Below are 72,089 nucleotides of genomic sequence, written 5' to 3'. Positions count from 1 at the left end.
CTCTTGTCACATCAAACCACCTATTAGTCACAAACTCATACAACTAAGAATTCTCTGGCCTCCTGAGATCACCTGTCATCTTGAAAAAGATAATACCAATGAAAGGCACCAGTTTCTTCTGTAACATATTCAGTTTATTGTTTCCAATAGATCAAGCAATTTATGATGTTGCTATTACATATAAATAAGGTGCTATACTCTTAGATTGGAAAATGGCATTAATGTGTCAGTAAATGGAAAAGGAAAGGTAAACAAAATAAATGTGGAAATATAGTAATATACCCCAAAGGACACATATCTTCCTATTATTTCATATATCTTTATATTATTTAGAATTACCCAAAAAGGTGTTAATCAAATAATAAAATAAAATGTAAGAAATTTTAGCTTTCATAGAGTAACTAAAAAGCTTGTGTAATCTCCCTATTCGATGGATATAAAAAATGAGGTTTAATGAATTTAAATAGATAGGGTAACACAGTAGTTTAATAGTAACATAGGGACAGGACTCTCAAGTCAACGTGTGAACACCTTTTAGCATGATTTAGTATGCACATAATCTTAAAACATTTCCTACAAAGGTAGAGTTATATAGAGGCCATATGATGCAACAGGAAAAGCAACAAATTTGTTAGTGAATTGTCATCTTTATAAATGAGTATTGAGTGGCTACAGTCTGTCAGGTTGTGAGCGAAATGCTGGGGTTCTAAAAATGATAATCCATCCTCAGGAATTATGTAGTATAATGGGAGAATGCAGACAGGTATTTCAAATGGGAAATAATTGGGGTTTGTTACGGCTGTAGGCACAGGTACTATTTGAATACAGAGGAGAGACATCTGAACTGCACTGCAAAATGGGGAGGATTCTAAAGGCTTTCTAGAGAATGAAATTCTTGAATTAAGTCTGAAGTATAGTGGGAGAGACCTGGAGAGGAATAAAGGAGCTAAGAGTATTCCAACAAGAGACCACAGCAGAAATGAAAGGAGAGAGGAATTAGAGAGGGAGGTCAGGGTAGGGTGACAGGTGGGGTGCAGAGAATTAAAGGCCTTGTGGATCAGGCTTAGTACTTTCAGGGTTTTTTCCTCTTTGATATGAAAACAATTTAAGATTTTTAGCTAAAATGTCGCTTTGCAAGCATTGTGGAGGGTAAACTGAAAGACAGTGAGGCTAGAGGCACAAAGAAACTCTAAAAGGGTAGTGGAAGAAGCCAGAGGCCTTGTCAATGGGTAGGGCGGAAAGGAAGGGCTGGATTAAAAAAGGATATGTGGAAGGTGTGGTCTACAGAACTTGGTTGCTATGGGGTTTGAGAGAGATGACTACAGTTGTAGCCAGGTTTCTGTCTTGGTTTCTCAAACAGTAAGGAAGTACAATTAAAAGAGAATGTTTCAGGGTGAGAAAAGGGAATATTTCTATTAATTATGGGCATGTTGCATTTCAGACAGCAATAGGACATCCAAGTGGAAATATTGCACAGTTAATGGGTTGTAATCGAATTTAGGTAGCAAAGATTTGGAAGTCATCAGTGCATAGGAAGATCTGAAGTCATATGTTTAGATAAAGAGAACATATAAGGATAAGAAAGCAAAGCTTTCAGGAAAGACTTCTAGGGCATCCAAACTTTTGAAAAGAAAGCAAAGGACAGAGGACCCAAGCAAGGAACTATGGAGTTAACGGAGAAACAGAAGAAGATTAAAAAACCAAAAGAATAGCATCATAGGAACCAAAGTAGAAGAGTTTTTTAAAAGAGGAAGCATTTATTAGCCTCAATGCTGTAGAAAGGCCAAGTTGGAGAATATAAAAGTGTCCAATAAATCATTTTAATTTGAAGGCCATTGACAACCTTAGTGAGAAGAATTTTAATGTAGCCTCTAGGTGAAACTGATTAAATTAAAGAGTAACTAGGAGATGAAGAAGTGGAGATTGCATGTATAGATTGCATTTCCAAGAAACTTACCTGTGAATTAGTACAATGATAATAATTATTACAAGGTTAAGCCTTTTGAGTGGTTACTATGTGCCAGGCTCCGTGCCAAGCACTCTGCAGTAACTAAGCCATTGAATCATTCAAAATCTATAAATATTACTATCCTCACTTTACACTGATAAAACTGAGGCCTTTAAAGGTTAAGTGATATGCCTGAACCCCCAGAGTAAATAACATTCTTAACCACTATTCTGATGCCCACTAACAGATGGAGAGATTTACATCTAGAAATAGAAACAATAGATTGAGGAAAGGCATTTTTCTTCAATATAGATATGAGGTGAGACTGATCATGTTTCTACATTGATGGAAAGGACCAGGGTCAAGGGAAAAGCTGAAAAAAAAATTGAAGGAAAGAAATCTTAGGGAACACCAGAGCTCATAGGGTTTATTACATAGTTGGTGGGACCATCCTCGTGTAAGAGATAAAAATGCACCTTCCAGGACAGCAGGACTCAGAGCGATATAGGATTATACCTCTACTTAATATCTTAAAACTTCAGTTTTCTCAACTAAAAAAGGGGGATGGCAATAATTGCTCTACGAATTCTCTTTGGATTTTATGAAGAAAAAGAAAACAAGAAAAGCTGAAGAATTTCAACTGGACCACGCATTTCAAAGAGTGGGTTTAACAGTAGCCTGCCGGCACGTATGTGTGTGTATTAGAATACCAGAGCATTCCTGAATAGAGCTGGATCATTAGCAGACTCGACCCATCCACCACGCAGTTACGGTTTCTAGGTACAACCTGTCTCCAATTGCTCAAAACCTTTTCTTCTCCCCTTTTTGGAGCTTGTTGACCATAGCAAACATTCCAGGTCTTCCTCTTGCTCCCCATAATGCTCTAGAGCATTCTCATAGCACTCCTGTATCCACAGATCCATAACTCTCTGTCTTTGGTCACACAGAAAACGTCCCCTGATCTTTCCTTAGAAAAAGAGTTGGCGTCTCATTTTAAAAACTCCTCTCTTTACCTGTGTCCTAGACTTCATCCCTAAAGACTTGGAATAAACAACAGGCAAACAAAACTGAGGTGTAGTCCTGCTTCTACTGCATATTTAAGCACATGACTTGGGACAATACTTTAATCCTATTAAATTTGAAAGTCCTCATTTGTAAACTGAGGATAATCCCAATTCGTAACAGCATTGCTTGAGGCTGAAGTTTGGTATTATATATGGAAGTGTGTGAAGAGTCTGTTCTCATTCTGTTTCCTAATCCTCGAATTTATATATTTTTTCCTACGGTATCTTTTTATCTCTTAGTTTTCCACTATTTAATCTCTCCTTGTTTTAAAAAACTATCACCATACTTTTATTTTTCTTTTTCTCTTCTTCCACAGTCTTTATCTAACTTCTTGAATAAATTGTTTATATGGCCAATCCTCACTTATACACCATTTTCATATCTACCCCTCCCCCCAAATTAAATCTTCTATAGACCTCAGCAGAAGGCAGGCTACATAAGAAGTGCTTGTTGGATTAATGAATGGAGTAAAGAACGTCTGTTTACAAGTTCATTTTATAAACACGTCAGTAAACTATATCTTGATTACAAAATCAATAAGCTAAGCTACACATTTGGTTTATACAAATGAAAACACAAAATGGCTTATTATATCAATATCAGTAAATTTAGATGTCAGCTATGGCAGAACAAAGATCATCCCTATAATGGCCCAACATTTTACACTTTGCTAGTTACATTGATTTAGTTCAGAATGCAGGTTAGTGATGCATCTGGAAGAAACATAAGGACATAGCTGAAAAGAAAAAAGCAAGAAAGGGCAAAAAGAAGTTTGCTATTCCACCTTTCACTGAGTGATTGCCATTCCTCTTTCATGATTATTGTTCATCAGAATGGATTGAGGGGATTTTATTTATTCTGTTTTTTTAATCATTATTTATTAAAAACCATTTGTTCTTTTAGAAAGTGATGCAATAAGTGATTTTGGCTTTCAGTAAAACACAATAAGGTTGATTGATTGCCAGAATCCCATGTGAGGGCAGTGTTTACTAGTTTTACATATTTCTGTATATCATGAGTTTTCATCTCTCCATTACTCACCAAAAGGAGAGCGTAGAGGCAAGCATTTCAAGGACCTCACAGGAACTTTTGTAGCATGCACAGTACACATTTTCCTGGAAACACCCAGAAGACTACTTTCTTAGTATACATCCCTATATGACTCAGTCATTATTCCCGGATCAAGTAATATATACATTGGCACGTGCTGTGATTTGAGAAGTGCCAGAAATTACCCTCCCATACCAATAACTCATCCACCACCTTAATTACCAAAACAAGTTAATGACATATGAATTATCCTCGTGAGAGGATAGTCAAAATGCAGTTTGATTGCTTGATTAAATTTTTTACCCATTCAGTATTGAGTGCCCATCTGGAGCTTACACAATCTAACCAAGTAGACAGGAGAAAAATTAAATAACGATTCACAGCAGTCTATAATTAGGGAACAAACAGAATCATATATAGTATGGGTATGGTTCAGGAAATATGATCATTGTAGCCATAAGCAGTGAAAGAAGTAATCCAAACCACACTTTTATCTGTCTGGGGAAATATTACAAAGGATACAGGATGTGCACAGGATCTTGATGCATGGGTAGCATTTGAGTAAGCTATGGGTATGAGAAAGACATTCCCAATGGAGAAACAGCGTGGATATGTGCACAGCTTGGAATGAACTGGGTGTGAACGGTGTCACCTAGGGTCAAAGGCTAACATTTTGGAGCCACGAGAGATAATGCTAAACATATACACAAATTTTGGAACATCTAGTCCAAAGAACTTAAGTGGTAAGATATAGAAAATGGAATAGATGAATGGTAAAACTCATTAAGCAGATCTAATGCCTGTTTATATGGATTTAAGAGAAAGAGTTTCAAAGGCCATCTGATAAGAATAAAATTTTGAATCAAGATGTTTTTAAAGCTTCCTTAAAAATACTCCTTATAGGCTCTATACTGATAAAAGTTACTAGTAATATGTTGTACATACGGTTTTATTGTCATGTTATAAAACTGTTCCTGAGGGGGAAGAAATTATTGATTGCATAACTTTTATACAGGAGGACTTCTGCATACACATTTCTTTTGTTCCAGTAATAACAAGTAGAAGGTAAGCTTCATGAAGTTAGAAGTTAGTCTGTCTTGTTCACTGCTCTCTTCGCATCTCCCTGAACTTTACTTGGCATATGGAAGTGATTCAATAAACATATATTGAGTGAAGAGTTAATATTGGAACAAATAGTATGATCACTATCTTATGGATAAGAAAGCTGACATTTTTACAGAGTTTCATTCATGCCAACTTGACTCTAAAATCTTCCCTCTTTACTTGGAAGGATAAATGAGTGACAGAATCAGGATTAAGATTATCAATTTGCAACTCCTATACCTTCCAGCTATCTGGCTCAGCCACAACTCAGGGCACAAAGACATCATTCAGCATGACCTTTACATCTTAACAGGGGGAGAGAGAAAAAAATGATTCCCCCCCTTTTTTTTTTTCCTCTTCATTCCCTTTTTGGCCCTCCTGTTAATTTGGCATTTCTTTTTTGTGTGTTTCCATTCACTTTATTGAATTAAAACCAGCTCAGCCTCTAAGAAGTAAAAAGTTACTGCCATATGATTTCCCCTTTCTGTTCCATCTATCTGTCTATCTATCTATTTATCTATCTGTCTATCTATATATATCTATCTATCAACTATCTATCATCTGTCTCACATATCTCCATCATATCTTTCATCTGTTGTGAGACTGTCAGATGGAATCGGGTTCCTCCCTCCCAGTCCCCGCGGGCCCTGAATCCGTGACTGCATTTGTGAACAATGTGGACTCCTAGACTGAAGGGAGTGACAAGAAGACCCTCATCCCTCCTTTCCTTCAGAGTAACAGTATTTCCACAATTCAGTTGTTCAGATGAAAAGTTAGCATAGGTTTTATGTTAGCCATTAGAAGTGTGTCTTTTAAAGCTGCCAATAACTATTCTTTTTTTCTCTCTTTATTTAACTTGTACAGCAACAGAAAAATAAATCAAATTACTTGTTTCTGTGATTTGCTTATATTTTCTACGATTAAACCTGTATTCAATTCAAAAACGTAAAAGATAAGTGTAGCTGTTGATTATGGTAATGTAACCAATTTTAGTAATGTAACCAATTTTTAAATGGGTGTTTGTGTGTATCTGTGTGAGAGACACACAGAGAGACACAGAGCGAGACAGAGACAAACACAGAGGCTGCAGATATAAAGGTGGCAACAGACAGAGCACAGGTGTAATGAAAATGCAAATTCTTCTTGACCCACTGCTGACTTGGGGAAGTCTTCAGTGGCTTGGCTGGCCTCAGAGTCTATTTGATGTGGCTCTTTCAACCCTTACATGTGTTTACATAGCCAAATCCACTGGGCTCTTTTTCCAAACCATATTTTTTAAAGGTCTGTTTCAACTAGCAGTTTGGGATCACTATCCCAACTGAGATTCACCAATTATGTTGGCAATATCTTGGTAAAAGTAAGGAAATCACATATTTAGCAGAATACTAAAATTAGTATTTTTATTTGGCAAGTGTAGAAATTATTTTATTTTCATATTAATCATAACTTAAGTACACACCACAAACTGGATTGAAAAAAAAAAGTTTAAAGCAAGATTTAATCAGATTAATCTCATAGAATCCTCTGGCTCTCTTTTATAGTGCTTATCAACATTTTAATGTATTAATCATGCAATTTTCATTTAATGTCTGCCTTTCTCCCTTATAATTCCATGAGGGTAAGGTCTCTGATGTCTCTCTCAGCAATATACCCTGCTTCTATATAGTGTCTAACAAATAATAGCTAAGTACTGAATAATTATTGAATAAGTGAATGATCATTGAGAGCTTAGTATGTTTTTAGTACTCCACTGGGGGTAGAAACAGTACCAAACAACATAATTGGTTCAGTTAAAATGCTGCAAATGTTCAGAGGAGTACAACAACCTACCCAAAAAAGAGCATAGCTTTTGTGGTGGTTTATTTGAGGAGACATGACCAATATGTGTCTTCAGTTAAGAAAACTCTTGGGGACTTCCCTGGTGGTCCAGCAGTTAAGACTCTGGGCTTTGAATGCAGGGGGCCAGGGTTCGATCCCTGGTCAGGGAACTTCATCCCTCATGCCACAACTAAAGACCCGGAGCAGCCAAATAAATAAATAATTTTTTTTTAAAAAAAGAAAAGAGGGGCTTCCCTGGTGGCGCAGTGGTTGAGAGTCCGCCTGCCAATGCAGGGGATACGGGTTCGTACCCCGGTTCGGGAAGATCCCACATGCCGCGGAGCGGCTGGGCCCGTGAGCCATGGCCGCTGAGCCTGCACGTCCGGAGCCTGTGCTCCGCAATGGGAGAGGCCACAACAGTGAGAGGCCCGCGTACCGAAAAAAAAAAAAAGAAAAGAAAGAAAACTTTGGGATTCCTCTCAGCTTATGAACTACCACATCAATCAATCTGTATGACCTTCGTGTACAACAGTCTCTGTTAAGGACAAATCTGAGGTTACTTTAACTTTGGGAGTTTCCAGATAAAGCAACTCAATTTCCCATCATATTTTAAAGATTAGTAGCCACAGACTATAAGCTTCTTGAGATCAGAGATTTCAAGTTTCTTGAAGGTTCCACTATAGTGTTAGCTCTGTGGTTTATGCATAGGAGACAATAAAGAAGTGTCAGTCAGCATGAAGACTCTTTATAGCACATGGAGATTGTGCTACATATGTGTCTATTATTGCATTGACAGCCCTGGGCACTTAAATGACCTGCATTTTTTGTGAAGCAAATATTATTTCATAACGAGGTGACGGGGGACACATTCCAACAGATACTGGGAAGCAAGCAAAGGCTATCGTTAGATAGTTCTTTTAGTACAAATCCATGGTCCCTTTACCTGCCCTTGTTACATGGAAGATAAATTCAAAATGAGAAAAGCAGTAGTAAACAAGGCTGCCAGGAATGCCTATAGATTCTAGAGAAAGAAGTAAAACAGAGAAAGGTGTTCCAAAAAGGAAGAGACAATCAGAAAAGGAGCTGAAACTAGAAGAGCACTCAACGCACAAAGAAAAACCTTTTGTCTATTTTTGTGTTCTACTAAATATTCCCATTCCTAGTTCTTGATTGATTTATTTTCTTGAACTTGTCTTATATTAGCAACTTTCTCCTCATTGGGGATTTTTCTTAAACTCCTGCTAGAAATTGGAGCCTAATAATATATACAGTCTCTTCCAGCTCCACTACTCTAAACTCAGCAGAAGTACTGACCACTGCCTCTTCAAATTCATTTATTCACTTGGCAAATAAATACTATCTGCCTACTATGTGCCAATTACTGTTCCAGGTGTTGAGGATCCAGTGATAAGCTAAACAAAAAGGTCTGCCTTCGCAAAGCTTAGTAAATGTGATCTTTGACAGCAAGAGCTAGGTGCCAAACTAAATGCTTTATGTCAATTATTTCACTTAATCCTTCAATCCTTTGGGATAAGCACTGATATTATTCATATTTTACAGAGGAGGAAACTGAGCTTTGATAATTAAAGCTACTTGCAAAGATTACATAGCTTGTAAATATGAGTGAGGAACCCAATCCAGTCAGCCTCTAGAGTGCTCACCTGAAACAGCACTCCGCATTGCTCCTTACATATCTGAGAATGGGTGCAAAAACAAATCCTTTACCTTGCCTAATCTCAGAGCACCTGACTCTCCGGTTTGAGCTCTATAGCTCTATGACGCTAACTCATAGTTTCCTTCTTCAAGAATAAAATTTGGGATAAAAGGCTCATTTTCTCATCAAAGAGCCTCTTTAGTAGTTCGCTGGACACTTGCCCAAGCAATTACAGAAGAAAGTTAGAATTGAAAACAAGGGGAACATGCTTTCAGAACATCATGGTTATTAAATGACTGGAAAAATATAAAGACCAAAAAGTTTTATAGCTACTTGACAGCTATTTTAAATCAGGACTAAACGTGGAGAGAAACAAAAATACATTATATTTTCAACTTCCATTGGCAATCTGTTATAATAACTGAATGATGGATGAAACAAATCATCGACAGTAAATATAATCATCATTATCAGTTATTATTAAAAACATGCTTCAAGTAAATAAGAGTTAATTCTACTTAATATATCAAAGTTTAAAAATTCTTCTAACATTTAGAAATAAGAATTTAACTTGACTTGGATGAATCATTAAGCTTCATACACTAGGCACCCCTCTGCTTACTATCTTCCCTTGCTAAAATTCCTACCAACAGAGCAGCTACTGCTTTAGTCCCCACTGTCTTTGTCTCCAGCACAATTCTTTCCTTTTTGCATTTATATACCACATTTATTATACCACTGCCCCTAAGGCAAAATTTTGTCTCTGGACCCCATAAGTCTTCCAATCCCTCCTAAGAAGAGCCCTTGAATTTCACATTACCGTCACCAACAGCCTCCTCCCAGCCAGTTTTTTCTTTTTCCATCAGCAGACAGAGTTCTACGCTCCTTCAAAGGATCATCAGCTACAAAATTCTGGCCCACTAGAAGCACTTCTTAAGGCCTCAATCAAAATGTACAAACTTCAAAATAAGACTAACAAGGTAGGTCACACCAAACAAAAAGCAATTCAAATGTTCTAATCTTTGTGTTTCAGAGAGGAAAGAGGAAGAGCAAGGTTTACTCTAAACATGACAATAAAGAACATTTTCTTTAAGAATTAGGTAAATGCCACAAATTATTCCTTAAGATGTACATGTGTTTCCTTTGCGTTTTCTAACTAGCCACAAACTTCATCGGGAAAGCAAAACCAACAAAAATCAAAGTGGCCTCTGTGTGGGGAGAGTCTTAGTCTATCTAGTTTTAAGCTTGGACCCAAGGGATGTTATCTCAGATGCCACTAGAACGAAATGGAATTAGCAATTACACAGATCTTCTCCACTAGAATTGCATTTAAAATAATTTAACATACTTGTTACGTATACTTTAATCATGTTATCCCATAAGTAACGAGACACTGATCTCAAAGGTCAGTATATAATTACAATGTATGTACAAGGGGGAATACTAGCCCTAGAATTTGGAATGTAATGTTGCCTCTACAATTCTTTTTTCCTTCCTTTCTTATACAGTTCATCTGAAGAAGCTATCTTCTTACCTCTCTTCGTCAAAATTATGAATGAGAATTCTTAGAGGAAAGGCGCTATAGATCTGGCATGTCGCTTGAAATATAACAAAAATACATTGTCTTCACATACAAAGATAATATCATCATTAAATAACTTTATTGCCATTGTTTCAAATCTAGTATATGCAGAAGTATTTATTCTACCATGGAATGGAGAATCTCAATCCACCATTTATGTGTATATTGAACTCATGACCTTTGCCAGAGATGCAAAAATAAATGTATATATTTTTTCAACAATCTTGGCTGTGTGCTCCCATAGCAAACTGCACTTCACCTTCGCAGATTTTCTCAGAGTCAGAACCTGTAGCGTGCTCAGTTCTTGAGCATGGAATGGGAAAATATCCTCTCTGTTACTTATCTCTCCAGGAGTCTATTATTGAAACTTATACCAAATAAGCCAGAAAAGGATGTTGCTGCCCTATGTTGTTTTCCGTGTTCAAGAAATTATTCATATATGTTCCTTTATGGTACATAAGAAGCTCTATTATTGTACACAGAGAGCCAGAGATGATGTGATAAAAATATAGTCTAGCTTATTAGGCTTTTGCTCTTTCTGGCTCTCCACTCTTAGACTGCACAGCAAACAGGGTCTACAACACAGAGAAAGGATGATGAGATATATATATATATATATATATATATATATATATATATATATATATATATCCCGATGCCACTACCTTCTATGTGAGTCTACTTTGAACACCAAAGGAAAAAGTGCCAAATGCCCTTCTTTCAAAGCAACATTAGCAAAAGTAAGTCAGTGCCTCTTATTCTGAAAAGGGAAGCAGTAATATGCCTAGCTTCCAAAGCTTAAGTGAGAAGAAAACAGGAGAAAACCTATCACTTACTGACTGAGTTTTATGGTGAAGAATTCTAGGCACTCACATATTGGTAATCTGATAAACAGTCAGTTCCCTAGCGTGTATTTTCTCTACATGCTGATAATTCTACCCCAAACTCCCTCAAATTGTGCCTTTAATACTTTAATATTTTGTGCATAAATGATTTGCCTTTTAGCTCCTAAATCTCTGATCTTTTCCAAATTAAATATGTCCCCAATCTTATATTCCTCAAAAAATATGTTTTTTTCTATTAAAAAAATAGATGATAGATAGATAAATAGAACACTAATAAAAACCAGACAAACAAAAATTCAGATGTTAGACTAGGGATGATTACAAAAAAATAATTGAGAACCTTGAGTAGAAACATTTTTGGGTTTTTTGTTTTTTCTTAAGAGAAACATCCCAACCAACCAGAAAATTAAATTATTACAAAATTATGCCTTTCTCCCTATCTCCTGAGTACATTGCCTTAATGATAGAGTAGCTACAATAAAATATGTTTTCTGGCCTTCTCTCTAATTAGGACCATATTTTGAACCAGCTGTGTGTCTTTCACATACATTACACATATGTATAATGGGTATCATCATGCTTTATAATATAAAGAAATAGCCTATGCAGTTGTCCAATTAATATTTAAATGTCTGAGCTTTGTTTTTTGGGTTTTTTTTAGTTCTCTCATCCTTTTGAGTGTCTGGTAGCTTGTTGCTCTATGACATGTCCATTTTCAGCTGCCCCATGTCAATGTTAGTCATCCCAATGGTTTTAGCTGCCGTGAGTCACTGTCTGCCGAAGTTGCCTGTTACCACTCCCCAAACGTTATAAAGGGGCTATTGTTCCCATGTGTGAACCTTAATGTTTCCAAATGTAACACACTGAATGGCCATGATGAGTTCAAGACAGGATCCCCATTTCTATGTTTTGCAAGCAAGCAAAACATGGGGTTTATGAGAGCCTTCTTCTCTCAATTTTCTCAGCATTTTCATCTACCTTTTCCTGCTCTCTCATGCCAATAATTTATTTCCATGGCTGAATTTTTAACCTGTACACTTACTCTAGACATTTCTTCCTTCATGATCTCATTCTCTCAGTTGCATCTTAAATCAGTCTTTTACTAGATCTACTCCTCTACCTGTAAACATAGTCAAGCTTCCACGTTTTAGGAAAGAAAATTGTAATTTTTACCAGTCACCACTGTATATCCTTGCCTGAACTATTACAGTGGCTTCCAGCTTGCCCCCTCTTCTTACTCCAGTCTTACTCCCTGCAAAATAGTCTTAATACAACAATCACAATGATCTTTTAAAACTATGAATTATATGATTAGCTCCTTTGCTCCAAATCCTCCAGATAATCTTTCCTGGTTTTCTAACATGCTCCACTCTGGGTCATGTTCCCCACTTTGTGCTCTTATAATATCCGTGTATACTTCTATTATGCTAGGTTGCAATAATCACTTTGTGTCTTTCCTCCATTGAAATCTTTGAATTCAAGTTACAGTATATTATCCATTTTTGTATCCACAATGCCTAACAATAATAGGTGCTTAATAAATATCTCCTCATAAATGAAAAATTAATGAATATATTCTGAAGAGCTCACATTTTCCCTTTATCAACACCTTCTGAGTGTTACAGTTGCATGCTTTCTCATTCCTTAGTATTCTCCAACCTAAATTTAGCTTTTCATGCCTTTCACATTTCAAGCAATCATAGCAAATGATAATCAGTGTCCAAAGAAAGACAAAGATTGTCCAAGGGGAAAAAAACTTGGGCTTAGAAGCAGAAGACCTGGATGAAGTCTTTCAGGATTTCCCCAGTATATTCCTTTGGTTAAGTCACTTACTTTCTTAGTTTCTTCATCTTAAAATGAAATTATGGACTCGTTATAATAGTCAAAGGGTAATATCTGAGAAAACACTTTGTAATGTGTCAACTTCTACACAAATGATAATGCATGTATGCAAGGGTTTATAATTTAGGCAGCAGACATCATTCTAACAGCATCAACTGTTTTAACTTATTTAATACAATAGCTTTTGAAAGGTGACATGTCCCCATCTAATGGGGATATCTATATATCCCCATTTTGCAGATGAGTACATTGAGGCACAGAGATATTATATGAGGTACTTATGAAAACACAGCAGATAAGTGATAGAGCCAGTGTTTGATCCTAAGAGATGTGACTCTAGATTCTGAGTTCTCAACCTCTATCAAACAAACAAACAAAAAAACCTCAACCAAACAAAATATCAAGAGAAAGAGAGGCCCAGAAGCATCATGGAATGACCATAACCTACTTCACTGTCTAGTAGGCATAGTATCATTGAAAAATATTTTAAGGAAGGACAAGGAAGATTGAGGATACTAAAAGGATCATTCTTCTTTTCATACTTCTCCTGTGTTCTCTGGTCTCCTCTTTTCCCACATCAAATCTCCCTGGCTTTTTGCCCCTTGCAGTTCACAGAGACACTGGAGCCAAAGGTGAATAGTGGGGCTGCAGCCTACAGACAGCTGCCAACAGGGCCTGGGCCAGCAGGCAGCCCGAATCCTGGCAAGCCCTGAAGGTACATCCCAGGGCACTGCAGGAATTCTGCAGAGGCATAACAAGAAAGGATAAGTCTGGCAGAAACTCATCAAAGAGAGGGACAAATCATCTCCAAACTTGGAAAAAATTGTGTGTGGTCTTTTCCTGATACTCACCCCAGTGATGAATTCAGAACAACATTCAGTTTGCAGGTTTTACTGAACCCAGGAGCACAGCATTGAATAAAGGTAAGAGTGAAGAGACTTCTTAATTAGGCAGATTCTCAGAGACCAAAGAAAAATCTGCTATTATCGAGTGTTTTTCTTGAATGGTAGAGAGGTATTTAGATACTAGAGCTAATTTGTAAAGTTAGCACCTCATAAACTCAAGGATGAAGCAGACAAAACATTGGAAAGGAGTTTTGTATAATCATTTGGATTAAGGTAGTGATTTTTGCAGTAGCTTCAATGAGACAAACTGAAAAAAATAAATTCAATATAGTTTAGCAAATGCAATGCAATGGTTGATAATTCAAATCAAGAAATTAAAAGTAACAGTTATGGAGAAAGAGAAAAGAGAATTAATGATGCATGCCTCAAAATGATTCACTGTAGTTTTCACTAGACAACTCTATTCCTAAAAAAAAAACAGGAGCTAAGAGCTATGGCCATTTTCAAGGACTGCATCAAGAAACAATTAAAACTGCTCAGTGGAATTTTTGTACTTGCTCCATGATGTAAGGGTAAATACAGGTCTTAAAGGCTCTAGAAGGAAAGGGAAGAAGGGAATGTAAAAGGAAGAAGGATTATTACTTCAATTTTAAGTTTGAAACAGAATTCAATTTGAAAAATAAAATTTCCATTAAGTCTTAGCTGTAATTTCTCAGTACAAAACAAACAAAAACGAAGTTAAATATATTTAAAAACGTGTCATTTAGAGCTTATTAACAGCAAATATATAAGGCATATTTTGATAATGTTTGTGATGTTAATTTTAAGGAAATTTTGGTTTTAAAATTTGGGGAAAAGTATTGTAATTGCCAAACATGTATTACATTCTTTTAACTCAAATCACTCGGGGGGGAAAGAAACAAATAGGAATTGCCCCAATATTTTGCCTTCCTTGATATAATCTTTATAATATATTCTCTTTGCTATGCCTTATTTCTTGGACATACATACTCTACTCAATGCAAAATAATTCTTCTAAATAAATCTTATTTTTCAGTGCTTTGCATGAAAAGCAGCTGTAGTTTCCTCTCCAACATTACATGGTAAAAAGGTTGCTTAAGGTCATATAAAAGATGGTCAGAAATTCTAAAGCAGATTGTTAAAAATACATTGAAAGAAGCAATGATAAGATAAAAGTGTCAAAAGCTTGTTATAGTGAACAAAATTTTAAAAGCATGAGGGTAATGAAAACGATTTCAAGAAATGTAGTCATTAAATATCCCAATATTATAGTAACCTAAATAAAGAATGAAGTATATATTATTTTGAACCTTTTCTATATCTAGGATCCAAATAAACATCGACAACTGAACATGATCAGTATCAGTTTGAGTTTTGTCACGGTTAACAAGCCAAACGGATGCAGATCAAAACACCTTTTTCATGTCAGGAATAGAGCCTGGTTGTCAAAAAAGCATAGTGATGAGTGACCATGGGGAGAGATCCCAGCAATAATCAATCGCCAATCAGTCATGGAAAGTGCTTATTCTGCTCTTGTACGAGCCTCTTCATTACTCGCTGTGCACCAATCTCAGGAGAGAGAAGATAAAGGTTCCTTTCAATGAATAAAGCAATAGTTTCTACACAGAGAAATGGAGAGAAAAGCAACCTAGATTGCGTTTAGAAATTACTTTTTTTCTTATAATGGTTTTGGGCTTTTTTTTTCCCATTTAAAAAGATAACTTTTTAAAAAAGTGACAATAGAAATAACTAAAATGGTGCTAAATTTGCTTTCCTCAAAAGGGGTAATTCAGCATTTCCTTAAATAAATGTCATAAGTCAGAGATCTAAATATGAACAGTAGAAACTGACTAATTGCAGTGAATATGTTCTCTTTAAATATATATGTGTATATATGATGTACATATACACATATATATGAGAATATTTCTCTGTGTGTATATATGGTGAATGGAGTGATGGTACATGGCAGCGATATCTTAAGAATATTAAAAGGTTAATCAAAATATTAATTTCAGGTAAAGGTTACATAGTTAAATGTGTATGATTCATAAATGTAACTGCTAAAGCAGAATACTCAAGTGGATTGAATTTACAGATGCTTTTTTTTTTGGATATTAAAATTCTCTTCTCTTGGGATCTGTACATAATAACACTGAATCCCACCAGAATGCCAAAAAAAAAAAAAGTTATTTCTTCTCTTCTGCCTGTTTATTTTTGAAGCAGATGCATTCTCTTTTCCTTAAGTGAGTCCCCAACCACTTTGGCACCTACCCTGAGCTGCTCAGCATAACTAAATGCTTATGGTAGGAAAGCTGGTCAGGGAAATGATTTTAAACGTATTTTCATAGTGGAAAACAGGTTTGCCAAAATAGTTTGACTTTATGAAAGGGGAGAACAGCTGTATTTGGTTTATAATAAATCTTTCACAAATCAGTAAAAGCAAATAGACAGCACAACTGCAACCCATAAAAGTGGAAAATATTAAACAACAGGCAGTGAAGTTGTTAAACTTTCCCACAGACACTGCATGTTTGAAAAAGAAAAAAAAAAAAAAGCATCTAGAAAACCCACACGTGCAACTCACATGAAAAAGTGGATGGAATCACATCAGAAGGGGAGAAGGAATTATTGCTGATTAGAGGAAAAATCCTGTTAAGGTGACTTTTCTAGGCATCAGGATGAAGGTGTCCATGGCAGTTTCCTCCTCCTATTATGGAATGTTAGTGCAGAATAATTACTTGCTTGCCCAAAATGACAGGACACTGACCCTGCAGACTTATTGAATTCTCATTGCCTGCCTCCAGGCCATGTCGGGGGTTATTCAATTTTGCCTGAGGAGGACAATCTATTATGAGAGTTGAGTCAAGGAGGCATCCTCCTTGATTGCCCACCAAAACCATTATCGTAGCACAGAGAGGGCATCAGCAGGGAGTGGACAGACAAGAAGACACTGATCTCAATTACCCGGGGACAAGATACAATTTACATTGCTTGAAGCCACAGGACAGAGGGCAATCAGCCCTGGGAATCAGGCGGCAGGCCTGGAGCGAACAGGTATTAACAGCAGAGCTGCATCTGAGCTACTTGCTTATGCCAGTCATGACCGTTAGCCTGACCAGGTAGTAACTGATTAGTTTGATCTGTAATTATGTAAATCATTTTACACTGAGAAACAGGATTGTTCTCAAAAATGAGAAACAAAAACCAGACTGCTAAAATATGAAAATCTATGGATCATACTGACTTCAACATATCTGTCTTAGATTTTCTGTGCTAAGGCAGTTTCACAGCCATAGCAGTTATTTTGACCCAGGGAACTTGTTGCAACCAAAATTGTCTACCAGTAGAGAAAACAACAGCTTCAGTCTTACCACGGCTGCAATCCCTACAGCCTACAATGCCTCTTTTTTCTTTTTTTTTCTCGAAGTTCTGGATAATGAATGAAAGTATCCTTTAAACATAAGGCCCCAGTGTGCAATGTGCCCGGAATGATGCTGTAAAATTTTGATTTGAGAGTCTGCTCGATAAGCCAATTTTACGGGGCTAATGATAACATATAAAGAAATCGAGTAATGCTCTCTCTTTAGACTGGATTGTTAGCTGAACCTTACGGGATCCCAATATCTTGTTAAACTATCCTACTAAATTGGAAATGGTACACTATTTTTATTTCAGTCAATGAGAAATGCTTTATTACATGCTTTAAAAAATGAATTAATTGAGAAAGAGAAATTTTTTACATTTTTTCTGTGGATTATAAGGGTCAGGGACTATGGTAGGGGTTTCTAAATATAATGATATGTTCAATTTAACATATTGGAATAATAGTATGCTCAAAAGACCTAGTAATGGGTAGATTTTTCTAATCTTGGGAGTTCCTGTCAGCACGAGATAAAATTCCAATAGAAACAATGGTTTGCATTTTCTAGATAATTATATAAGAATCCATGGGAAACTGCTTCAAATATGAAAAACAACCCCTGTTATTTCAGAATTCTCCTGCTATGCTATTAGTATATCTGCAGAAGCTGAAAAGCAAATAACCTCTCATTCCCCCATGAACACTGATTAATTAGGGCATGAAACGAGGGTGATTTGTGAGAGAGCTTTGCAAAACAAAAGCTTTGTGTGATTTTATGCTTCAATCCTATTCTGAGTCAGGCTAGCAACTAAAGAAAATTATATTAAACCACTGACTTAAAAATTAGAATATGTGTTAAAAAAGGTTCAGAAATAACTGTCAGCCCCTCTTTTCAAGTTAGAATTTCTTAAATAATCAAAATGCTTTGTTTGGGTTCGATCCCAGCATATACACAAATTGATATGCCCTGAATTCCGTATCCAAGACACATATGTCACTCACTTCAAATGGTTCATGAAATTGATATCAAGAAAAAAAGAAGAAGAAAAGTTGCTACTAAGTTTGATACATAGTAAGCACGGAAAAGTTTTGATTGATTACATAAAACATAGATTTTTAGCAAGCACTGGATTAAAGATCACAGAATATTAAAATGTGTAAGTGGCCCTACATTTTACAGTCAAGAAGCTTAACCCTCTAGTGTTACGTTTACAGGGGATGTAAAATTTAGGGGTTTAGAGCGCTTCCCTGGAGTTAGACTCTCTGGTGGAATCATACTGTGTAGCTTTGAGCAACTTACTTAACCTCTCTGTGCTTCAATTTTCTCATACACAATCTAAGGATAATAAGAGTACTTACCACATATTGTTGTTGTACAGATTAATTGGGATAATATACTCATAAGAGACATTTATTAGATACTTGGGACAAATTATGCTCTCGATAAACATTAGCATTTACTGTTCAGTGTAAAGCCAAAGGTCATTCAGTTGGGTGATGGCAGGGCATCAATTAAAAAACAGGCTACTCTTTTATTAAAACACATTATCACCCCTCCTGAGGGACTTTTAGTGTTAACTGCATCAATTTTGTACATCCAGTTTAGAAAAAGTAGAAAATTCAAATCAACAAAACATATATATTGGGTTGACCAAAAATTTTGTTCGGTTTTTAGTAAAAATAAGACACATTTTTCATTTTCACCAAGAATTTTATTGAACAAGGTATCTACTAACGAAATGAACTTTTTGGCCAGCCCAATATTTTTTTGAAGTCATCCGCAATCCCAACACCAAGAAAGAAGCAGAGTCAGCAGCTTGGCATACGATTTACCAAAGCATATGCCAAGCTAGTTATCTAAACAGGAGAGCAGAGTGTCTGGTAATCAACTGACAATCCCAAGAGCTTTATCACAAGGTTTTACTTTAAACACACACATGTGTATGTTTGTGTGCATTTTTTATGCATATGAAATCATGCTATGATTCAAACAGTTTGGCTAGTCACTTCTTTTAACAGTAGATTATGAACAACATTCCATGCCAAAACTATATCACACCAATTTAAATCTCTGGCTCTGGATTCAAACAAATCTGGGTTCCACTGTTAGCTCTGACGCTTACTAGCTGTGTGTTCCTGAGCAAGTTACTAAGCCTCTATTTTCCATCTGTTAAAAAAAGGGACATTAATCACCCCTATCCATCAGTTCCTAGTAAACATTAAATAGAATAATCCCTATTAAGCACATAGCACAAAGGCATAACATTTAATAAGCTCTCCAAAAATATTAGTTTAAAAAAATTTTTTATCTCTATTTTCATTTTAAATGCCTGGTTGGTGGTCCATTTTGTGGCTAGAACACAATTATCCAGACTTTAGACATTTAGAGTTCTTCTTTCTTTCATCACTATCATTAAAAATGTTGTCATCTTATATATACATTTTTTCCACTTGTCAGATTCTCCCCTAAGAATCAGTTACTAAAAGCAAAAGTTCCTGCATCAGAATATAGTCTTTTAAAATAAAAACATGTTTTATCATATTTTGAAATTGCTCTGAGAGAGATTATAATTATTCCCTTTCTACCAACATTATGTAAGATTTCCATTTCCATATTGTCAATTTTTCTAAACTGAGGTGCGATCTATACAGTATAAATTGCAAATTCTTAACCATACAGCTGCACGGATTTTTACATAATGTATACATCTATGTAACCACGACCCAGATCAATCTACAGGATACCTCCAGCACCTCAGAAGGAGTCCCCGTGCCTCTCTCCAGTTAATACCTCCCAACTCAGAGGTAAGTTCTATTCTGACTTCTACAACTATAAGACTAGTTGTTTCTTTTTTTAATTTTTTGCTTCTTCTTGAACTTAAAATAAATGAAATCACACAATATAATATGTTATTTTGTATATGCCATCTTGTGCCCAGAACAATGTCTTTGAGATTTATCCCACTGTGTACCAGAAGTTTCTTTTTCTTTATGTACCTCCTCTATATGAACATACCTCAATGTGTTTATAAATTTTCTTATGTTTGGAAACTCAGATTGTTCCCAATTTGGAGATACTAAGAATAAAACTGCTGTCAACAGTCATGTATATACCATTTGGTGGATATACACCTCAGTTTTTGAAAAATTCATCTCTGAATGGAATTGCTTTTTCATTAGAGTAGGCATATATTTAGCTTTGGTATATACTATCAGTTTTCCAGAATACTTAAAACAGTTTATATTCTCATCAGCAAGCTTTGAGAATTCTAGCTGCTCCACATCTTTACTGACAACTGATCTCATCGGTCTCTTTTATTTTAATCATTTTGATGGGTATATATCTCACTGTTTTTAATTTGCATTTCTCTGATGCATAATGGCATTAAGCACTTTCAAAAATATGTTTTTTAGCCACTTTGTAATCTTTTTGTAAACTACTTATTCAAATCTTTGCCCATTATTAATTAGGTTGTCTTTTTCTTATTGACTTGTAGGAATTTTTTAGATAATGTGGATATAAGGCCTTTGTCAGAGATATACACTGTGAAGTACCTTTTCCTAGTTTGTGGCTTGTCTGTTTATTTTTTTAGTAATGTCGTTTGATGGTAGAAGTTATTAATTTCAATGAAGAGGGCATATTCATATAGAGAGAATATCTGAAGCAATTTATAAATATATTAAGAGTAAAACGTAGCTTTCAGCAAGGTCTCTGGATTTAAGGTCAAGGTAGAAAAATCAAAAGAATTTCTGTATACAAAAGAAGAATTTGAAATTTAACTTGAAAAGATAATATGAATTACAAAAGTCTCAAAAACGTCAAATAGTTAGGAATAAATGTAAAGAAGAATGTGGAAGTCTTTACAATAAAAATTAAAAGCTATAGGTCAAATTAAACATATAAATAAATGGAGAACTATGACGTTTTAATTGGATTGGAAGATCCAAAATTGTTAACATCTTGATTTTCCAAAGTTGATTTAGATTCAATAAAATTTTTTTAAAAAGTCACAGCAGAAATTTTTATTAAAACAGATAAGCTGATCTTAAAATTTATTTGGAAATGCCACAGATTTAGAATAGACAAGCCAATCTTTAAAACAAACTATAAAATTTCAATAGTCATGATAGAGCCATAATAATTATGTAAGTGTGATTTTGGCATAAAGGCAGATGAATAGACCAAGATAATGGAACGAAGAACCAAAATGTAAACTGGTACATATATATTCACTTGATTTGTGTCAAAGGCATCAGCATCATTCAAAGAGAAAAAAATTCCAATATATCATGCTGAAGGAATACAATATTCATTAAAAAAAAAGAAAACCTTGATCTCTAGCTCACACATACAAAAAATTTAATTGGAGATTAAGGTTTTTTCCCTTATGAATATCCTATTCCTAATTTAATACATGAAAACAATGTCTTGGTGATACTTCTATTTGCATTTCTTGGAATACTAATATAGTTTAACTTCTTAAATTTTCTGCTGACTTATTTTTTTTCTTTATGATATTCACCTTTGGATTTTTTTCTTATTTTTCTATTAAGGTACCGTAAGGGTAAGTCTACTAACCCCTTTTTATTATATATGTTATTAATTCATAGCATGGTATTCTTTTTTTTTTTTTTTTTTTTTTTGCTGTACGCGGGCCTCTCACTGTTGTGGCTTCTCCCGTTGCGGAGCACAGGCTCCGGACGCACAGGCTCAGCGGCCATGGCTCACGGGCCCAGCCGCTCCGCGGCATGTGGGATCTTCCCAGACCGGGGCACGAACCCGTGTCCCCTGCATCGGCAGGCGGACTCCCAACCACTGCGCCACCAGGGAAGCCCCTTATAGCATGGTATTCTTGAGTTGTAAAATTAATAGATTCATTTCATTTAGGAAAATTTATTAATGTTTTTCCTTTATGCCTAATGCTGTGAGTGCATGCTTAGGAATTCCTCTTCCAATGTAATGAAGAAAGTATATTTTCTTTCCATATTTTATGCATTTAAATATCAATTCACTAAATATTAATGTTGCTGTTTTGTTAGAATTATTGCTATCACTTTATTTTTAAGCAATAGTTATCCTGTTGTCTCAATATCATTTATTGAATTGTTAATAAATCTTTCCAATTTTTTGAGAGGCCATCTTCATACACTTCTAAAATTGCATGTATTTTTACATCTATCTTGGACTTTATAGTTTATTCCTTTGATCTGAATGTTTTTACCTATGACAATACACCTACATAAAATACTATTTATAGTTTGAAGGGGACAGAGAGAATTGCATCTAGCATTGGCTACAGCTTAAAGAGCAACGCTATAAAATCGATAACAGCAGCAATCCTAGTGTTGTGTCTGCCAAAGCCTCCAGAAATGGTTAGAAGGATCAGATGACTAACTCACACAAGAAAGAAAGACAATCCAAAGTCATGCTTTTTCTAGAACAACTTTTTAGCAGCAATATGACCACAAGAGACAATAGTTAGCATGTTAACAATAGTTGATAAATAGGCAAGTTTTCCTGTGGGCCTTCTACTGTCTTGATTCAGCCAAGAAACATGGGTAGGTACTAGACCTGGTTGGAACTTTGCAACAAAATAAAACAAAAAACAAATCCCTATTTTGTGTTTTTTTATATCACAGACATTATTGTGATTCATAGAGCAATACTAACTAGGTCAAAGTAGGGATAGGTATCTTCATGTCTCAAAATGAACATAGGTAACATTTGAAACACCAATGGCCTAGAATAATGCAGGAATCTTGCTACCGCGTCTCAAGAAAGGCAGAAGGGAATAAGATAAAGGTAAGTAAAATGATAGAAATTAAAGATACTTCCATACATATAATTAGAAGTTTCACTTATGCTTTTAAATATGTGGAGGGTATAAGAAGGATAAAAACAAGTAACATATTCCCAAATGGCAGGAAAAGAAGGAACTCCTTCAACCTTGAAAAGGTTTGTTGTGATGCTAACAGAAGTATATTACATATTGGGTGGTGAATATACAGAATCCTGTATTTCATTATGTGATTACAGGTGTTAAATAACATGACTTCTATGACTTTCAAAATTAAAAAGTTAGATATACAGAATAGATTTAGAAGTGGAATATGGAAATGTTATTCTAAGCCCTCTGAAACCAACAACTGGGAGGAGGAAATCTTTGCTTCCTTCAAAATTTTCCCTGGTACGATCAGCAAGGGAGAACACTGAGATGAGAAACACATTTAGTCTGACAACCTAAGCACACCCCCTCATTGTCCCATTCATTTTTATGTTATTGCTTTTCGTGGAACAAGAGAGCAGATGCTGCCCTATTTAAATCCTACTTTAAACTGCAGAATTAGGTTTTTATCCCCCACAGAAGGATAATAGAAAAGTATTCCAAGTTAGCTCTCTATGAAATGTCTGTAAATTCGTGAAGAAGAACAACCTCTGGTTCTGTGTACAATAATTCTAGTGTGCATATGCTTACAGTTATTTAATGTATTCACCTATTCATTCATCTGTTCAACAGTCACTGTGGAGCTCTAGGTATATACACTGGGCAAGGCTTTGGAGCTATCAAATGTCTTTAGATTCAGAACTCTTCTGCAAGAGTTTATAGTCTAGTGTCTAGTGACCAACAAAAATGAAACAATTTGGTAACTAAGATAATAAGCTGACTAGGCACAGGAAAGGGAAGAATCAACACCACCTAGGAAGGGGATAATTACAAATGGTCTTGTAACCAAAAAGATCAGGACTTTGTATCCTAGTTGTGTCGCTAAATAGCTATGTGACTAAGGGCACTGACAATCAGCTTACTCCTCTGTAAAGTATATCTTTACTAATAACTACCTCATAAGAGGGACTATGTGAGTAGACTATGATGAAAACATGAAGTCTTTAGCAAAACCTCCATTACGTGATATGAGTGAAAGCTCTTTTTATCAATGGAGGCTGTCCTCAATTTCCATTCATTCAACTTTTACAACAATTTGACATTGTTTATTTTACTCTGACTACCCCAAACTGCCTTTTAAGTATATAAGGGAACCATTCATACCGAGGCTATCAGTGGCACAGTGGACCAATCAAACATTCCATTTATGTGGTCTTATCATCTGTGTGTGTTCAATAGAGTTTGATAAATATTTTGACTCTTTAATTGTAAATTTCCTCTACTTTCTTAGAAAAATGTTTAAACATGGGGGAAAAAGTGAAAGTGCCAGGAAAACACTAGTCATATGAAGTCTAGTTCTCATAAAATTATTGTAATTTAGGCAAATTTGGGAATGATTTGGGAATCATTTGGGAATGATTTGGGAATCACTAAGAATGACAAAAAAAATGATCTTTAATCTTGAAAACCTTTTCTGCAAATTTGGTATCTTATAAATATGTTAGGAATGCATCATAGACAGTGGGAAAGTACCTGTCATAGCAGGAAAAGTTAAAGATAATTCTACGATTTGATCATGAGTATGGGTATGCCATTTTAAAAAGAAAAGGAGTATCTATCCAGACAGAGGAAATGTGGGCAAGAGCTTTAAGGCTCTTGTATGCGTCACACGTCAATAGAGTAGTGAGAAGTTCCGTGTAATCAGAACATGGGCGTCATGGATGGAAGAGAAGAACATTAGTTGAGAGAGGGAATGGATGAAATTCATGAAGGAATTTTGTGTCAAACTAAGGAGTTAGAGTATAATTTGGGTGCATTTGAAGAAATGATAAAATGGGATCATTCCATGCTTAAGATTTTGCAAGGACACTTTCTTAAGTATATCTTTACTAATCACTACCTCATAGGAGTTATATACAGGGCATATGAATAGGGGGTAGGTAAATTCAGGAAGAAAAGAGGAAGAAATGGTGAGAAAAACATACTTGGGAGAGTAATTTTCGAACGGTAATTTTAGAAGGGATTTTATAATCTAATACAGGAAGACTTGATCTGTTTGGGCTCATTAGTATATATCCAAAGGTTAGCATGGTCCCTGATTCATAATAGGCACTTAGAAATCATAGCATGAATATAGAAGAGTTTAGAAACAAGTGGTTGGAGCTTAGCTTTGGAACTAAAGCCAGGAGATACCATTTTATTACTTTTGCTGTGAACTGAATTCCTTGATTGTGTTACTAGGGCATTCTCCACCACAATTACAAAATGAATATGCTTTGGATATATATTACCATAACTTTTATAAATATATTAAGGCCCTTGTCTTAGAACTAAAGAAAATTAAAGTTCTCCATTCCTAAATTGAGTTTAAAAAAACATATATTTTTTAAATGTTTAAAATTATACCCACTTCTTTAAGGGTATAATTTCCCTGTACCCAACTAGTAAATATTTGTTTAAAGAATATTTATCAAGATCTAAAAAGGGCACAGAAATTCACAAAACTAATAGTTTGGAAATTTCCACGCATTGTTTCAGAACAATTCTCACTCATCCTATGATTTGGGACAAGTGATTTAACTTCCCTGAGTTTCACTTCCCTCTCCTTTGGCAGAAGAGACTAGCTCTATTAATTACTTAATATTGGCAAAGATTATTAATATGTGAAGATACAAATTATTATGGCTTTATCTTTCTCCTCCTAATTTTACATTTCCAGAATGAAATTTAGTTTGATTAATTTTGGTAATTGTGAAATTAAACTTTATTTTTTTAGCTATCACTTATTAAGCTCCCGTTATGGGCCAAATAGTGTACTAAAACTGTAAAAGCATTATTTTATCCACCAAGAACACCCAGGTAAGTAATATCCCCATTGTATAGAATGGAAAAATGAGGTACAAAGAGATTAGTAATCTCCTCAAGGTTACACAGGTGTAAATAAAGAAATTTGGAACCTGTGCTCAAAACTAATATATTAAAGTAGCTACTGTTAATGTTTGATGTTCTATATCATAAACATTAATGGATCTGCTGCTTCTCATAATCCCTAGAGATTACAGTTTAGCTAATCAATGTAGTTTATTCCTTACCATCACACATCACGTAGGTAATAGTCAGTCACCTATTGTTTCTTCACTAAATTTGTTAACTCTCTGCATATATCCCCTGCAAAACGTGTTTAGTAAAATAAGTACAATAAAGTAAGTCTTGTTTAGTAAAATAAGTCAAGTATCTTTATGGGTTCTATTATTTCCAAATAATAAAATAGTTTTTATTATTACCAACAGCAACTCCATTAATGTTTCATTGCTCTAGGCTTATCAACTGATATGTTTATTGGTTATTACATAAATCAATACACATAAATATTATTCATTTGCTATCTCAATACATAGTGACTTTCTATTTTAAAGAGTCTGAAATAGTCCCTGGTACAGGAGTTTTAAGGACTAAAAAGTTGAAATTCTCACCACTTATGTTTTAGCATATGCCAACGACAGCCTTTTATTTTCATCTTTTGTAACGCTAATCAAAAGACTTTTCCTGAAATTACCATTATTAAATGGCAAGGCACCTTTTTCTATTTTTTGGATTTCATATACAATTCTTCTTCTTCAGGTTTAATTTCCTCCTAATCTTTATAGAATCTATTTCACCTACCAGTTTTGATATTCCAGTTAAGGCAGTGTTATCTTTCTGTTTTTATTATGCTCAATAGGTCATATTCTCCATAATTTAAAAACATTTCCAGTTAATCTTTTTAATTTCCCATTTACTTTGTAGTTACTTATAGACAATTAGGTCCAGTATGTTAATATTACTTATCATTTATCTTATATTTCATCTTTGTTTGTAGAACTCCCTTTTCTCTCCATTGTGCATGTTGAGATTATTTGGGCTAAGCAAAAGATCTTCCTTTAATACCCAATTTAAAGCCAACTTAATGAGCCCTGCCAGTTCTGAGCACAACAGGGAGTTTGGTATCCCATCTGGTTAAGTGGAGACTGCAATAACTTCCATGATGAGGACATCTGTTTAGACAAATCAGAGTCCCATAAATCCAAAACTTGCCTTCCTGTACCACTAACACACCCATTATTTGTGCTTTATCTTTATTCTCTTCATTCATGACAGCAAAGTCTTCAAGATGACTCTCTTTCTTCAATCCCCTTAACTAAACTCCTTGACAGATATAAAATTAAGCATAAAAAAGTTGAAATCATGTAACAAGTTCAGTTTTGCTCTTTTTACCCCCGTGTTTATTCGTGTCAAGTACATTTAGAAAGTGATAAACGTATAGACTTGATGATAGTCATAGCAATAATAATCATCAACATTTATACAGTGTTCACTGTATAAAAGGCACTTCACTAGGCAATCTATGTACAGTATTTCCTTTAAACATCATCTTAATCTTAGGATGAAAACAAATGAGCATTTTGATTGTCTCTTCCACATCCATCCATTCCTCATCAATTGTGTAGCAAGCAAGGACATAGTTAATAAATATACACTGTAAAAAATTTCCACACACACACATACAAAATCCCTGCCCTCATGAAGTTTCCATTCTCTCATTCTCCTGACACCTGACCGACCTTTGGAAGCCTGGCCTATTCTCATGTACGAGCCAAGAAATTTCCTCATGTTACCTAGTTCAATGTTACTGGTACGATTTTACAGTGAAAACAAAATGAGGTTTGTCCTTTGGTTATATAGATGTAGGAAAATAAACCTTAGGTATGAATACCTAACCAAAACAAAAACAACACAAAAACATACCCTTCTATTTATGACAGTTCAACTCAGCACTACTTTTAGGACCTTTCACATGCCAGATGTTGTGATAATCACCGAAAATACAAATAGAGTGAAACACATGCCCGCGTTTTCAAGCAGAATACATACAGAAGATACCGTAAAGTAATAAAAGTCTCTAAAGTAAGTAAAAATATTTATCTCATGAATATTATTCATTAGAAAAAGGCTTAGTCTCTCTCTCTCTCTCTCTGACCTTATTTACCTCTATGTTAAATACCATTTTATTGTCTAGAAGAGCATAGCATCTTCTATAGAAGAAATTAGAAGAATGACTTGCCTTTTGGAGTAAAAAGTGATTATAGCAACAGGAGAGAGGCAATCTTTTTAAAAGAAGACCTACAAAGTTAAAAAAAAATGTTAATGGATATATACAGCATAGAGGCCAACAAATTGTCAATACAATGAACCATAAGGAAACTACTATAACACATTGAATGATTAGTGATCATAATAATTTCAAGTCATAAAGTAGACTGAAATTATGATCAGTGCATTGCATTTGAGAAGTCACAAAAGTATACAGTACATTTTATTTTTTTAATTTATTATTTTAAAATAGATCTTTATTGGAGTATAATTGCTTCACAATACTGTGTTAGTTTCTGTTGTACAGCAATGTGAATTGCCATACATTTCTTTTTAAATGAATATTGTCCTTTTAAAGGGTTCAGCTTAAGGGTATTAATCATCAGTTATCCTGTAAACTTAGCCATGCTACATGTAAGATAAGCTTATTTTTGAAAGTTAAATAATCTTAGTAATTGCAATCATTCTCCAATGGCATCATGTAACTTTGGAATCTTCACTTCACTTCCCTTCCCCACTGATTTGTAGGTATTTCCCAGGAGAGCTTCAAGAGTAACTGGGTCTTAAAACTTTTACACCAATCAATGCTTTTAGAAATTAAAAATCAATTCTTTATTTTTGTCCACATGTATGTTCTTCCTCACAGTTGTATGGCTTTTACTGATAAGTTTCTGGAAAGAGTTCGCTCTACTCACTCTTTCCAATTTTTAACCTACATCTCCATTCTGAGCCTATTTCACTCTGGCTTCAAACCATCTTATAAAAGCCATAAGTGACCTCTATATTTTTTCATGTCTCATCACATTTTAACTTTCAGCAATATTCTACATGGCTGACCATTTCCTCCTTAAAATAGGCTATTCCTATGGCTTTTGACATATAATCCCCTCTCTGGCTATTATCTTCCTGTCATACTCATTCTCCTCTATTTGCCTCTTGCATGTCAAATTCCTTGAGCCTAGGATCTCTCATTCTATACTCTCTTCTCAAATGGTCTCATTCAACTATACAGAGATGATCTATAAAATTTAACTCCAGGTCAGGCTCCTCTGAGCTTCTGACTCTTAAGTTTTTCTCACTGTTTAGCATCTCTTCTGGACTATCTCAAAAGTATCACAAATTCAGTATAACCAAGACTATATTCATGATGTTTTCATTGCCTCATTTCTCTAACCAATGAATGACCTCATCATCCATCCACTTATACCAGCCAAAATACTAGGACTATTTTCTGATACCTTCCTCTCCTTCAATCCCCTAAACAACCCATCAGTACAGTCTGTCAATTTTACCTACTAAATATTTTTTGACTCTTTCCATGTCCTGCCCCACCCCCACCCCGCCCTGCCCTGTCCGCCACCACCTTAGGCCAAGCTGTCATCATCTCTTGCCTAAACTCTTTTATTCTACTAATCTGTTTACTTCTCATTTGTCTACCTCCATCCATTCTGGTTCCCTTCCCACGCATTCTCCACAAAACAACCAAAGCAGTCTATTCTGTAAGCACTCTATTCCGTAAGCAAATCAACTAACATCACCTTCTTGCTTAAAATTCTCCAATACTTTCCCGTTGCTCATAAGTAGTCACAGCTCAGCATGATCTATCAGGATTCGCATGGTCTGGATCACTAGCCTGCTCCTACCTTATCTCTAATCATTACCATCTCTCTTCTTCCTGCTCCAGTCATATTAACTTTTGCTCACTATTGTGTATATTCACCATGGTTTGTTTTGACACAGTGCTTTTGTTTATGCTGTTCCCTCAGACTGGCACACTATTTCCTCCCCTCTTTACCTAGCTAACTCTTGTTTAACCTTCAGATCTCAAGTATCACTTTCTTAAGAAAAAGCTTATTTGACTTCTCTGAAAAGATCAAATCTCCATATGATATAATATCACTCTATTTTTTAAGCCCCTGTTGCAATTTTACATTTGGTAATGTGAGTGTTTGATTATGTTTATGTCTCCCACTACCTAAGGACAGGAACTATGACTGTTTTGCCTCACTGTTTAATCCAAAGACCCAATACAGTGCCCAGAGCAGAGTGTCCATTCAATAATAAAGACTGAATGAATAAATGAATGACTAACTTCAATCTCTTGCTTAGTCTGAATAAATAAATGCTTTCTTTGGGATTCCACTAGTGCCCAATCGTCAACATCCTCTTCCATTTCAGATATTTTAAGCGATAGCACATCTTAAATAACTTTTAAGGAGTGACATCTTGAGAAAAAATGAATTTATTTTATTATATACTCTTTATATTTCTTTTCACCTTTAATCTTTTAAAATCTTTTTATTGTGTTAAAAGTCACATAATATAAAACATACTATTTTAACCATATTTAACTGTATAGTTCAGTGACACTAAGTACATTCACCTTGCTGTGCAACTCTCACCATCATCCATCTCCCAAATTTTTCACCTTCCTAAACTGAAACTCTGTCCCCATTAAACATTAATTCCCCATTCCCCCTCCCCTCTCCCCCACCTCCTAGCACCTGGCGTCTACCAATGTACTTTGTGACGCTATGAATTTGCCTATTCTAGGTACCTCCTATAAGTGGAATCAAACAGTATTTGTCTGCACCTAATGTATATTGGAATGCAGTTTTAAGGTTAACTTGATATATGTCCAACAAACAGATTGTAACTTCTTTTTTATTCCCCCTGTGCTATACTGTAGGCCCTCACCAGCCATCAGCTTCATACATAGTAGTGTACATATGTCAATCCCAATCTTCCAATCCATCCCACCTTCCTCTCCCCACTTGGTGTACATATGTTTGTTCTTTACTTCCATGTCTCTATTTCTGCTTTGCAAATACGTTCATCTATACCATTTTTCTAAATTCCATGCATATGCGTTAATATACGATATTTGTTTTTCTCTTTTTGACTTACTTCACTCTGTATGACAGCCTTGAGGTCCATCCATGGCTCTGCAGATGGCACAATTTCATTCCTTTTTATGAATGAGTAATATTCCATTGTATATATGTACCACATCTTCTTTATCCATTCCTCTGTTGATGGACATTCAGGTTGCTTCCATGTCCTGGCTATTGTAAATAGTGCTGCAATGAACATTGGGGTGCAAATATATTTTGGAATTATTGTTTTCTCTGGGTATTGCTGTTTTCTCTGGGTATTAAAGGTGCTGGGTCACCTTTAATCTTGATTTTAGAAATTTATACTTTCAGAAGCTTCTACCCATGCATTGTTTTGTACTAAATAAATAATACTTTTGACACATAAATAGTATCTCTTGTTAAGTGATTTACCTAATATTATACAACTAAATTGTGGTAGATATAGGTCTAGAATGCTAGTTTCCTACATTCAGTACAGTTCTGTTTTCACCTTGCAGGCAACTATGAATTAACCCATTTAAAGAGAGAATAGGTCATAAGAATTGCAGATAATTCTTCTAAAATATTACATAGGTCAATTTACTCCTTTCATGATCCACTCTTTTTCACTTATGGGAAGCATGAAGTTTTCCACTGTCTACTAGAGCTAGCTCAGTTATACTATGTCCCCAAGAAATTTGGCAAGATACTTTTGTGGCTTCATGAAAAGTTACGTTCAGTCTTCACGTCTGGTATCCCTTTCTATTCTAGTGGTACTGTGGGTCTTTGTCTACCTTTTAAGTACAGGAGAAAAATAGAAATTGCTGGCTTAGTGTATGACTTCAGAAAGATTTCTGATTCTTTGTCTATACCAAACCTAATTTATCTGATTTCTTAGAGAAAAGATAGCCAAGAAAGAATCGTTCAAATTCACAGATTCATATCTCTTGTCTCGAACACAGATATGTTTAGTTAAAAATTTAATTATTTTGATAGAAATGTTTCTAAACTATAGCATATACTTTCTGGTTTTATTAAACTATATTTTTCAAAATGGAATGAAGTTTTAGTAAATGTTATCATTATGAAAATCACAATGATCCCATACAATTTACATGGTACTTTGCACTTATCAATGCTCTTTTTAGTACTTTTGTTGCAATATGCTGTAGCTCACAATGCTCTCAGATGGCATCAACATAGGAAGGATACTTACCCGTGACAGGATATAGACTTGAATCACTATGGACTTTGAGACTATTATAAAAATTATATTCAAGGCACACCCGTTTTGAGTAATATTGGGAGAGAGTCTATGTCTAGAGTGACACATGAAGAATTTCCAAACTTGTGGCCATCCCTCTATTTCTTGTTTTTCTCTCAGTCATTGCTCCTATTTCTTATGTACTGTTTTCTCCACTTTTGTTGTAATATGTCAGCATCCACTTTTTGCCTCTTAGTCACGGAAGAACAAAACTCAGGGTTTGCATGGCAAACTAAATCATCAAATTCTGTGTATTTTCTATTAATAGTAATAATTTTTATAAGGATACTACAATTGGAGGCAAATTTTAGCCACCTAAAAAAATTCATTCCCCAGTGATATCAGTCAAATGAGATATTACTATGCTTACTATTTGCTCATATAAGAAATATGTATTGGGCAGTGTATCATAAATGCTTTAAGTCATTACCCTTTGACAGTATACAAATGCTAAATCAAATGTGGTATTTTATTTATTAAAATATTAGCAAATATATTCCAAATATAAACTTATGTCATATATCCACTGCCTTTATGTATCCTTCTTCAATCCCAGTTCCTTGAGAATCATTGATCATCTATAAACAAAGTTTCTCTCTTTTATGGAACTTACTAAAGTCTGATTAAATAGCAAGACATTAAGTGGGCCATCAGGAATGGACAGGATTTCAAAAGGGTGGGATGGTGGCAGATAAACTTCTTCATGATGGGACTAAGGCCCAAAGAAATAAAAGACTGGCTGTGTTTATTCAAAAAATGGTTTTGCTAGAATGGTTTGCTAGGTTACAAAAAAAAAGAATTTTATCATTTAAATCATTTCTTACTATATTATCTAAGTTTTTTTGCTTTGTTTTTGTTAACAGTTTTAATGCTTGTTTTATTGACATTTAATGATAATCACTTGTTTAAGTCAATGATGTTTAGTATAATTATATTAACATCTATTTATAGTGTGCAATTATCACCACAATGAAATTTTAAATTTATTTTACCACAATGTAATTTTAGAGCTCTTCGAAATTGTCTTATGAATACTTTTTTTAAAAAGTGATTTAAGACAGAATACAATTTTTAAGGAGAAAAATGACCCTACAACATTATTTCTAAATGTATAAAATAGCATTGGAATATAGATCCAGACTAAGTAACTAATTTTCTACTTTTTAAGAAAATGATTAAAGTGAGTAGTTTGAATTTAAAGTAGTTAATATCAACTATGAAAGATGGTATGCCTGCAGTTATCAAAATCACCATCCTACCATTCTTTCGTATAAATTAGATGTGACTTATAAACTCTAAAATTGGTTTCCTTTAGATTTTAAGACTAGGGATAAATGCCAACAAATGAGTTCCTCATTTAAAGCTTAGTGTTTTTAGCCTGATAAGGGTGTGAGAGTATGTACATGACCAAAATACTGAGAGTTGAAAACTTCCAGAAAAATGGGGGGAAAAGTTGGAATACTTAACCCCACAGGTGGACAGGTTGATTTTAAAACGCTAGACTTATCACAGATCTGGCAGTATTCTTCTAACGTTACAACCCCCAAATCAGTGGCAGTATATTGAGAGATTAGATTCTACACCATTTCAGTTTGCTTTTCCCAGATTCCAGTAACATTCTCACTTGACAAAATGGAGACATTCTCCCAAAAAGAGAATATTTAGGAAACTTCAATGACATGGATCTCATTTGTATCCAAATCACTATTTTAAGAAAAATAGGGGCTTCCCTGGTGGCGCAGTGGTTAAGAATCCGCCTGCCAGTGCAGGGGACACGGGTTCGAGCCCTCATCTGAGAAGATCCCACAGACCGCAGAGCAACTAAGCCCGTGCGCTACAACTACCGCGCCCGCGTGCCACAACTCCTGAAGCCCGCGTGCCCAGAGTCTGTGCTCCGCAATAAGAAAAGCCACCGCAATGAGAAGCCAGCACCACAAGGAAGAGTAGCCCCTGCTCGCCACAACTAGAGAAAGCCCATGCACAGCAATGAACACCGGATGCAGCCAAAAATAAATAAATAGATAGATAGATAAATAAATAAATAAATTTATATAAAAAAAAGAAAAATAGGTCATATGCTCTGACTGCAAAACCCTTTTGCACATCTAATCCCAGGTTTATGCTAATAAGGTCCATGTCACCCCATTCTTCTCAAGACTTTGGTAATAGTTCTACATCATTCTCCATGCCCATTTTTTTAAATTTTAAAAATAGTTTTACTTTATGTATAACTGATGCACAATAAATGACACATATTTGAAGTATACAATTTTGACATATGTATATACCCACAAAACAATCAATACAACCAAGAAAATAAATGTATCTATTACCCCAAAACTTTCCCATGCCCCTCTTTAATTCTTCAGTATCACCCTTACCTGTCACCCTCACCTTTGCCCTGGACTCAGGCAATCACTGATCTGCTTCCTGTCCCTATAGATTACTTTGCATTTTCTAGACTTTTAAATAAATGGAATGCATCAAGTATGCATTCTTTTTTGTTTAGCTTCTTTCCTTTTTATTGATGAGTAGTGTTTATTTGGGGATATAACATAGAAATGGATAGATATATCATACATTCATCTGTTTTATTGTTTGTTTGTTTATGCTCATTTTAAAGCCCATACAGGAATATGGATTTTACAGGTTTGCACATATTTGTGTCTGCCTGTGCCTATGAATGCCCCAATTATTGGTTCGCAAATTTGGCTGCGCAATGGAATCACCTGCAGAACTGTAGCCACCACTGGTGCCTAGGGTCTCACCTAGAGATTCTAATTTTATTAGCACGAAGATTTTTAATAGCTCTCGTGGTGATTCTAATAAGCAGCAAAGTTTGAAAACCACTGCTCTAAACTACTTCTGAAAATTTAGAACATGTTCATGTTCTATGACTGGTACTAAGAACTAATTCTGCTGTGAATGCAACACTGAACACGTGTAAGAATATATGTATTCTTAGTCTGAAAATGAGAGACAAGAGCTTCCTGAAGCAACAACAGTCTTTGCCAGAGGGACTGATACACTTTCCATTTCAAAATATTTCTTCCTTGACCTTTTGCTGTCGACCAGATGCTTCATTATTTCTTATTATGAGTTTTACAGAATCAGATGAGTGCTATTTGCATTGGCCTCCATCACTTCCTGGTTAGGGGCAGATTAAAATCCCTATATTACCTTTAGAAGAATTTCTCTGTTGGCACCAGTTATATTCAGGAGACCTTTTAAAAGTAAACAAGAAAACCCTTCCTAATATAATCTATTTTGGAGGTCGGGATTTGTGGTTGATTGCATTCACATTATTATTTAAAAGAAATGCAAAAGAGAGAAAAGGCACAAAATATAAAATATTAAGATAAACCTTAACTATGACATTAAGATAAATACGTGAATTTTGGAATTCATTTATTTTGACTTATTTAACAATTTTATTTGAAAAGAACATTTAAAAATACTTTTAAGCTGTTGAATTTGAAGTTTTTCTGAAGCATCTTCTTTTTTTTTCTGCCAGGAGAATTCTCTGAGGCAAATCGAGTGAAATATTTAGCTGGAGGGGATACTTTACTTCCAAGAAGCATTCCTTTGCATCATGAAATATATCAAGGAAAGAAAAAAAAATCAAAGACAATGCTAAAATTTGTGGCAGGCAAAAACATTTAATATTAATACGGTCATGAGATCACTTAACTGTCCTATAGCTTAAATCAAGATTTTTAAAATATCTCTGTTAATTATTCAAGTATTAAAACATGCACCCACATAGTTTTCACTTCTTTCATTTAAATATTCCTTTTTTTTCCCTTTGATGACATATCAAGGGAAGAGAATGCCCTTTACTACTTATCTCTCAGACATCTGCTGCTAAGGAAACTTCTGCTAATTATACTGACATATCTAACCTGTGAGGATTTTTTTTTCTTTTAAATGAGCTAGAGACTAAAAGGTAAAAAGAAAATAAAAGGGGAACTACATTTAAATCATTCAATAATTGAATGATATGTCTAGGTCATTTTCCCATTAATAACTTGGTTTTCATATATTCAGAGTCTCTAATTTAAGGTCTAAAGATTCAGAACATGCTTTATAAGCAATTGGGAGGCAAGGGAGATGATATATCAAGTGTAAGAATGTTCTTTTTGTGTTTAAGGCTCTCCTTCTAACAGACTGTGTGTGTGATTTTTTTTTTGTCATAGTTAGTACCTCATGTCCTTAATAGTGTCTTGCATCGTTATATTAAGGAGGTTCTTGCCTGAAGGAAAAGAGAAGATTTATTCCTATGAGATTTTCTTAGATATTGTGTGGATCGTAGATGGCACAGTTTTACATTTATTGAAATTGTCTTTCCCCTTGGGTCTTAAGAAAATATGCCTAAAGCTATTATCGCATCTATCGACTCTGTGGGATTTCATGTACGTGGTTTTTCGTCCCAAGTGGTTCAAAAATGACCTTTATGAGCCAAAGTTCAAGCTGAGTGAAGGTTCTGAGACTGAGATTAGAGACCTGTCAGTTGCCTGGAAGGATAAAAGTGTAAAATCATATGTGACGCTCAGTTCAGTCACATCAAACACTAAGAAATGTTTACTGAATGAACTACACCATCCCTAATCACACTTTTCCCTTAAGTATCCACATTATCATGGGCCCCAAACACCAAGAGAGGTTGCAAATGCAGAGCTCCTAATAAGTATGCACCAATTACAGCAGGCATGTGCACGCACCTTAATTTCTTACAGCAATTATTTTTACTGTTCAAATGAATTTGACTTGTTGTTAGACACTCTCCATCCCATTCCTCCACTTCTTTTAATTAACTTTTCAAAATTAAGAGAGAACGATCTGAGACATCATAGACATTATTGCATATAATGGGAAAAGCAAAGCAAACTACATGCTTACAAGAGCAAGATAAGAACATTTTCTGAACCATGGTGCTCTTAAAGAACAAGTTCCCTTTCTGCACAGTTCTATAATACCTAATTCATGGGAGTAAAAAAGGGGAGTTTAAATAACAAATGCATAGTAGGCAACTGTGAATGTAAGATGTAATTTCTGGAGGTCAGATACTATTCTGCTGCAGATATCACTCCCACTGACAGTGAATTAAACTGGAGTGGAGATCCTCAGTAGGAATACATCCCATCCCCCTTTCTACCCACCACCGTGCTGTCACCGTCTTTTAATTTGCCATACCTTGGTTGTATACTTTCACTCGCTGAATGGCTGAAGACATACTGCATACCATACTGAAGCATCATTTGGAAAAAAAAATTGGCACTAACAGGCTTGTTATATTTACATGATGCAGTATTGCGTGTTTGGCTATTTGAGACATATATCTTTTTTAAATTTTATTTTCTTTTTTTATATAGCAGGTTCTTATTAGTTATCTATTTTATACATATTAGTGTCTATATGTCAATCCCAATCTACCAATTCATCCCACCACCACCACCCCAACTTTCCTCCCTTGGTGTCCATACATTTGTCCTCTACATCTGTGTCTCTATTTCTGCCTTGCAAACTGGTACATCTGTACCATTTTTCTAGATTCCACATATATGCATTAATATATGATTTTGTTTTTCTCTTTCTGACTTATTTCACTCTGTGTGACTGTCCCTAAGTCCATCTACATCTCTGCAGATGACCCAATTTCGTTCCTTTTTGTGGCTGAGTAATATTCCATTGTATATGTGCACCAAATCTTCTTTACCCATTCATCTGTTGATGGGCATTTAGGATGCTTCCATGACCTGGCTATTGTAAACAGTGCTGCAGTGAACATTGGGCTGCATGTGTCTTTTTGAATTATGGTTTTCTCTGGGTATATGAGAGCAGTGGGATTGCCAGGTCATATGATAATTCTATTTTTAGTTTTTTAAGGAACGTCCATACTGTTCTCCATAGTGGCTGTTATCAATTTACTTCCCACCAACAGTGCAAGAGAGTCCCCTTTTCTCCACTCCCTCTCCAGCATTTGTCATTTGTAGATTTTCTGATGATGCCCATTCTAATCAGTGTGAGGTGATACCTCATTGTAGTTGTGATTTGCATTTCTCTAATAATTAGTGATGTTGAGCAGCTTTTCATGTGCCTCTTGGCCATCTGTACATATCCTTTGGAGAAATGTCTATTTAGGTCTTCTGCCCATTTTTTGATTAGGTTTTTTTTTTAATATTGAGCTGCATGAACTGTTTATATAATTTGAAGATTAATCCTTTGTCCGTGGATTCGTTTGCAAATAGTTTCTCCCATTTTGAGGGTTGTCTTTTCGTCTTGTTTATAGTTTCCTTTGCCGTGCAAAAGCTTTTAAGTTTCATTAGGTCCCATTTGTTTATTTTTGTTTTTATTTCTATCACTCTAGGAGGTGTGTCAAAAAAGATCTTGCTGTGATTTATGTCAAAGAGTGTTCTTCCTATGTTTTCCTCTAAGAGTTTTATAGTATCTGGTTTTACATTTAGGTCTTTAATCCATTTTGAGTTTATTTTTGTTTATGGTGTTAGGGATTGTTCTAATTTCATTCTTTTACATGTAGCTGTCCAGTTTTCCCAGCACAACTTATTGAAGAGACTGTCTTTTCTCCATTGTATATCCTTGCCTCCTTTGTCATAGATTAGTTGACCATAATTGCATGGGCTTATCTCTGGGCTTTCTATCTTGTTCCATTGATCTATATTTCTGTTTTTGTGCCAGTACCATATTGTCTTGATTACTGTAGCTTTGTAGTATAGTCTGAAGTCAGGGAGTCTGATTCCTCCAGCTCTTCTTTTTTACCTCAAGTTTGCTTTGGCTATTCAGGGTCTTTTGTGTCTCCATGCAAATTTTAAGGCTTTTAGTTCTAGTTCTGTAAAAAATGCCATTGGTAATTTAATAGGGATTGCATTGAATCTGTAGATTGTTTTGGGTAGAATAGTCATTTTCACAATATTGATTCTTCCAATCCAAGAACTTGGTATATCTCTCCATCTGTTTCTGTCATCTTTGATTTCTTTCATCCGTGTCTTATAGTTTTCTGAGTACATGTCTTTCACCTCCTTACATAGATTTATTCCTAGATATTTTATTCTTTTTGTTGCAATGGAGAATGGGATTGTTTCCTTAATTTCTCTTTCTGAACTTTTGTTGTTACTGTATAGGAATGCCAGAGATTTCTGTGCATTAATTTTGTATCCTGCAACTTTACCAAATTCATTGATTAGCTCTAGTAGTTTTCTGATGGCATCTTTAGGATTCTCTATGTATAGTATCATGTCATCTGCAAAGAGTGACAGTTTTACTTCTTCTTTTCTAATTTGTATTACTTTTATTTTTTTTTTCTTCTCTGATTGCCCTGGATAGGACTTCCAAAATTATGTTGAATAGTGGTGGCAAGAGTGCACATCCTTGTCTTGTTCCTGATCGTAGAGGAAATGCTTTCAGTTTTTCACCATTGAGAATGGTGTTTGCTGTGAGTTTGTCATATATGACCTTTAATATATTAAGGTAGGTTCCCTCTATGCCCACTTTCTAGAGAGTTTTTATCATAAATGGGTGTTGAATTTTGTCAAAAGCTTTTTCTGCATCTACTGAGATGATCACATTGTTTTTATTCTGCAATTTGTTAATATGGTGTATCATATTGATTGATTTTCATATATTGAAGAATCCATGCATCCCTGGGATAAACCCCACTTAATCATGGTGTATGATCCTTTTAACATGTTGTTGGATTCCGTTTGCTAGTATTTTGTTGAGGATTTTTGCATCTGTGTTCATCAGTGATATTGGTCTGTAATTTTCTTTTTTTGTAGTATCTTTGTCTGGTTCTGGCATCAGGGTGATGGTGGCCTTGTAGAATGAGTTTGGAAGCATTCCTTTCTCTGGAATTTTTTGGAAGAGTTTGAGAAGGATGGGTGTTAGCTCTTCTCTAAATGTTTGATAGAATTCACTGTGAAGCCATCTGGTCCTGGACTTTTGTTTGTGGGAAGATTTTTCAATTTCATTACTTGTGATTGGTGTGTTCATATTTTCTATTTCTTCCTGGTTCAGTCTTGGAAGGTTATACCTTTCTAAGAATTTGTCCATTTCTCCCAGGTCGTCCATTTTATTGGCATAGAATTGTTTGTAGTAGTCTCTTATGACGCTTTGTACTTCTGCAGTATCCATTGTAACTTTCTTTCATTTCAAATGTTATTGATTTGAGTCCTCTCCTTTTACTTGATGAGTCTGGCTAAAGGTTATCAATCTTGTTTATCTTCTCAAAGAACCAGCTTTTAGTTTTATTGATCTTTCTTTTTTTTGTAATTAATTAATTGGGCTTCCTTGGTGGAGCAGTGGTTGAGAATCTGCCTGCTAATGCAGGGGACACGGGTTCGAGCCCTGGTCTGGGAGGATCCCACATACCGTGGAGCAACTAGGCCCATGAGCCACAACTACTGAGCCTGCGCATCTGCAGCCTGTGCTCTGCAACAAGAGAGGTCGCGATAGTGAGAGGCCCGCGCACCGCCATGAAGAGTGGCCCCCGCTTGCCACAACTAGAGAAAGCCCTTGCACAGAAACAAAGATGCAACACAGCAAAAATAAATAAATTAATAAACTCCTACCCCCAACATCTTCTAAAAAAATAATAATAATTAATTAATTAATTTCTTTTTGGCTGTGTTGGGTCTCTGTTGCTGCGCACAGGCTTTCTCTAGTTGCAGTGAGTGGGGGCTACCCTTCATTGCGGTTTGCAGGCTTCTCATTGTGCTGGCTTCTCTTTGTTGAAGAGCACAGGCTCTAGGCATGCGGGCTTCAGTAGTTGTGACATGCGGTCTCAGTAGTTGTGGCACACGGGCTTAGTTGCCCCACGGCATGTGGGATCTTCCCAGACCAGGGATCGAACCCATGCCCCCGGCATTGGCAAGCAGATTCTCAACCACCGCACCACCAGGGAAGTCCTTATTGCTCTTTGCTATTGTTTTCTTTGTTTCTATGTCATTTATTTCAGCTCTGATCTTTATGATTTCTTTCCTTCTGCTAACTTTGGGTTTTGTTTGTTCTTCTTTCTCTAGTTCCTTTGGGTGTAGGGCTAGATTGTTTATTTGAGATTTTTCTTGTTTCTTGAGGTAGGCTTGTGGAGCTATAAACTTCCCTCTTACCACTGCTTTTGCTGCATCCCATAGGTTTTTGATTGGCGTGCTTTCATTGTCATTTGTCTCTAGGTATTTTTTGATTTCCTCTTTGATTTCTTCAGTAATCTCTTGGTTACTTAGTAATGTATTGTTTAGCTTCCATGTGTTTGTGTTTTTTACGTTTTTTCCCCTGTAATTTATTTCTAATCTCATAGCATTGTGCTTGGAAAATATGCTTGATATAATTTCAATTTTCTCAAATTTACTGAGGCTTGATTTGTGACCCAAGATGTGATCTATCCTGGAGAATGTTCCATGTGCACTTGAGAGGAAAGTGTAATCTCCTGTTTTTGGATAGAATATTCTATAAATATCAATTAAATCTATCTGGTCTATTGTGTCAATTAAAGCTTGTGTTTCCTTATTAGTTTTGTTTGGATGATCTTTCCATTGGTGTAAGTGAGGTGTTAAAGTCCCCCACTATTATTGTGTTATTGTCTATTTCCTCTTTTATAGCTGTTAGCATTTGCCTTATGTATTGAGGTGCTCCTATATTGTGTACATATATATTTATAATTGTTGTATCTTCTTGGATCGATCCCTTGATCATTATGTAGTGTCTTTCCTTGTCTCTTGTACCATTCTTTATTTATTATTTTTATTTATTTATTTCTTTATTTATTTTTGCGGTACGCAGGCCTCTCACTGTTGTGGCCTCTCCCGTTGCGGAACACAGGCTCTGGACGCGCAGGCTCAGCAGCCATGGCTCACGGGCCCAGCCGCTCTGCAGCATGTGGGATCTTCCCGGACCGGGTCACGAACCCGTGTCCCTTGCATTGGCAGGCGGACTCTCAATCACTGCGCCACCAGGGAAGCCCATCATTCTTTATTTTGAAGTCTGTTTTATCTGATATGAGTATTGCTCCTCCAGCTTCCTTTTGATTTCCATATACATGGAATATCTTTTTCCATCCCCTCACTTTCAGTCTGTATGTGTCCCTGGGTCTGAAGTGGGTCTTTTGTAGATAGCATATGTATTGGTCTTGTTTTTGTATCCATTCAGGGAGCCTGTGTCTTTGGGTTGGAGTATTTAATCAACTCACCTTTAAGGTAATTATCGATATGTATGTTTTTACTACCATTTCCTTAATTGTTTTGGGTTTGTTTCTGTAGGTCCTTTTCTTCTCTTGTGTTTCCCACTTAGAGAAATTCCTTTAGCATTTGTTGTAGAGCTGGTTGGCGGTGCTGAATTCTGTTAGCTTTTGCTCGTCTATAAAGCTTTTGATTTCTCCATCGAATCTGAGTGAGATTCCTGCTGGGTAGAGTAATCTTGGTTGTAGGTTCTTCCCTTTCATCACTTTAAATATATCAGGCCACTCCCTTCTGGTTTGTAGAGTTTCTGCTGAGAAATCAGCTGCTAATCCTATGGGAGTTCCCTTGTATATTATTTATCTTTTTTCCCTTGCTGCTTTCAATAATTTTTCTTTGTCTTTAATTTTTGTCAATTTGATTACTATGTGTCTTGGTGTGTTTCTCCTTGGGTTCCTCCTGCCTGGACCTCTCTGTGCTTCATGAACTTGGGTGGCTATTTCCTTTCCCACATGAGGGAAGTTTTTGACTATAATCTCTTCAAATATTTTCTCGGGTCCTTTCTCTCTTCTCCTTCTGGACCCTACAATGTGAATGTTGGTGCATTTAATGTTGTCCCAGATATCTCTTAGGCTGTCTTCATTTGTTTTTTCATTCTTTTTTCCTTATCCTGTTCCGCAGCAGTGAATTTCACCATTCTGTCTTCCAAGTCACTTATCCGTTCTTCTGCCTCAGTTATTCTGCTATTGATTCCTTCTAGTATATTTTTCAATTCAGTTATGGTATTATTCATCTTTGTTTGTTCATTAATTCTTCTAGGTGTTTGTTTTTTAATTCTTCCAGGTCTTTGTTAAGCATTTCTTGCTTCTTCTCGATCCTTGCCTCCATTCTTTTTCCAAGGTCCTGGATCATCTTCACTATCGTTATTCTGAATTCTTTTTCTGGAAGGTTGCCTATCTCACTTCATTTAATTGTTTCTCTGGGATTTTATCTTTTCCTTCATCTGGTACATAGCCTTCTGCCTTTTCATTTTTTCTATCTTTCTGTGAATGGGATTTTCATTCCACAGGCTGCAAGATTATAGTTCTTCTTGCTTCTGCTGTCTGCCCTCTGGTGAATGAGTTATCTAAGAGGCTTGTGCAAGCTTTCTGATGGGAGGGACTGATCAAAACTTATATATCTTTGTTTGAGAAAGAATAAGTTAAGCTAATGAATTACTTGGGATAGTAACCAAACTATTGAAAAGACAATAATTAAAAAAAAAAAAAGCTAACCTCATAAATCTGAAGTCTGGAAGTCCTATTATTTAAACAGCTGCATATTTTTATTAACTACTTAAAACTAGTTTTACTGCAGTATTCTCCATAATGTGTTTGGAGGTCTTAAAGCACATGTGTTTCCTTTAACATGTATCTTTAAACAGATTTCTACCTTATTATTAGTTTTTTTTTTTTTTTTTTTAATGCTTACACAGAGAACTGATTTCCCTAATTTATAATTAAATAACTCTTGGTCTTCACTAATTCCAAATTGTGTAACATCATAAAATAATCTAATTTTATAGAGCAAAAGCCTCTATTTTACATAATGTATTCAATGAACAAAAACTAAAAATTCCTGTGATTTTTTTATCTTAAGGGAATTATATAGACAAAAGCTTAATTAAAGTTGATATCTCTCTATTTTATATCTTTACAGATAGAGACTTCTTCAAATGGTTCTATTTTTAAGTGGAGGAAAGATTGCTTAAAATCTGTTATCCAAAACTAAATTATAAACAGGAATTAGTATCTAGAATGCTTAAGCTATTTAGAGCATTTCACCTCTCCCATCAAAGTGTACATTTGTGGGACTTCCCTGGCAGTCCAGTGATAAAGAATCCGCCTTCCAATGCAGGGGACATGGGTTTGATCCCTGGCCAGGGAACTAAAATCCCATATGCTGTGGGGCAACTAAGCCTGCAGGCCACAACTACGGAGCTCGCATGCTCTGGAGCCCACATGCCACACTAGAGAGAAGCCCGCATGCCGCAATGAAGAGACTATGCACCACAACGAAAGATCTCACATGCCTCAACAAAGATCCTGCATGCTGCAACTAAGACCAGATGCAACCAAAAAAAAAAAAAAAAAAAAAAAACCAGTGTACATTTGTACCTCATGTTCTCTCTTTCAAAAAGATCATAGATTTAAATAATATATGGACTTTCTACCTAGTAGTCAAGAGAATTATTACCAAAAATACATTTTAAAAATATGTGATGAATATTTACAGAATTATTTCTGCTTTGACAAACCATAAAGTTACAACCTGAGGAAAGTTATAAATCCTTCCAACCTAAAGATCAGAGAAAAATCTCCTCCTACTTCTGGCAGGGGGAGAGGAAAAGTAATCATTTTCAAAATATGCTCAGAACTCTCTGTTTTCCTTAACAAGGCCTGCCCTCAAAGAAAACTATTTTCCAAAACCTAACTGACCTGAAGAAAGGGAAATACCCGACTCCAGCTCTTCTAGCCTTCAATGTGGAACAAGAGACAGAAAGACTGAGACCTAATCATAAGACTATAGGGTTTTCCCCCTGCCCCACACCTCACTCAGAGGATTAAAGCTAAAAGAACTGCAAGCCTCAGTTCCTGAGGTTTCCCTAAGGAGTCTTTAGAGAAACCCAAAGACAACATGGAAAACAAAAACAAAGACACTAGAGGAAATTTTAGCCTGTGACACCACAGCTAAAGCAAACAGGAAGCACCATATAACTGCCAGCCATATAACCAAAACCTTACACTAGAGGCCTATTTACCTCAGTTTCTCTTTCCTGATACGTCACGTCCAAGTTTCAATAAAAATTTACAAGTCATGCTAAAAGGCAAAAAACACAGTCTGAAGAGACAAACATCAGAACTAGACTCGGATATGGCAGAGATTTTGAAATTATCAGACTGGGAATTTAAGTAAGTTTTAATATGCTAATGGAAAAAGTGGACAGTGGCAAGAACAGATGGGTAGTTTAAGCAGAGGATGGAAACTCTAAGAAAGAACTGAAAGGAAATGCTAGATATCAAAATCACTGTTACAGAAATGGAGAATACCTTTAATGGGGCTCACCTGTAGACTGGATGTGGCTGAAGAAAGAGTCAGTGAGTCTGAAGATACATCAGTACGAAGTTCCTAAGCTGAAAAACAAAGAGAAAGAAGATGGAGAAAAAACAACAACAATAGAATAGAATATCCAAAAACTGTGGGACAATTACAAAAGATGTAACATACATCTAATAGGAACACTAGAAGGAGAAAAGAAAAGAGTAAGGAGAAGAAATAATTGAAATAATAATGACTAAGAATTTTCCAAAATTAATGACAGACACCAAACCACAGATCCAGATATCTCAGAGGACACTAAGCAGGATAAGTACCCCAAAAAATCTATGCCTGGGAAAATATATTAAACTGCAGAAAATTGAAGACAAAGAGAAAATCTTAAGAAGCCAGAGAAAAAAAATCTTATCTGTAAAGAAAGAGATTTATATCGGATTTCTTTACAGATAATTATGCAAGTATGAAGAAAGTGAAACAAAATATTTAAAATATTAATAGGAGAAAACATCAACTGAGATTATGTATTCAGTGAAATTACCAATCAAAAGCAAAGCAGAAATACTTTCTCAAACAAAGAAAAATTCAGGGAATTTGTCACAAGTATACCTACCTTAAGAAATGTTAAAAGAAGTTCTTCAGAGCAAGGGGAAATGACATATGTCAGAAACTCAGATCTACATAAAGAAAGGAAGAGTGTTTAAGAAGGAATAGATAAACATAAAACAAAAAAAATGGGCAAAAGATTTAAATAGGTACAGCACAAAAGAAAATATTCAAATGGTCAATAAACATAAGAAAAAGTGCTTAATATCATTAGTTAACAAGGATGTGCAAATTAAACAATGAGATGCCACTAAATAACTCCCCACCTAGTCACCCATCGACAAAAGCTAAAAGACAAAAACCATTCAAGTGGTGGTAATGATGTGGAACAACTGGAGTTCTACACTGCTGAGGAAATAGAAACTGGTACACACACTTTGAAACACGATCTGACAGCATCTTCAAAAACCAACCGTATCTGCTACATTCCAAGGCTCTGTAATCCTCTCTTAAGAATATACCCAACAGAAATGCAAATATAAGTTCACCACAAGGCATGTTAAAGAATGTTTATAGCAGCAACTGTTTGCACTATCTGAAATCTAGAAATGCCCCTCTTCAATAGACAAAATGGCATAGCCACACAATGAAATACTCTAAAGAGAATGTACTTTATATAACAGAATAATATGAGTGGATTTCAAGTGTAATGCTGAGCAGAAGAAGCCAGATACAAGAGTGTATACTGAATGAGTCAGCTGTGTCATGTTCAAAAACAGGCAAAATTAATCGATAGTATTTGAAGTCAGCCCCTGAGGGTCTTAATGGGAATTCCAGGGACTATGGAGAAAGAAGTTTGGAAATTACTAGTTTAAAGAATAAAAGGAAAGTGCCCCTCAGATCTGCTTGATCATTTGGATCCTCAAAGAGCTTGTTCATACATATAAGACTCATCAAGACTTACTAATCAGAATGTCTGGGGTCATGGTGAAGGCTTGGATATCTATGTTTCTAATCAACAGTCTTGATCATGTTTATGCTGAGGAAAGTCTGGAAAATGCTGCTCTGGAAGCTATCTTAGAGCAGTGGATCTCAAACTTCAATAGGCAGACTCACTGGTGTGCTTTCAAAGGCTAATTTTAGAGCCCCATTCCATAAAATATGAATCAGTTCTCGTAGGGTAGAATCCAGAAATACGAATGAACATGTTCCTTATTCTGGGAAACATGCCTTAGAAGTTGTATGATTACAGCCAAGGAAAATCAGACCCTAAGAGGTTAAAGAACCACATTAAGGTCACAAAGCAAATGGTGGGACCAAGAATGGAACTAAAGTCTCCTGACTAATAGCTCAAGACTCCTTGTACAACACCCCTCTCTATCCATGACTACCCATTTCCAGTCCTTTGATGAGAGACTGAACACATGCTATGTGTTCTCTGATTTAACTTCATCAGGAATCTCTTACAGAATCAAATTTCACATTACCCATCAAACTACATGGAGACACAGAACAGAGAAATGGCAAAACCCTTCGGACAATTAGAAAATCTATTACTTTCAGAGGCACTCTGTGGATTATCCATTTTCCTCTTCCTCCTCTTATTGCTACCATAAGCAGAAAGGCTTCTATGTGGTATTTTGCTTTCTGTGTTGTAAGAAATAATCAGATAAATTTTATAAACTCTCTGGGACTCAGGTCAAAGGTGAAGTGGCCCTTCACCACTGAAGAAAGATCATTAGTGTATATATTATTTTGTAAAAAAGGAAATCCAAAAAAGAAAATTCTCCATCATTTCCAACAGGGATTTTAGCCTCACCAAAATTAGTCATGGAGGTTATGCCTACTGAAATTATGGACAAAAATAGTTGTTGCATTAGAATTCTGCTAATCAGATAACTAAGCAGTCTTTGCTTTTGTTTAAAAATATTTCTCCAAGATGCAGAGGGAAATAACAGTAAACATAAACTATCAAAACTAACGTGAAAAAAATAAGGGAAATACCAATGTTGGTGGGCTGTTGAGGAACTGGAGCTCTCATGCATTGAAGATGGGAGTATAAATTAGTACAAACACTTTGTAAAACTGTACAATTAGTTTTAAACACACACATACCTTATGATGTACAAATTCTGCTCTAGGTAAATGTCCAGTAGAAATGCATATATGTGTTTACCAAAATAACATAGATAAGATATTCATAGCAACACTATTCCTATTAGTCCCAAGTTGGAAATTATCCAAATGTCCAATAGTAAAATGGATAAATATGCTATCTTACAGTCCGGTCAAGAGATATTATCAGCAATGAGAAGTGCTAACAACAACTACACACAATAAACTGGTTGAAACAAAAATTGAGTATAAGTCTGGCATGAGAGAATACACTCTTTATGATTCCATTTACACTAAATTCAAGAACAGGCAAAACTAACCTGCATTGTTCAAAGACAGGATAGGGATTACCCTTTGGGGGAATAGTGACTGCAAAGGGGTCCCCGGAGGCTTCTGGGCGCTGGTAATGTTCTGTTTCTGGATCTGAGTTCTGGTTACAGGGGTGTTCAGTTTGTAAAAATTCAAGGCATTATACACTTATGAGTTATGCATTTTTGTATATATATATCATACTGTGATAATGTACTTTTAAAAGGCAAATAACACACACATACAGTCTATTACAAGTGAAAGTCTTACAAATGCTTTGCTGAGATACCTGCTTCTGCATAATCAAGGCTTATCTGGGCCTTGATTCTCTCTGAATACCTGCCTTGTCTCTGGATGGTGGGTTGGGATAAGCATCCGTACTTATAATGGAAGAATGTTGGGCTTGAGAATTAGATAGACTTTGGTGCAAATCCCTGTTGGGTCTCTTCTTAAATTTGTGATCTTGAGGATGTTAAACAATTTATTTGAACTTTAGTTTCCTCGTGTGTAAAACGAGGATAATACCACTGACCCTGTAGTAACCCTGAGAGGGTTAATTGAAATTATTGAAGTATTTAGTATATGTCTGACACAGAATAGGTGCTCCAAATTGTAGTTATTGTGACATGGAGATGCTTATGGGAATATTTCTGTCTACTTGCTAATCTCTGCCTTCAGTGAATATATTTACCTCAATTAGCCATCCCTGACTTGTGTCAGGGGTGATTTTCCTTCTTGATGATCCCATACTGATACTCAACATTCAGACTTCCAAGCAGCTTTCAAACCCTTGTGTATTTTTGCATCTATGCAGAAAAATGCAATGTTTTTGTCTCTGAGGGTTTTTTTTTTCCCTTTCCAGTGTAGCTCCCTTTGCATTTACATTTTCAAAATTGTATACAGTGCTAAACTTTTGCTGAGAGCCACTGTTAATGAAATTACTATTCTCTGGGAATCAAAAACCCTCTTCCTAATGGTGCTGCCTGATCTAATGCTTCATAAACATGCTGTTGCCTCTGAAGAGAAAGAGCGTGAATTGCCCACCACATGGAATCACCTCTTACTCAGGGGTCTCAGCTGCATATTTGTTTAACCTGGTTCACCTCAAATACTGTGTGCATTTCTGCTGTCACCTACATGACCTCTCCTATTTTTTTTCACTTTCCATTTGTATTTTTAAAGTGCTTCTCAAACATTCACTGCCAAACCTCCCAGCCGCCAATAAAATAGGTCAATGTTATTAGCCCCATTTTACAGATGAGGTTAAGAGAGTTCCCAGAGGTTACAAGTGAGTTAGTGGGAAGGGAGCTAGCAATTGACATTTTCTTGGATCTACAGTTTTATGTTGTACAGTTCCAGGGCTACAGGGAGAACGTTGTTCCCTGCTTTGTGGAGAACAAACCAGAATGGCTGAGGGTAACACTTGACTAAACAGGAAACTTTTCCTGAACACATTTTGTTATAATGGCATCTGCACTATTAAATTTCTAAGACAATTGTGTTCTTAATGATGTTTTGCTACCTGTGATCTTACAACTAAAATATCTGCTGATCCATCTATCTACCTCCCCATCACATATCTAGCTACTGTTCTCTCTCTAAACATTTCAGTCACTTTTAAATTACAGAATACTTATTCAACAGAATCTCAAAATTCCTAAAAGCTAATTATCGGAAATTCTTTACAGTTATAAGGTGGTAGCATAAATAAGGAAGGCTATTAGTTCTGACTAGATTTTACTAAATGTCCGTGACGAGGAAGGAGAGACTTTTGGGAAAACAACACAGCTTTCCCCATCCTCCCAGAGGTGGCAGTTTCCAAGGCCATCTGTCCCCCCTCTTTCCACACCAATTCCAGGTCATGGAAGGGACCTCAGTTACAGGGAATGGAATTACTGTATGTCAATACGGAGAACACCGCTTGTTATTGGGATTTTTTTCCTAAACTAACAGTTATGTGTTTTATTTAGTTATGTGCTTATTTAAAGGTGCTCAGTTGAATGCAGTGAAGCCTTTTAGGTTGAATGGAAGATCATGAACATGGAACAACAAGTAATTTAATGTTTTTATTTGAAGCTGCCTCAGATTCCACTATAATAATAAACGTTTCAAAAAACTCTGAATCTTTGCCCTCCAAATATGCAAATTAATTGATTAATTAAATGTGAGGTAATAATGTCATGATCTGATGACAAAGCTCTGGAAAACCCAGCATGTAATGTCATGATAGATTATGTTTCTATGTAAAATAAAATAAGAGTGTGTGTGTGTGTGTGTGTGCGCGCGCGTATGAGAGAGAGAGAGAGAGATGTGTGAGGGGTAGGTGGTAGAGAGAAAGGAATACGTGGCAATATATTTTAAGGAAAAAAATTATTCAAATATAATTTTTGAGTTAAGGTCAAATGTGAAGTGATGGGAACATGTAGATCTTTAAGAAACATGATTTAATGTGGATTTCTAGAATGAAATATGTAATAATAAATAAATAACATGCCTAAAATTGATACACCAAATTTTTATAAAAGTAGATTTGTGTAATTAGTATGATACTATGAAAACATTTGAAGGGAACTCACACAGACATCACAGTATATTAATACTTACATACATTAACTGTCATATGTATTAGTGCCAAATAACTAAAAATATAAAGAAGTTTATTTCAACATATCTCCATGAAAACACTATTATGTTTCTTTAAATATTAAATTAAACATTTGAGCTTTAATAAGATTATAGGAAAAGTTTCTTAGCTTATAACTTTTTCTTAAAAACTTACATTTTATAATATATGTACTTAAAGGAAACTTTCTGAAGATTTTTAAACTTGTAATTCAACAATAGTTGGAAGGTTTGCTTTGGGCTTAACCTATGCCAGGATAAGCCATGCTAACTCTTTCATCATGTTTTCAGCTCTAATAAAATGACTTTTTCTTCATTCAGAAGTCTCACTGCTTATGCAGAGTCCTTTTCTATTTATACTATGATGGAAGTGATAATTTTACCTGGTTCTCCCACCTCAATGAATCCTCTCAGTTTATTCATTCCAACTTTTGTAGAGGCATAAAATATTCTATAGATTAATGCCAATAAGCTACTTCCTTTTGATAGTGTGAATTTGGGGAAAAATCCATTTAAAAAATTAAGTGATATGCAAGGAAAGCTGTGGGAAACCAAATATGCTTTTCCTTATTATTTTGTCTTTTATAATATTGTAATAATTTTTAGTCATGCCAAATTTGTTTTCTGATTTCTCTAGATGTTGCTGATTCTTTTAATTACTTTTTTTTTTTTTTTTTTTTTTGCGATACGTGGGCCTCTCACTGCTGTGGCCTCTCCCGTTGCGGAGCACTGGCTCCAGACGCACAGGCTCAGTGGCCATGGCTCACGGGCCCAGCCACTCCGCGGCATGTGGGATCCTCCCGGACCGGGGCACGAAGCCGCATCCCCTGCATTGGCAGGTGGACTCTCAACCACTGCGCCACCAGGGAAGCCCTAATTACTTTCTTAAGACAAAACTCTATGTCACCACCTTTGTGGAATCTGCCTATCATTGGGTATTAAAATATAGATATTCCCCAGTAGGTCTTTCATCAGGTTACTGCTGAAAATGGCCATCAGTTCTAATAATATTGAAATTTATATTCTATTAAAATTAAACCTTTGCTTTCTTCTGAGATTTAGACTCTAAGGACTAAAAATATTGTAAAATGTGAGTTACCAGGACATATTCTTGAAGGGCCAGGCAATGACTCAAGTATGACAAATCAGAGACACAGATGTAATATTTAAGTTGGCCTTTCAGGAGAATGAACTGACATAGAAACCAGTTGGTATGTAGACAGTAGTCCACGCAGTTGAAGATTTGGAATTCCATGAAGAACTGTCTGTATTAGTTTGCCAGGGCTGCCAAAACAAAGTCCTACACACTGGGTAGCTCAAAACAACAGAAACTGGCTTACAGTTCTGGACACTAGAAATCCAATATTGAGGTGGCAAGAAGCAGGGCCATGTTCCCTCTGAAACCTGTAGGAAAATTCTTCCTTGCCTCTGGTGATTTGCTGGCATCTTTGGCATGGCTTTGGCATGGCTTTTCATGGCTTGTAGATGCATCATTCCAATGCTTGATCTCCACATGTACTTCTCCTGTGTCTCTTCATATCATCTTCCCTCTGTGTGTCTCTTTGTCCAAATGTCCTATTTTTTATAAGACCTGTTATATTTGTTTAGGGCCCGGGAAGACCTCCTTTCAACTTGATTGCTTCTGTAAAGACCCTATTTCCAAATAAGGTAACATCCTGAGGTACTGGGGCTTAGGACTTCAACATATCCTTTTATGGGGGAACAATTTACCCATAACCCTTTCAATGAAATGGACAGAACATTCAAACCTTCATGAGAAGTGACTTCATAGAGAAGGACAAGGTAAAAAATAGCAGGAATCCTGGGGAAACAGATGAGAGCTGAGGTTCAGTATTAGTGGTGGAAGCAAGATTTTAAGAGCTGAGCCTGGAGGAGCAGATTGCAGCAACTTTTTGTGGACCAGCTATCCCCACAGGGGAAGCAAGTTTTTAAAGACATGCAACACACTCGGTCAGGACACAATCCTCTCATTTCAGTGAGCAATATTATTATGGTACATTGAACATGTCCACAATTCATTTGCAGCTTCTCCTGACAGGAGACAGAGTTAATTTCCCTGTGACTTGAATCTGGGTTGGCCATATTGATTCTCAATAGGCTGCAACAGAAATAACATTGCCTGAGTTCCAGAGCCTAAACCTCAAGAGGTCTTGGAGCATCTATCTTCTTTTTCTTGAAAAAGTGCCCAGGAACTGCCATGGGAGGAAATCAGTCTAGCCTACTGGAGGATGAAAGACCCTATAAAGAAGAACTGAGGCATCCTACAAGATAGAGCCAACTACCGAACATGAGTGAGGTCATCTGGAACCTTCCTGTGCAAGTAACCTGCAGTGAAATGCAGTCACAAGAGTGAGCATAAAAGAAACCAGTAGAGAACCCTCTCAGCAGCCTATGGAATCATAAATCCGTGATAATAAATATATATTTATTTTTATATATAGGTGAGATATAGAGATAGATAGATAGATCTATATATCTCACCTAGTTTCAGAAATGTTTTTGTCAGATTAAAAGGAAAAATAAAATAAAGGGATAACTTGAAGTAAAAGTAGGGGAGATAAAGGGAAGAAAAATATTGGTAGGGTCATAAAACGGAGCCAGGAATGAGACCTCTAAAAAATTCATACCATAAAGACTTACTACTGGTGGGCTGCAAATCTGGCCCTAAGATTTCTAACAGTCAGTGGGAAAATAGAATCCTGATCAGTTACACAGTTTACAAGAAATATAAGATAAAATCAGAACAGTTGTTAGGAGAAGCAAAATTATTGCTGTTACTAATATGCGACAGAAATTTCTCCCCAAGGTCCTCATAAAACCAGCACCATGTAATACACTGGCTTACACCCTCAACTGCACTTTTAGAGTAGGCACAATGACAAGTTTCATAGTGTTGTTGGCATTCTTCCAAAAACAACATTTCAGCAAAGGCAATTCTATGGGGGTCAATACAATATCATCCAGGTATGCAGCTGTCCTCTGATTTGACCAAATCTAGTGGTAGATTTTAAAGTGTGGAATAATGGATGATTTCATCTCTTAAGCAATCCTTTCTGTATACTGTTTCCATCTGCAGATCTTTTGCTAGATATTGGGAAGCAATGAGTTTGAAATTACACTTTTTGACAAGCACTCAGAATTCAGATCATTTATATTCACGGTTAAATATGGACCTACACATCTTAACCAACAGCTGATTTGGTGGGGGGTTTCCATCTCTCATAAAATAATAAAAGACCAGAGAAGAACCTATACCTGAATTAAAGGCCAATTCTTCTGTACTCAAAGATTAACTGATGGAGAGCGCATAGCCTTCTCCAAAATTCTCAGTGAAACCATGTTGAATACATAGACAACTGAGGCCACAAAATAATAGCCTGGATGTGTGTTTTTGCTTATATGGTGATTCTTAACTTCCAGGTAATCTCAATAAAGCGCCCAGACAATGACCAATTTTGAGCTCTTCTTATAAATAATATTTTGAATTTTTGCTCAATCTGAAATTCTATTAAGGTTTTAGTTCTGGAAAGAAACAGAGATCACCTAATCCAGTATGATAATTAATAGATAATGAACTTGGATCAAAAGAGGTAAAATCACTTTCACAAAATTATGTACCTGAAGAGTAAAGTGAAAGGGAAAACCCAAGTCTTTCTTCACTTCATTCATTGGCCGCTCTGCTTGTGGACACATGTTTGCATAGCATCAGCAATTCCAAGGAAACCCTGTTGCATCCATTCCATTACCAGGAAAATTGGTCTTCAAGGAGGGAAATTTAGTACTTCAATACATATTTTTCCTTTTCTTTCTTTTGGATAAGAGAAAGAAAAGGAAAAGTATCATATTTTGGATATCTGGATATCATATCACATTAAAGTTAATGTGATTTTCATGGCTTACTATCTCATTACCTGGAATAAACAGAACATTGCATCACAATATTGCTCTGAGTTCAATTATATGAAGAAATACAATAATCTGATAAAATGCTGCATTTGATTAACAGGAGGAGACAAAAGTCCCCCCGACCCTCGGCCAACAACATATTATTTCAATGACATACCAAGTCAAGATGTGCAAGATGAAAAATTATCTGATTAACTGCTGGATTGTGAGTACTTAAACCTACGAGAGCTGTCAAGTCCACGCCAGTGTGGCTCACGCTGTAAGTCTTGCTGCACTCCTCTGGGTCCCTCGGTAACAAGAGCTACCTACCATTTTGCCGTCACTGTCACTTCACGGATTCAGTCTCTAAAGCTCTGTTTGTTGTTTCATTCTGTTCTATGTCTCTCTCCCCTAGGGACACCTTCATTTTAATATAAATAGAGCATTTCATCATGCAATGGCAAAGAACCATGGAAGGTACGACTCTCAATATTACCGGACACCCTGCATACAGATGTATTCCAAAAGAGGACTGAAACTGCAAAAAGAAAAAAAAAAAAACCTTAATAAAAGGGCATCAATATCATTTACTTGTACATGATACAAACCATATGTCTATAAGAGTCAATAGTAAAAACTAGAGGTGAGGCTATAATATTTTGTGTTTGTGGCTATTGCCAGGATATAGGAAGTGGCTATTTAACAGAGCTATGTAGCTCTTATTCATGTCTTTAAAAATCAAATTATTTTCATTGCCTTGCCTGGATTGAGGATCACTTTTGAATCCCTAGTAATTTTTTAATATACTAGCACTTCTTTGAATTAGGACAGTTAAAAATATTTTATGAGAGATCTTCTGAGACTTGAAAAAATTAAGTGTAACCTTGGCTTGCCTCTCATCCACATTGACTGGGGAGGGGGGATAGCGGGCAATCATAAATTAAGGTGACCGGAGCAAAGTGTTTTCTTTTTTCTGGGCGTGTCCTTCATAAGACTTCCTGGATGTCTCATCAGACTTCCTATATCTTTTGACAATCTCTTGGGCCAATGTTTCTTTCATTGTTATTCCTTCTCCGTGACTTTTTTTCCCTCAAACAGTTGTTGAATTTATTTGCTTGATTAATAATGGTCCTGGCAAAAATGAGTTAACCAACCCTGGCACTGTCACAGTCACAGTATCCACAGCACAACCCTGGAAAGGCAGTAGATAGAAGTAAACATTTGGAAAGACAAGACCATCATACATGAAAGGCTTCCTTTACAAAGATCCTGAATAAGCTTCTCAGAAGGTAGACCCAGCAAGTACCTTCACTGCCTTCTGCCTTAGAGGCATCTTGATGTCTATCTGAAGCCTTTCTTCTCCCCTTACCCCGAAGTTGTGTATCTTATATTTCATTTTGTTTTTTGGTTAGAAAAATTAAATTTAAGTCCCAATATCTTTTCACCATTTCTCTCAGTAGGAGTGCTGGTGGTGTGACCTCATGTCCAATGATTCCAAAGTTTTGGGTAAGTCCTAGGCTTCCTCTAGAGGTATTACAAATGCTAGTTGTTATCGTTCAAATTAAATTGTGTTTTGTCGGATTTTTAAAACATTTAGTATCTCGATCGTCCACAGCATGTATAATTCAAAGTTTAATTACCATTTCCCAACAAACATATACATACACAGTCAAAACTCCTGTATGACTTGTTGATTTTTTAATGGTGCTTTTCTGCTCATTTTGAAAAGAATAGTTTAACATTCTTCTCTTTCCCTTCTAGCTACCATCACATTTTAAATAGAAGGGAAAAAAATGTATCACATAACCTTCTTTATTTATGTTGTACTTTAAGCCAGGCAGTGCAAAGGCTAGAGAGAAAAGCAGTTTGGAGTCTAGCATTTTGGTTTGCTTTGTTTAAACAGGTATTAACAAAGTGCAAAGTGGTAGAGTAGAAGACAGGAGAGATGAGTATTATTTATCGAATGCTGATACTATTCCAAAATTATTTTCTTTAGTTTTCACCTGGATCCTTCTGAAGAAAATTTGATTGTGTTATGCTAGCTTTAAACCACATAACTGGTCATAGGAGGAGCCAGTGCTCAAATCCATATTCTATAATTCTAGAGGTTATGCTTTTTCTACTATGCTACAGTTAGTCCCACAAAAGGAGAAATGAATCATACCTCTTTGTCCTTAAACAATTTTTAAAAATTAACAGAAATGAGTAAAACTTAGCATAGAATATGGTCAATTGTTTACTCCACATTATGTATTTTACAAGCTACCACTTCTTTCTCAGCAGGAATAGATGCTTTTTACTCCAACTCCCTCTGAGGTTTCTGCTTTAAAACAATCCTTAATCTTTCTACCTATATTACAACATTCTTATAAGGATATCATATGTGGTATATTGGGAAACACAGCCACAATATTTTTGTTTTTGATTTTGTTTTTTTTTGCGGTACGCGGGCCTCTCACTGTTGTGGCCTCTCCCGTTGTGCAGCACAGGCTCCGGATGCGCAGGCTCAGCGGCCATGGCTCACGGGCCCAGCCGCTCCGCGGCATGTGGGATCCGCCGGACCAGGGCACGAACCCGTGTCCCCTGCATTGGCAGGCGGACTCTCAACCACTGCGCCACCAGGGAAGCCCAGCCACAATATTTTTTAACTCTTCTCATCTAGAGGTAGAATCCTTCTATCTGGGCTGGCCTTGTGACTTGCTTTGAACAATAAAATGTGGCAGAATTGAGAATTCTAGAGCCTTAGCCTCAGAAGTCCTGAATTATTAGACCACATGGAAAAAGAGACCCAGTCAAGAGGCTACATCAAGGCCTCAGATATGTGCTGAGGTCATTTAGACACACCAGCCACAGCTGAGGTGCCAGATGATTGCTGCCACATGGCTGCAGGCAAGACCAACAGAAGAATTATCCAGTTAAACCCAGCCAACCTGTAGAATTGTGGAAAATAATAAACCATTGCTATTTTAAATCGCCAGTCTTTGTGGTTGTTTTTTATGTAGCAAAAATTAACTGACTTAACATTGGTGAAGAAAATGACATGGGTATATAGTGGGCACTCAATAAATGTTAGTTCTGACCTTTTATTTCTCTATTTTCTGTTGCTGTACAAATAAATAGTAATTATTAGTTGATTTAAACAACATAAATATTTCTCTGATCTGTAGAATACCATCAAATAAACTCAGTAAACATGGCTGGCATCTAAATAGACTAAAGGGTTTGAACAGTACATTTTTATTTGTAACATAGATGTAATTTTATAATGTGAACATATGCAGTATGTGCAATTTATGACTATCCTACTCAGGGAATAGGAGAGCAAAGTGTGTCAGATGAGAAAAAATAACGGGATGAAGAGTTGATGCTGTCAGAGAATTAGAGCAATTTTGTTTGACAAATTCAAAGTTCACACAGGGAAATATGTGATTTGGGCAAATGAAAAATGCAAAAAAAATGAGATCTGTCATAGCCAAAAATAACCTGAGATTTTTTTTTTAAACATATGTAGCATATTTCCTTTAAACTACTCCATGAAGGCAGTTCCTAGAAATAAAGGAAGGCAGAAAAGAAGAAAGAAAATAGGGAGACAAGAAGAAAAGGAAGGCAGGAAGAAAGGAAGAAAGAGTAAAAGATGATCTGTTCCATTCCACATTCTCCTATCCAATTAGAAAATGCTGTATTTTATATCGAGCCTCTTCTGGGAAAGTCATACCTAGGATACTAAACCCTGGGAAGTCTTCTCATGAGAGAAACCTATTTAACTTTATTAAAGACAAAGGTTTTCAAATTTAGTTTATAATAGAAATTTTTATTGTAATTATTAACATACTCTAAGATGCACACTAGGGCACTCTGTTCAAACTACAGGTCATAAAACCATTACTAGTTTGTGAAATCAAATTTAGTTAACGTGGTCTTCATGACCATCACTTCAAAAACATGAAATAAAATGGGTTCAAATTGAATAGAACAGGTCAGAGCATAATCCACATAGAAAAGCTACATTTTGTTTCATGAAATTTTCTTTCTGCTGTGTGTGTGTGTGTGTGTGTGTGTGTATGTGTGTGTATGAATACGTATGCATTTATGTATGTAATTAGCTGTGATATTAAAAGTATTTTTATGAATCAGGATCAAAAATTTTTATTATATTTCTAATTTTTAAATGAATGATACTTTAAAAGTCATCAGGTGATTCCATGAATAGTTTTTTCAAGGAAATACCATTTCTTTAATGTGCATCAAAAATTGGAAAAACATAAGTTATATGATTAATTAATTAAATTCTTGAATATATAGTACCATTTTTCAGTTATGAAAGTTAGGCATTAATTTAGATTACACTTTTCGGTATCATACAATTTAATTATTTTATTATTAAATTTAACAACCTGAATGTTGATTGTTAAAAAATGTGATAAGTTTCTAAATTTCACTTTTTTACAAACTTTTAGCTTTGTTCAATGATAAATATCCTTAATCACCTATATCTATTATTTAGTTATTATTGATACTGTTTATCATTGATTACTCAGTATTTGCTTAGGATATGGCAGGTATTATCCTAAACAATTTACTACACTATTTAATTTAATAGTCAACAATACTATGTGATTATGATTATTAATAGCCACATTTTACTCCTCGTGCACACTAAGACTGAGATCATGTAACATGCTCAAAATCACTACTAGGGAAGAGTGAAGCTGAAATGCAAACTTAGATATTTACCATTAGACATTAAATAAGAATGCTAGCTTATTTGAATAGGAATCAAATAACATTGTCATTTCAAATACGCCATTATAATTAAGCAAAACTATGCCTCAAACTCAGTCTTATAGCTTTTGTGTCTGATCCTATGATTCAGACAGACATAAAGAGGATTTATATTGAAAAAAGAAGTACAAATAGCTCTCAAACATCTGGAAAGGGGGTTCACTTCGTTGTTAATAAGAAATTCGAATTAAAACTATACTACACTAAGATACCATTTTCACTTCTTAGATGGGCAAAAATCCAAAAGTTGGACAAACATTCTTGGTAAGTCTTTAATACGTGGCTCATACACTTCTGGAAGGAGTGTGAAATAGAAAAAAAATCTCATGGAGATCAATTGAGAAATATTTATCAAAATAACAAATTTAACAAAATAACAATACTCTGATTCAGCTATCTCACTTCTGGAAATGTATTGAGAGACAGACATACTTGCACATGAGAAAACAATATGTGTATAAGTTATTTATTAAAGCATCACTTCTTATGGCTAAAGATTGGAAACAACTTAAGTGGTGATAATATAGGAACCTGGTTAAAATAAATAATTGTGTATCTATACAGTGGAATACTTTGCCCTTATTTTTAAAATGTCCCTTTATAAACACTGAGATGGAAAGATCACTAGGACATATTTTTAAAACAGTATACTTCAAAATGAAAGAAATACTAAGGAATAAATTAATACTTTCGAATGGAAGTCAAAGTATTCTACCAAGAGCAGCTTATTATTTTTCATCAAATATATTTTATCCAGAAATGAAAATGAGACAATATACTGATTACACAACTAGATTTGCATTTATCTTTTATTCTAGGAGCTGTAAACATACAAACATTCCAAACCTTTGCTGATTACTGACATTCAGTTACAGGTACATATACTTCAAATGTTTAACTAATACGTTCACTAGTTGTATATTATCAATGAAACACTTGTATGACGTCAATTCATTTACATTTCCGATGTGGCATGAACTGGATTGGGAGAGGAGAATTTTTTCTTACATGTGCTTTTTTTTTTTTTTTTTTGCGGTACGCGGTCCTGTCACCGTTGTGGCCTCTCCCGTTGCGGAGCACAGGCTCCGGACGCGCAGGCTCAGCGGCCACGGCTCACGGGCCCAGCCGCTCCGCGGCATGTGGGATCCTCCCAGACTAGGGCACGAACCCGCATCCCCTGCATCGGCAGGCGGACTCTCAACCACTGCGCCACCAGGGAAGCCCTCTTACATATACTTGACACCAAAACTCTCCTCATACAAATTGCCAGAGCAGTCTACGACTCATAATAACTTGAATATAAATGTGCTTCACCTAGACTAGAAGTGAAATGATTAGTAAATTATTACTTTAAGGATTTAGAAATATGAAAGACTGACATCTGATCACATTACTATTATTATTCAGTATGTGCTTCTTTCAGAATCATTTCAGCTATTCTAGGAGCCTCATCAATCCCGGAAATAAAATAATAACTATCACTCCAAATTCAGAATAAAGAATTCCAGTTACAAATCACATGAACAACTTAATATATTACTTTAGGGTTTCAAATTTCCGTCATGATTGGTATCTATTAACTGAAAGATAATGGATTTGAGGCAAACCTACCATGATGTCAATCCCTTCTGCTGTAATATTTGCAGTATATGATGAATGTGTCCTTGGAATTATAAAATCTCTCTTTTAATCAGTCTTCCTTACTATGATTTTCCTTGAAAACAAAAATGAATATATTCATCTGATTTAGAATTCATTTTGATATGGAGCTTCAGTGTTGCTGTCACTGCTGGCAGAAGACAATACCACAGACTGAACTCAGTAATCATGACATTTTCTCAGTGTCCTTCATTGAATGTACTCTGTTGTCTGGTATTTCTAATTTTTAGATTATAACACTATACATGCATCTTGATTATAAGGAATGTCTTATCTCAGAGAGGAATTCACAAAAGGTAATCATGAAGCAATTATAATGAATGTCATTAACTCCAGAATATTTTCTAGATATGTTCATAAGGTTGTCTTATGTGCAAGACAATGTGAGAACCCTGTCACAAGTTTAGACTTAACAATAGGCATGGGGACAAAAGAAGCCTGTGAAAACAATCAGATTAAGGTATTCATTTTGTCTTCTTTTGCACTATTGAAAGCGAATTCCTTTTGTCAGAGTCTTAGGTCAGGAAATGTAATCGCCATAATAAAGCCTATGAAAAACATAAAAGTGCTTGGATTTCCCACTATAGATGTGTTGCCTGGTAAAATAATGTGATTTTATAATTGTTCGGATCTGGTAAAATGTATATCAAAATTACTTTCATCGGGTTCATTAGAATTTGTATGACCCTAACTTTTTAGCATGAGATTAGCAATTTTTATAGTTATGGTACCTGCATTTAGAATAGTCCCTGGTTCAAAGTACATAGTCAAAGACGTTAATGAATCATAGTATTAATATGTCAGAATAGGATCTTTGAGTTCAGTAGGCAATGCAGTGAAGGGACTAGTCAGGAGAGGCTGGTACTAAGAAGCTGGAAATTAGGTGCACCCACTGTTGTGAACCGCATGCTTGAGAATGCTGCAGCAATCACAAGTAGAGGGGGGAAGAGCTGGAGTTCAAATCCTGATTCCCCCCAGTTCACCAAAAGACACAGGAGTACAATAACTTGAGGGGAAAGTTTGAATTAAGTTATCTTATAATTTGAATGTTGTAACAAAGATCGAATCATACCACGCTTGGGTAACTTCTCGTTTGGAGCTACAAAACTCTTTTAAGAACTAATCATGTAATCGTAAATACAAACAGAGGCAGCAAAGATCCCAAGGGCAATAAAACCATCTGCTATTAGTGATAGATTCTAAATGCTGCAATTAGGACCTACATCCCCAAGAGTTTTATTGATATCACATTTAAGCTATATTTAGTACCAAACTGTGTGATAGGACATAGACTGCAAAATCCAAGAGGAGTGGCAAACTCTCAGCAGTGAATTGTTATTCCTTGTAACAAATTGCTTCTAGTCTGGAAATATCCAGAAAATAAATGGCAAGAAGCAACCATCTAGAAATTGGATAACCATAACCAGATAATCAGACGCATTTTCAAAGCCAAGTTGAGAAAATAATCTCAAAAGTGGGTGGCTGCATGATTCAATGGAAAGTGCACCAAATGGAGTGACAAAAGATCTTGCCTCTCCTGACCATCACTCATTAGCTGTGTAACATTGAACAAATCTCCCGACTCAACGTCTACAACGGTGTCTAGCAAGTGGTAGGCACTCAATAGTTGTGGATTGATTGAATTAATAAATAACCCTCCCTTCTAGGACATGAATTTCCTCAACTTTAAAGTCAATGTTCATAGCAGCACTATTTACAATAGCCAAGACATGGAAGGAACCTAAATGCCCATTGAAAGGTGAATGGATAAAGAAGATGTGGTACATATATACAATGGAATACCACTCAGCCATAAAAAAGAATGAAATAATGCCATTTGCAGCAACATGGGTGAATCTAGAGAATATCATACTAAGTGAAGTAAGTCAGATAGAGAAATACAAATATCATATGATAGCACTTATATGTGGAACCTAAAAAATGATACAAATGAACTCATTTAAAAAAAAAAACAGACTCACATACATTAAAACAAACTTATGGTTACCAAAGGGAAAATGGAGGGAGGAATAAATTAGGAGTTTGGGATTAACATATGCACACTACTATATGTAAAATAGATAACCAACAAGGACCTACTATACAGCACAGGGAACTATACTCAATATCTTGTAATAACCTATAATGGAAAAGAATCTAAAAAAGGATATATATATACATCCGAATCACTTTGCTGTACCCCTGAAACTAACACAACATTGTAAATCAACTGTATTTCAATAAAAATTTTTTTAAAAATTTAAAAAGTAACAAAGAGAAAAATTGCCTAAAAGAAAATAAAGTCAGATGGTTGTATTAAATGACAATTAATGTAACCTCTAGCCCAAACTGTCCCCAAATCTCCTACATGGCTATAGGTTGCTCAGACATCCTAAGGCCCAGACACCACTAGTTCAGAGCACTAAAGCCAGAGGGAGTGGAAACTCATTTTGCACAAATGTATTTGGCCAAAGAGAACACAATAAAAAATAGGTCCAAGTTGTGTAAACTGCCACCCTACAAATATTTTGTTTTTGTGTTGTTGCTGAGCATTGAAGACAGCTTATTTATTGGTCTTTACAGGCACGCTGCATGAGGCCAGCCTTAAAGTGTCAATTGCATAATTTTGAAATATAGGGACTGAGGAACATGCTCCTAGTAAAATAAGAGCAAAACTTTAAGTGTTCATGTGTTTTTATTTTTCTTCACTTTATCTGGATAGTTCATGTATCAACCTGGCTTTCATTCCCTCTCCTTTGAAACCATAATATTTATTTTCGTTGAAATCATTTTCTGCTTGGTTTGAAAATATACTTTAGTAAGCATTAATACTAGTTAGGGGTTAAGTTTTAATGAAATTTTAAGGCAAAAAAGTCTTAAATCCAGCATGATTCACTTCAAAAGCCTAGGTCAAATATCTCGCTCCTCGGGGAAATCTTTTTTCCCACCATTCCTTCCTTTACTCCTTAAGCATTCTGACCTTCCATTAAAATTGTAATATTAGGTGTCACCTAAACAAATAGCTTTTCCCTAGCTTCTATCTAGTCTCCTTTCTCCTCTACTTCTTTCCTCACCTTCCTTCCCATCTCGATCTCTACCACCCTATCTTCATCATTTTGTCCTTCTATTCTTTTTTCAAGATTTTAAGAATGCAGCCCAACTGCCTGGCATCAAAATGAAATCCACCATTTAGTGGGTGTGTGACCTTGAGCAAGTTACATAAACTCTCTACAGCTCAGTTTCTACATTGGTAAGTTGATGAGAATATGTACTAATGGTACCTACCTCAAAAGATAGTTGTAAATATTCAGTGAACTAATATATTTAGAACATTCAAATCATTATGCTGTACCCCTTCAACGTACACAGTGCAGTATATCAATTTCATTTCAATCAAACTGGAAAAAAATATATGTTTACAACATTTAAAGTCATGCTTAAACCATACCAAGCTCACAATGGATGTCTATTATTATCGTTGCTATTACTTTACAAATATTTACTTGGTTCCTCTGGGCACTTTGTTCCACTCAAGATACCACAGAGTCTCTCTTTCAAACATCTTGGGTGTTCTTGAACTACCTGCCACCTTTCTTGCCTTGGGTAATATTCATACATATATTTAGATGATCAAGAAACCGTGTAAGTGTAATCCACCTCCACGCACTCCCTCACCCACCAGCACCCTACCCTGCCTGATTGGCTTACAAGAAGGGAAAGCATTCTCTTCATCTGCCCTCAACAATAAACCTGCAAGGAAATAGCTATAACTCACAGCCATGTATCTATTTGTGGCTCTGATTCTTTATATCACCTGTGTTAAAATATCACAATATTTCAGCTGTTAATTGAAGCACTCTGGCGTCTTGAGTTATTTTTATAGTCAACTTGAGATGACATGTGATAGTTCAGATTAATGGAAGCTGTGAGTCAGAAATTCTGTCTCTAGTTATGGTTATAACTTTTAACATGTGCTAACATGTGATATCTGTAGATCATGTGACCTGTAGTTATTTCTAAAATGGGTATTTGAAACACCGAACTTTTGTCATGGTAACACTTTATGCTAAATGAAAGCAACACTTTAGTCTCTCGTAATTTTTTTCTGGTACCACATGTCTTAATAAAAAGCAGTCATTCTAATGTTTTTCAGATGTCTTCAGCAAACCCAAGGGTATTTAACTAAAATAAGCACATACCAGGTGAAATAGGTTTATCAACCCTTACAAGATTATTTGTAAAATGCTGATCATGAGTGAGAAAACAAAGAAAATTGATTTGCAGGAAAGAAAGTCCATCTACTTTTAAAGTTCCTCCAATGTGGAGGGAATAGATTCTTTCTAAGTCTATGAAGCATTCAGGAAACCAATGCACAGTTAGTGTGAACTCTCTAAGAAGGCAGCCTGGAGATCCTTTTAAGTGATGTGAGCAGTGAAGCTCTTAAAATGGGGCTAATTAGCTGTTTGATGTACTTGACAGAGAAAGATGTATGCAAGCAGAGAGAAAAGACTGCAAACACAGATATCCCTGATTGCATTATTGTCCAAAACTTTAATTAATTTCTTGAGGACTATCTTTTCCATAATTTAAAATGGCTTAAAAGATGTACAACTAACAGGTTCAAAGTGTTTCTTTAACTAATCATTTGCACTGCAGGAGGCTGAAAATTATAGAGCACATTTTATACTCTCCTCAAGCTGTCCAAGAATTCCTTTTACAGGCTCTGGCTTTCCTTCTCCCCCTGTTTGCACACTGGCGTTGAGAAATGTGTGACTTGACTTCACTGATATGTTGTCCAAAGCCCACAAAGCCACCCCCCCTCTGCTCTTCATGGCAGGGAAGGTGTAAGTGTCTTTTGGCATGAAAATGTCCTCTTGGTACATGGGTGTCACGAGAGAGAAAAATTGGATACCGTGCCGCGGACCAGTCGGAGAGAGAGGATTTCACCGCCCATTATGGGCTCAGTTAAAAAATACGCTTTTCTAAATTTAAAATACAAACGAGTCTTTCAGCTAGGATTATAAGTTTCTGCAAAATACAGTTCATAAAGAAAAAAGTTTGAATACCAACTGGGCTCAACTTTCTGAACAAAAATTATGATGGCAGTTCATACACAGCAGCGATCAAAACATAAACACGCAAACAGGTAAAGAGCTGTTTCCATTTCTTCTTGTTATCCAAATATAAATTTTAAATTTTGCTGACTTTGCTTATTTTCTCTTAGTGAGTAATTTTTCTGCGTATGAAATTTTATAAGAAAGTCATACTTTAAAATCATTCTGCTGGTATTTTCAGGAAAACAACAAACTTAAGGATCATTAATTTTAAACAAAGACTAAGAAATAATCAACTGAGATTTGTGAGGATAACTTCAATGTCTTAGTCTCATATAGGCCATAGCATTACCAGAGAGTAATCCACATTTACAAAGTTTCCTTAGTAGTCAAAAATGGTATTGAAAGGGACTTATATCAGAGATAACTAAGATTCTTGCCAAAATCATGGCTGACACAAATTCTATGAGTTTTTCAATCTCTACACTGTTTTTATGTGTGAGTATCCATAGGACAATTCACTCATTCATTCAATAAATATTTATTGAGGGCTTACTATGTGTCCCAGTTACGGGTGATAGAGCAGGAAAGTAAATAGACAAAACTTCCTTCAAGAAGCTCACGTGATTGTTGGAGTGGGGAGTTTAAACAAACCATATAAATAAGTAATCTAAATAGTGTATTAGAAGGTGATATGGCCCTCGAAGGCAAGACAGCAGAGCACACAGTGTGGCAGCTAGTGGCCCACTGGTGTTTACATGGAGAGGGATGGGGAGATTTTGAGCAGAAGAGTGATAGAATCTGACTTGCATTTTATGACTCACTCTGGCTGCTGTGTTGAGATTATTCTAAAGTGCAGAAAGAGTGGAAATAAGGAGACCACTGTGGAGGCTATTACAGGGATCTGAGTAAGAGACAATGGTGGCTTGGGCCACCACTGCCTTGGAGCAGGGAGAGCTACAAGCAAACAAATGGTTACAATCCGCGGGGCTGTGTAAGGGCAGCCGTACAATGCTTTCCTTCTGTGCTTTGATCTTACCCTTTATCATCTCCTGGACGGGGCTCCATCAATTATCCTAGCCTATCAATCTCTCCTACTCTACTCTCTTCCCAAACAGGCCCAAGCGTCTCTCATTTAAAAAAAAAAAAAAAAAAGGAGAAAAAAAAGAAAACTTTTTCCTTTAGCCTTGGTAAATGTCAGAAAAAAGGTGATGTTTGAGTGAGACAGAGAATGAGTAAGAGTTTAGCAGGCAGATAAGACAAATCCAGGTGAAGGCAACCACTGCAGGTAGCGTGCAAGGTCCTGAGGCTCGAAGAGGCAGACGCTCAGGGAACTGTGAGTAGTTTGGTGTTGCTGCAGTGTCCTGGGAGGGAGAGGGAAAGCAGGCGGTTTGAGTAGCAGGTTACCACGTGCCATTGATACTATTCTCAAGAGTCTGGTGTTGCACTTAGACACCACAGTATAGGGTGGCGAAGATGGCTCCCATTGGCAAAGAAGGAGGAAGGCGTTGCCCCAGAAACCTCACTCGGCCTCAGAGTAGAGGAAGATGAGAACTGACCCCATGGGGGATCAGGTGGGGTAAGAGCAGCCCCTTCTTAGAAGGCATCGTGTAGAACTGGTATCTTTGAGAAGAGCCCCTGCTGACCGGGGGAGAGAAGGCTGTTCGCTAAGAGGGAGAACTTGTGTCTAGGGGTTGGTCTGCCCAGAGCACTTCAGGGTGGCCTGCTGGCCAGAGCTGGGGCTCCCCTCCCAAAAATAACCCACTAATCCTTTTAAAAGCTGCACCACAAGCCAATAACACAGGTATTTCAAACATAGTTTTGGGGCCTAAATTCAAACTCTAAGTTTACAAAGAGGCACTGGACTACTTTCAGGGGACATTCTGGTGTCCAAAGAAAGCAATTCTCCTTAATAAAATAGTATTTTCTTAGGGCATCCTAGGCTCTAACACAGGGGATTTTCCAAAGGCCCCAGTGAGAAATGTGGGGAGACAATGAGAAATTCTAAAAATAGGAGTAACGATGTGACTAGATTTGTATTTTACAAAGATGCTTCTGGAAACAAGGTACAGGTGGATTAGATAGCCAAGAGGCCAATTATGTTGAGACCAATATGGGGGCTTTTGTGATACTTCAATGATAGAAGCGATAGAGACTTTAAAACGTAATGGGCCAGCTCAGGCACATATATCATTTTAATATAAACTCTGGCCATAGGTAAGGAAACATTTAGAAATAAATTTTGGAAGAGGAAAACATAACTGGGGGAAATCCTGCTAGCACTGAACCTCCTTAATAGTGAGAGGCTGAGGACATTAAAGTAGCAATTTATTTGATGAGCAATTGATATCTGGAAGGCTAATGACAGCCTTGTTGCCAGGAGAGCACGGTTACAGTCTCAGCCTGTGACTTTAAAAACTTCACTAGGGGAAAAATTACAGTCGGGCAAGCAGCAGCAGGGCATGGCCTACGGCACAATATGCCGATAACTAAGTCCCAGGGAAAGCTGATTTGTGGCTTCTGAGCACATGCATCGAGAGCCTCTGCTATTGACTAGTTGTGGTTCATCGGGATGTAGATCTATCTTGGCTAACAAGAAAGCACTAGAGGTCTGCATTTAGCCACTGAACCAGTCTCCAGAGACTTCGTGCGGCTGTCTTTACCCTCCTACCAATCGACACATCAAAAGCTGCAGAATATATTTTCACTTTCAAAAAATGCAAACTGCAAGTGAGATAAAGTTGCCAAACTAGACTTGAAACGGGGTGAATGATTACAGCCCAGCTCCAGATATAAAGAATAAATCATGTGTGTCCAGCCAGAATTTTCTTATATGTGTCAACAAGAAAGATAACTGAGTGTCTATATACCCAGGACATCCACACCATATTAATTTGACTAGAAAGGATTAAAACCATTTACACTGGCTTTCTGACTTGAATAATTGTAAGCAGCATACTTGTGCAGGATCTCTTACTGAAGATAGCTGGTTATAATGAAATGATTAGAATATTCATCTTAGTAACCCTCAAATAATTACTTGGCGTGGGTTTTTCACTCAAACCATATAGATCAAGGCAAGAATACATTTCATTTTTCATTTGCTTTAACAATTCCTTCCCTTCCTGGAGGTTTGAGACTCCACTGAAATAGATTCTACATCTTTGAATGTTTTCTCAAATTATCAGCTCTTTTGACATTGATTCTAATATCACCAAGACCTTTTCTCCCAGATGTTTTCCAGGAAGACTTACTTACAAAAGGTCTTCGCTGTTTCCCAGCTTTCAAGGATCGTTTAGTTTTGGCACTCTTGATTTGGGATGTGTGCAGGTGCCTGAAAAAGAGAGAATGTTACCCTTTGGTAAGCTCTATTTAATTCTCTAAAGTGAGTGAAAGGTCATGCTGAGGAGGTGAGCTCCTTGTACATTTGAAGTAAAAGCCAGTGCTTTAGTTTTAAATTCCAGGTGGCCCAGTAAGGATTGGAATGCACGGTTTGGACTGCTTCCCTTTCAGTTACCTCTTAAGGGAGATATCACTGTGATTTACTGGACTAACTCAAACCGGCTCCTTGGGGGCTGTTGGCAGGACAGGTGCTGGATTGGCACATCAGTGTGCGCATCTCTAGGTGTTGCCAGTCCCCTTATTGGGAGTTCTGTCTGGGAAGTGTTCTCTGGCTGCAAAACCCCCTGCCTCAGAGGTATCTCCTCACTGCATTTCTTCCCAACCCCATGGAAAGATTCATGCTATCTCACTAGTTCATGTATCTAGTCCATCGCTGACGTACTAGAACTGCTGGCCTGAGGTACCAAATGGTCTTTTATTGTCTCCCACTTTTTGAAAAGTAAACATTAAAATTAATTTTAAACCTAGGAAACGTGGTTGTGTTGGTACAGAGACAAACAAAAGTTTATGCCAGAATAAAAATCACAGAAAAACGTAACATACCAATTTCGAACCCGAACTTAAATTCTAAAAGTTTTTCAATTCACCTGCACATATTTTCGTATTGCAGCATAAGTGCCAGGTCTCATTTCAACACCTTTATTAAGAAAATCGATGTTAATAGCTTTCAGGCCCATTCATTCCACAGAGGTTCTCAAAAAGCTTAAAAGAATGTCTATCTCCACATGAAGGACTAGACAACGCATAAACTAAACTTGCAAGACATGCCGTTTTACATACCTTTGTAACATCCGGATTGGACTATGACAGTGCCTACCTCCTGGGGCGATTCTTAAAGACCACCCAGGAAATTCAGCCACTGCAGAATGTAGCAGCAGTCTGCTGATTTAGAAATGGAGGCCATTTCACTCGTGTCTACACTATAACAGCAACCCATTTATTTAGAGCACAATAAAAGATCTGCGAGATGATATCTGAGTATTTTTCTTCTTTAGACTGTAGCTTCTTGGAGGAACATTTTTTACATACTCTCTCACAGGCCAACGTGTTGCTTCTAAAGCAGGTCTTGATCCAGTTCTGTGTACGTGTCTACAAAAGCAGCTCAAGAGCCTCAACAAGGATCTTATTTAATTCGATGCCATACCTAAATAGAAGTAAAATCCCTAGAGTTAAGCATAAGCCTAATTGCCTAAATAAGCACATTTCATTTACTTATTTATCAATTTAATTAAATAAGTAAAATATTTAACACTTACTGAGATGTACGATAGGGGTTCCTAAAGGTAGTAACACCCATATGGATGTTTATGTGCAGCTTAGCAAGAGTCAAAGGTCAGTGGGTTTGAATAGAAAGTAAACTTTTACTTGCATTTCTCTAATGAACAGATCACCTAGTCTGTAAGTTTTTGTATATTAATTCTTGTTCTCTTCTTTGACACATCATTGCCTCTGCCCAGTAATAGTTAGGGACTATAGGCTCTGGACTAGGAAGCAGGGAGCTGGTCTCTTTCAATTTGTTAGCATATCAATCCAAGACTGCCTCACTAACCACCACTGGACTCTTAGTAAAAATCCCAACGCTATGTCTTCAAGGGATTGCTCCTCAGATATCAAAATGCATGTGCAATTATAGTGCCACCCCCAGCAACAAGGCCACCCACAGTCAGCATTTCTCATTTATTTGGGGATAGGTTTAGATAAAAATGAATCTGGGGGCTTCCCTGGTGGCGCAGTGGTTGAGAGTCCGCCTGCCAATGCAGGGGACACAGGTTCGTGCCCTGGTCCGGGAAGACCCCACATGCCGCGGAGCGGCTGGGCCCCTGAGCCATGGCTGCTGAGTCTGTGCGTCCGGAGCCTGTGCTCCGGACGCCGCAACGGGAGAGGCCACAACAGTGAGAGGCCCGCGTACCACAAAAAACAAAAAAAGGAATCCGCAAGCTGGGGCTTCATCTTATTTTTATAGTAGAAAAATACATTTTTTTCCTACAATTAACAACAAACTTATGGCTACCAAAGGGGAAGGGGGGGATAAATTAGGAGTTTGGGATTAACATATACACACTACTATATATGTATCTATATAATAGATAACCAACAAGGACCTACTGTATAGCAGAGGGAACTCTACTCAATATTTTGTAAAAA

The sequence above is a fragment of the Delphinus delphis genome, chromosome 5, assembly GCF_949987515.2.
Source record: "Delphinus delphis chromosome 5, mDelDel1.2, whole genome shotgun sequence".
NCBI lineage: Eukaryota > Metazoa > Chordata > Mammalia > Artiodactyla > Delphinidae > Delphinus > Delphinus delphis.
This window is presented reverse-complemented; position numbering follows the sequence as displayed.